Source organism: Salvia splendens, chromosome 7, assembly GCF_004379255.2.
Source record: "Salvia splendens isolate huo1 chromosome 7, SspV2, whole genome shotgun sequence".
NCBI lineage: Eukaryota > Viridiplantae > Streptophyta > Magnoliopsida > Lamiales > Lamiaceae > Salvia > Salvia splendens.
The window spans coordinates 12709337-12781425 of record NC_056038.1 but is presented as its reverse complement, the minus strand read 5'-3'; the positions used below and the strand labels follow the sequence as shown (position 1 = coordinate 12781425).

Below are 72089 nucleotides of genomic sequence, written 5' to 3'. Positions count from 1 at the left end.
CAACCACTACCAATGGAAGTAGGATCGAATGGGCAATACCCTGTTTGAGTGTTGATGTGTTCCTCACAAAAGGCAGAGCAACCGCCGTTGTTGTAAGTTCCGTTGGACTGTAGCACAGCGTCGTCGCAGCCAATAGCGATGAGCCTGTTTTTGTACATAGACAGCGAATACAAAGTCCCTGTCAAGTTCACACTCACACTACTATCTTTATATGAATCACCTTCAGACTCATAGCAAACCGAAACCAGATTAGGGTACTTGACCCGAATATAGGTCTCGTTTATTTCAATCAATTGCTTATCAATGATGGAAAGGTACGCCTTTGGAGGGTCTGTGGAAGTGTTGCACCTAATGGTAAAGGACGGGTCGAACGAGCAATTCGACCCGATCCCAAATGGATATGAAATGGCCAAATTCCCGCACATATTTGGGCATCCTGGCTTGGTAACTGGACCACCATATATTGCTGGTAAACGAAGTAGGAAGATGAAATATAAGATTGTACAAATTTGTGGAAGAGTCATAGTGATTAGTGGCTGTATTTGAGATTGATTATCACTTATATATATATATATATATATATATATATATATATATAGAGTTTTGATCTATGCAAACTCATTCTTAATACAAAAATGCAGAACCAAGCATACAAAAGTCATTTTTAGGTAATTGTAAGCTTATTTTTACGTCATTATAGTAAGGATGACATGAAATGATCTTAAGATGACCTCAAACCCAAAGTTTATAATATGACCTAAAACTGCTTTACAATGACCCTCCGTATTTTTGTTTAATTATTGACCATTGGATTATCAAATCTTATGGTCTGGATTTTGTATTGAGATCAAGTTTTGTATTGATCATTTTCCTATATATATATATATATATATATATATATAGGGTTGTGTTAAAGATAGAACCATTCTTAAGTGTAGAACCTAGAACTCTACATATTTCATTCATTGGATGAGGAAAAAATGACGGTCAAGATTAAAAATCATACATATTTGACTATGTTTTCACGACATTCCGGACTCAACATATGAAAAAACTCACATGTTGATGGAAGAATAAATGAAACGAAGAAGAGTCCATGCATGCTTTATTTTTTCACTTCTCTGCATTCACCCATTAATAATAGTTTTGGTTGTAATGGGAAGTTGCTGTGCAAATCAACACCATTGGATTAAACGATTTAACGACCTCCATTTGGCATTTGTTCTACGTTTAAAAATGGTTCTACGTTTAAGAATGGTTCTATCTTGATCACAATCCTATATATATATATATATATATATATAGTTGTATTCAAATCCTTTTTCCATAATTTCTCCTTTCTCTTTCTAAATCTCATGCGTTGATTTATGGTAATCCTATGGCCTAATTATTTGCTGAAATCATTAAATTTAATCCATATTAAATACGTAAAGGGCAATAGAGAGAATCAACAATATGGTTGTTAAGGAAATATCCATGATTTACTCCCTCAAAAATCTTTGCGGTTTTTTTTTCCAATCTCACACTCCAGAATTCTCTCTCTCCCTACTCCTTCTCTTCACGCTTTACTCCCTCAAAAATATTTACCGGCGTTGCTGTGGTCGATGCATGCTCAGGATTATAAACGTCTGCTGTCGGCGTTGTGGCAGTCATCGTTCTCTCGATAATGGAAGAAGGTAATTTTTCTCTTTCCGTTCTTGTTTACGTATCGGAGATGTTAAATTCAATCAACATCAGTTACAGTATTCGTTCGTTGTAGAGCAGACAATTCTTGTTTTGTGTCGTCGTGTCTCACTATGTTTATTTCAAAACATGATTTCCATGTTTTGATAAGGTGGGATTTAGGTTTTCTTCGTTCCCCTAGGGTTGCCCCAATTATGGGGGCTAGGATTGTAGTATATTGTGTGAAACACAAACTCTACGAAGGACCGCGAGTATGATGAAGGTCTTAGTTTTCGTCGTGGCTAGGTTAGTAGTTTAAATCGCTTCGAATAATGCACCAAATATGAATATGTAATGGATATTATTGCATATATAATGCATGATATGTAAACGGCAATGATTAGGTTTAATGAGCCGGTCGTCGTAGCTCACTATGTTTATATGGAAACATGATTTCCAGGTTTTGATATGGTGGGGTTTAGGTTTTCTTCATTCCCCTAGGGTTGCCCAATTCTGGGGCTAGGGTTGTAGTATATTGGGTGAAACATAATCTGTACGAAGGACCGCGAGTATGCCACGTGTGATGTACGTATTATATTATGTAATGGTTGTTTTAGGATCTATAATGCATGATGTACATAATGTACATATTATACTAAATAATGGTTGTTTTAGGTTCAGTAATGGTCGAGACATGAGTTGTAATGTATATGTTTGCTGAGCCATTTTTATTTTCGTTTTTGTACAGTGGTGGTTGTACCTGATTGTTCTCTTGAGTTGAAGCATGTCGTCGGTCAGAAATTCTAATCCCTAGAGATGGACGATGTTACAACCTCGTATTATTTTGTATGCAATAGGGAAGACAAGAAGAATTCGAACGAGGATGACCAATTGAATGCACGAGTTTCACTCATTCATCTAGGGTTCAGATATCATCTCGGCTAGGAAGTAGTTTTTACCGATACACATAATGTACATATATTATTCTGTAATGACTTTTTTTTCAGTAATGGACGATTTATGATTTGTAATGTAAATGTTTGCTGAGCACGTTTCATGTATTCCCCAAGGGTTTAGCAATCCTTGGGGCTAGGTTGTAGTTTGTATTAAGTTACAAAACCGCCGCCAAAGTCCACGTGTTTCATTCATTCATCTAGGGTTTATATATCATCTCGGGTAGGGAAGTAGTTTTTAGTGATACCCATAATGTACATATATTACTCTATAATGGGTTTTTTAGTTTCTGTAATGAACCATTTATGATATATAATGTAAATGTTGGATGAGATGTTTTTTGGTGATTTTATACAGTGGTGATTGTACCCATGTACACAAGCAGTCAATTAATGCATAATACTTGGTAAATAATGTATAATACTTGATAAATAGTGTACAAAAGCAATGAAATAATGCACAAAGAAATATGACTTTCACCCATTCACCTATGTACACAGCGGTCAAATAATGCATAATGTGTGATACATAATGTATACTACTAGTTTAATAATGTACAGATTCGTCTTCATCCATCTGCTTTCTCAGTATTTATCAGCGATTTTTTTCACTTCATTGTTCCTGAATCTCAGTTGCTTCGCTGCTGTCCAACATACAACATCAGAACATTATTTAAATAGGAAGCTATCAATATTGTGTCACATTTTCATTAAATAATGCATCATTCACCCATTGACACAAGGAGTCAATTAATGCATAATACTTGATAAATAATGTATAATACTTGATAAATAGTGTACAGAAGCAATGGAATAATGCACAAAGAAATATGACTTTCACACATTCACCTATGGACACAGCAGTCAAATAATGCATAATGTTCGACACGTAATGTATACTACTAGTTTAATAATGTACAGATTCAATCAAATAATGCACTAAGGAATATTATACAAGCAGATTCGGGAGTTCTGGTTTTCACACATTCACTCATGTACACAACAGTCACATAATGCCTTATACTTGATAAATAATGTACAATACTTGATACCTAGTGTACAGAAGCAATCAAATAATGCACAAAGGAATATGACTTTCACCATTCACCTATGTACACAAGCAGTCCCATAATGCCTAATAAATGGTAAATAATGTAAACTACTAGCTAAATAATGTATAGATTCAATCAAATAATGCACATTGGTATATTGCATTCAACATTTCACCCACATCACTCAGCAAGCATTCAAATAATGCCAAATACTTGACAAATAATGTAAACTACTACATAAATAATGAAAGAAACAGGATATGTAATGCATAGAAATAGTAACATAATGTTCAGATTCAATCAAATAATGAACATACAAATTTTGTATTCATCTTTCACCAATGCACTATCAGCAGTCACATGATGCATAAAACAGAATATGTAATGCATAGATATAGCTACGTAATATACAGATTCAACCAAGTAATGAACATACAAATACTGCATTCACTCTTTGACCAATGTACAACTGCAATCACATGATGCATAAAACAAATTATATAATGCATATATACAACTACGTAATGTACAGATCCAATCAATTAATGAACATACAAATACTACATTCACCCATTGAATATACAGTTGCAATCACCCAGTAATTCGACATGCTACTCAAATAGAATGCTCACCTTCAAATTGCGATTGTTGTGAAGTTGAAGCACGTCCTGTTTTCGTCATTATAAATCTGGGAAACGAACAGAGAAATCAGACCCCTACTAGATTTCATCCATAAAACGGGTAAACAAACATTTGTAACCCACAAAATAATTACAAAACCAATTAGCGAGCCAACCCTAACCACAAAGAAGTAAGATTTTGAAAATATCCTTTTTTGGGAGAAACAGACGTGGATGAATGTTGGACAGGGAAACAGACGACGAACGACGTTCGGTGGAGATTGTCCGTGGCGGCTAGGGTTTTGAAAGTGGCTGGAAGTGGAGGAGACGAATTGCGTTGATGTATTGAGGGGAGAGAGATTTGGCGTGAGAAATGAGCAGAGAAGATGGAAGGTCGTGGCTAAATCACGCTTGAATTTCGGACCTGCCGTTTTTGGGCGGTTTTAACAATGTACATTTACCAATTTGCCCACATAATGCACGAAATGGCCCTAATAATGCACAGGCGGAATCATAAGTAGGCTTCTAATCCAGATCGTCCAACCATCAAATCTAACGGTTCCAATTAAAAAGGAACTTAATCTTAGGGGGGAAATGGAGATTAACACTACCTATATGTATATATATATATATATATATATATATATATATATATATATATATAGGGGTGCATTATAACGATAACCCCAATTTCCGTAATAACCCTATAACTAAATTTGGACCACACATTTTTAAAATCACGTGGTCTAGATTCAAACTTAGATTTACTTCATAAAAAAAGCGCGGGGGTAAATATGTCATTTCGCTCATGATAAAATTTACGTATCCAAATTTCGCTCATTTAATTTCTGAATTTCGCTCATTTTATCATTTTATCAGTCAGTCAAAAGTATCATTTTATTAACTCAGAGTATCATTCTATCCGGCAAAACTATCATTCTATGCAATAACCTAACATATATCATTTTATCATTTTATCAGTCAGTCAAAAATATCATTTTATCAACTCAGAGTATCATTCTATTCGGCAAAACTATCATTCTATGAAATAAACCTATCATTTTATCACAAAGCAGTAAACGTATCATTTTATCAACTCAGAGTATCATTTTTATAAGGTTACTGTCATTTTATCCGCTTAGATTATCATTTTATCAGGTAAAAGTATCATTTTATTAAACAAAAATGTCATTTTATATACCAAAAATACATGTCATTCTATCGGCTGAAAGTATCATTCTACCCGGCAAAACTATCATTCTATCGGCTGAAAGTATCATTCTATCCCGCAAAACTATCATTTTATCAGTTTTCTGTCATTTTGTCACGTTAAAGTATCATTTTATCAGCTTATATACAATTTCTTCAGCTAAACTATCATTTTTATAAGCTAACTGTCATTTTATCCGCTTAGATTATCATTTTATCAGGTAAAAGTATCATTTTATTAAACAAAAATGTCATTTTATACACCAAAAATACCTATCATTCTATCGGCTGAAAGTATCATTCTACCCGGCAAAACTATCATTCTATCGGCTGAAAGTATCATTCTATCCGGCAAAACTATCATTTTATCAGTTTTATGTCATTTTGTCACGTTAAAGTATCATTTTATCAGCTTATATGCAATTTCTTCAGCTAAACTATCATTTTTATAAGCTAACTGTCATTTTATCCGCTTAGATTATCATTTTATCAGGTAAAAATATCATTTTATTAAACAAAAATGACATTTTATACACCAAAAATACCTATCATTCTATCTGCTGAAAGTATCATTCTACCCGGCAAAACTATCATTCTATCGGCTGAAAGTATCATTCTATCCGGCAAAACTATCATTTTATCAGTTTTATGTCATTTTGGCACGTTAAAGTATCATTTTATCAGCTTATATGCAATTTCTTCAGCTAAACTATCATTTTTATAAGCTTACTGTCATTTTATCCGCTTAGATTATCATTTTATCAGGTAAAAGTATCATTTTATTAAACTATCATTCTATGCAATAAACCTAACATATATATTATTTTATCAGTCAAAAGTATCATTTTATCAACTCAGAGTATCATTCTATCCGGCAAAACTATCATTCTATGCAATAAACCTAACATATATCATTTTATCAGTCAAAAGTATCATTTTATCAACTCAGAGTATCATTCTATCCGGCAAAACTATCATTCTATGCAATAAACCTAACATATATCATTTTATCATTTTATTAGTTAAAAGTATCATTTTAATAACTCAGAGTATCATTCTATCCGGCAAAACTATCATTCTATGCAATAAACCTAACATATATCATTTTATCAGTCAAAAGTATCATTTTATCAACTCAGAGTATCATTCTATCCGGCAAAACTATCATTCTATGTCATAAACCTAACATATATCATTTTATCATTTTATCAGCCAAAAGTATCATTTTATCAACTCAGAGTATCATTCTATCCGGCAAAACTATCATTCTATGCAATAAACCTAACATATATCATTTTATCAGTCAAAAGTATCATTTTATCAACTCAGAGTATCATTCTATCCGGCAAAACTATCATTCTATGTCATAAACCTAACATATATCATTTTATCATTTTACGTGATATTTGGCGAAATTCAGAAATTAAATGAGGGAAATGACATATTTACCCCCGCGCTTTTTTTTATGAAGTAAATTGTTAAGGAGAAACTCCTCAACTTCGATCAACTCCTTCGAGAAGTCGCGAGTTCCTTTGCTCGACGATCAACTTCGAGAGGAATTAGGGTTTAACGATAAAAGAGAAAGATAGCGTAAAAATATTTTATTCCTTCATGCTGAAATAAAATACACGCCTTTTATATCTAAGGACCCTAGGGTTGATTCGACCTACGATCCGGGAAAGAATCAACGAAGAAAACCCGGAAAGGAGCTTAAAGCCCGCTCAACTCGAAATATTCAATAATTAAATAAAAGACATCAAAATAAGGCAACAAATTAAAATAATAATTAAGCTAAAATAAAACTAGACTATTCTCCTGCCCGTGGAGAAATCAGCGAGGTGATCCGGCGGCCGTCTCTGGCGGCGCGGGCGATCCTTCCCGATCGTCCTCTCCGGCTCCTTGGCGACCTTCTCTGACGTGTCGAAGTCCAGCTCTTCCACCAGTGGCTCTGCCCCCGTCTCCTTAAGGCGAGCAGAGGGTTGCACCGTATCAACTCCTCCCCCCTTAACAACCTCCTTGTCCACAAGGAGCAGCCCCGGGAACCACCTCTGCACCATCGTCAAAGGCTCCCAGGTCGGGGTGGTTCCTCCGTCATCCTCCCATTCCACTAACACCTCGTCAACGGCCGCTCCGTCGCTCAACACAACCCGACGATCCAAGATTTGTCTAGGCTGGACCACCGGTTTGCCCCGTGCAAACGCCGACGGAAATTCCGCTGTGCCGCGAAGCCCACTTTCCACAAATGGTTTCAATAAGCTCACATGGAAGACATTATGCACCCTACTCCCTTCCGGCAGCTTTAAACGATACGCTACCTGGCCGATTCGTTCCAATATTTCGAACGGGCCGTAAAAACGCCTTGCCAATTTAGTAGATAACGGACGTGCCACGGAGTGCTGCCTGTATAACTGCAACTTTAACAACACTCGGTCCCCGACCGCAAACTCTACGTCTCTGCGATGCTTATTCGCGGTTGCTCGCATCCGTTGTTGAGAACGCTCCAAATTTTTTCTCAACATCACAATTAGCTCCCCACGTTGCCTAATCATCACTGCGACATCAGGGGGGGTGGCGGCCGACGGTGGGGCCGCAATCAAGGATGGTGGCTCCCTGCCATAGAGGGCATGGAATGGAGACGTCCCCAACCCTTCGTGATAGAAGCAATTCAAGGCCAGCTCCGCCCACGGGAGGAAATTCGCCCACTTGGATGGTTTGTCTGCGGTGAAAGCCCTCAAGTACTGTTCCAGGCCCCGGTTACGCACCTCTGTTTGGCCATCGGTCTGCGGGTGGTAGGCGGTTGAAAAATGGAGCTTCGTGCCGCTCAGACGCAACATCTCTTCCCAAACCGCATTCAAGAACACCGGGTCACGGTCGGATACCAACGTTTTCGGAAACCCGTGATGCTTTACCACCGTATCTATGAAGATCGAAGCCACCTTCAACGCATTATAAGTACTCGGCAACGGGGCAAAGTGTGCGTACTTGGTGAGACGGTCAACCGCCACTAAAATGGCCGTGTGGCCCCGAGATTGAGGTAGGCCGGTGATGAAATCCATCGACACATCTTCCCAAACCCGAGATGGGATTGGTAAGGGCTGCAACAACCCTGCCGGCTTCTGCGTAGAATATTTCGTCGTTTGACAATCATAACATGCATTCACAAATTGCTTCACCTCCTTCCGCATACCTTTCCAATAAAAAACTGCCGCCAGTCGCTTGAAGGTGCGATCCACCCCTGGATGACCCGCAGTCGGCGCGGCGTGATACTCCTGCAGCAGCTGACTCTTCACCGAAGAGTCCCGGCTAATGTAGATGCGCCGTTTGAAGTATATCAGCCCCTCCGAAATGGACACGTCCGGGTCCGCCGTTCCCAACTTAAGCGCTGTCTGGAGCTTTATCATATCCGCGGTATTCTGTACCTCCTCGCGCAGAATATCCAACAGCGCAGGCACCGGGCTAGAGAACGCTACCAGCAATCGCGCGGCCTCCGCGTGGTCGCCGTCCCTAGGTTGTTCATCGCCCCTGTCTCGCGACGCGTGCGGCTCCTCCACATCTCTCCTTGATAACGCATCAGCCACTCTGTTCGAGGTGCCCGTCTTGTATTCAATTCGGAATTTATAGCCCATCAACTTTCGGGCATAGAACTGTTGGTCCGGCGTCTGGATTATTTGTTGCAATAGCTCTTTCAAACTTTTTTGATCACTCCGAATCACAAATTCCCGGCCCAACAAATATTGACGCCATTTCTGAACCGCCTCTACAATAGCGTAGAGCTCTTTGTGATAAGTGGAAGATATGCGTCGCTTCAGGCCCAATTTTTTACTGAAGAAAGCCAAGGGGTGTCCATCTTGCAGCAACACTGCCCCTATACCGAAGTCCGACGCATCTGTTTCCAAGTAAAAAGTCCTCGAAAAATCTGGTAGGCAGAGGACCGGTGCCGATGACATTGCCGCCTTTAAAGCTTCAAAACTCTCCCCCGCTGCCGGAGACCACACGAAAGCATCCTTCTTCAACAGTTCCGTAAGCGGACCCGCGATGGACGCATAATGCTCAACAAAACGGCGGTAGTACCCCGTCAGACCCAAGAAGCCCCGCAGCTGCTTGACAGTCGTAGGGACCGGCCACGACTTCATAGCCTCAATTTTGGAAGAATCCGCCTTGAGATGGCCATCAGTAATGATATGGCCCAAGTACTCGACTGTGGTACACGCAAAGGTGCACTTCGAAAGCTTCACAAAAAATTGATTTGCTCCAAGAATAGATAATACCTCGTTCAGATGGCGCACATGAGCCGGCAACGTCGGGCTGTAAATCAGGATATCGTCGAAAAAAACGATTACAAATTGGCCCAAGAAAGGCCTGAAGAGGGTGTTCATGGCAGCCTGGAACGTAGACGGGGCGTTGGTTAGCCCAAATGGCATAACCAAGAACTCAAAATGCCCGTCGTGAGTCCGAAAAGCCGTCTTATAGACATCGCCTTCGCACATTCGGATCTGGTGGTAACCCGATCTCAGATCTAATTTTGTGAAAAATCGGGCCGAACCCAGTTCGTCAAATAACTCATCTGTGGTCGGGATCGGAAAGTTATCTGGCACTGTAGCTGCATTCAAAGCTCTGTAATCAATGCAAAATCGAAACGAGCCGTCCTTCTTTCGTATAAGCAACACCGGCGACGAGAAGGGACTCTGGCTCGGGCGAATGATACCCGATTCAAGCATCTCTTTGACCTGACGTTCGATCTCTATTTTCTGGAAGTCCGGATACCTGTACGGGCGGACGTTTACTGGCTTTGTTTGTGGAAGCAAGTGAATCTTGTGATCAAAAATGCGCTTCGGGGGCATCCCCGAGGGCAGCCCAAATACCCCGCTGTGCGATCCCAAAACTGCCAGAATTTCATCCGGGAGGTCCACCGGGAAAGAGGGTGCTTCTGCCGATGCGGCGTCGAGCCCCTGTTGGCGTGGCAGATGCACCATCTCGAACACTTCCCCGTCGCCCTGCAATGTGAGTAAGGTGGAAAACTGCCGCAGAGAGACAGTTTGGGCGACCGGCGGCACCAAGGTCAGGCGAATAAGCTCGCCATTCCTCATAAACTCCAACGTATCGGTGTCGAAATCGTTGGTTACGCGGAGGAGAGACTTCAGCCATGCTCTCCCCAGAATAATGTCCGGGCCATGCACCGGCAGAATGTGCAGATCCACTAGAAACACATGCTGCTGAACGACGATCCGTGTTTGCTTACTAACCCACGAACATAGTAGCGATTCGCCATTGCCAACATACACTCTGAAAGGGCGAATTTTCTGTAGCGAGAGGGCCAGTCGCTCAGCCACCCGAGGATGGAGAAAGTCGTGGGAACTCCCCGTGTCCACTAGGATACGAACTTCCATTGATCCCACTGACCCGACTAGCTCAATCGCGTCCTCCTTCTGACGGCCCTCCATAGCATAGATATGAGATATGTCTGCCGTCACCATCTGTGTATCCTGAGGAGTCTCATCCTCGTCATTATCACCCTCCGAATCTCCATCCGCGCCCATGTACACCAAGAACCGACCCCGGCAATTGTGGCCCACTACCCACTTCTCTGGGCACCACCAACACAGTCCCAAGCGCGTTCTCTCCGCCTTCTCTGCCTGCGTCAACCGAATAACAGGCAGTTTCGCGAACTCGGAAAATTTCTGCTGCGGGGGTCGCGATACCTGCTGCTGGGGCGGCGGCAGGGCTAACTGTGAAGGCTGGCCGACCTGTCTGTTCTCGTAACGACCCCCAGATCGACGCTGAAAGCCCGCTGGTGCCGACGGTCGCTCGAGGCAGCTGTCACACTCCACCGCCAGAGCCATAGCTGCTGCCACCGACGACGGATGCTGAAGACGCACTTGATTCTTCACTGGTTGCGTCAGTCCCTCTATATAAATTGGTAGAAGGATGAACTCAGGCACCCCTCTCACCCGGTTAAGCATGGTTTCGAAAGTAGTATTATAATCCGCTAGAGACCCCGTCTGACACAACTTCGCAATTAATCCAATAAAATTTTGAAAACACTGTGGGTCAAAGCGTCGTCGCACATCTTCCAAGAACTCTGTCCACGTCACATTCGGATTGTTATCTCGGTAGTTAAATATCCACTCCGAAGCCGGACCCTCAAACATCATGACCACGTAATGCAACCTGTGCTCCTCCGGTGTGCCCATGTGGTCAAAGTAATACTGAACCCTCGAAATCCAATTAACTGCCTCCGAACCAGTGAAACGAGGCGGCTTCATCTTCTCATAGCGCGGTTTATCGTAGCGCTGATGATCGTATCGCATAGGGTCCGAATATTGCACCACATCCTGCTCACCAAACGGGATATCCCAAGCCGATTGCTGCCCAACGGCTCTCCCCTCCTGCCGATTTGTTGGGTTATCCCAGGCCGACGGTTGTCTGTTTCTAGTGACTGCGCCACCGTATCCGGGTGGTACCCAGGGTGAAATCTCCCACGATGTTTGCCGGGGCGGACCCCGGGCTGTCGACGGACCGGGAAACCCTTGCTGCGGTTGTGTGGCCATGGAAATCGCCGCTGTGGAGATAGGGCGCTGGTCCGCTGAACCTCTCCTCCACCCCGACGCCACGTCGTAAGGCGGATCAGGGTCAGGCCGCGACCGTGGCTGCGTGCTTACAGGCTGGCGGCCCTCTGCATCCAGGCGAGCCTCAACCCTTGCTATTGACGCCAGAATGTGTTCCAAGGTCAGCGCTGGCGCATTCAGCGCCAATGACGCCGTCGGAAGCGGGTGTAAGCCGGTGATAAACGGGGCCGACGAAAAAGGCGCCGAAACAGGGTGCCCTCCCTCGGAATTCGTCATGGTTGTCTGAGTACGTGATGAAAGCACCACTTGTTAAGGAGAAACTCCTCAACTTCGATCAACTCCTTCGAGAAGTCGCGAGTTCCTTTGCTCGACGATCAACTTCGAGAGGAATTAGGGTTTAACGATAAAAGAGAAAGATAGCGTAAAAATATTTTATTCCTTCATGCTGAAATAAAATACACGCCTTTTATATCTAAGGACCCTAGGGTTGATTCGACCTACGATCCGGGAAAGAATCAACGAAGAAAACCCGGAAATGAGCTTAAAGCCCGCTCAACTCGAAATATTCAATAATTAAATAAAAGACATCAAAATAAGGCAACAAATTAAAATAATAATTAAGCTAAAATAAAACTAGACTATTCTCCTGCCCGTGGAGAAATCAGCGAGGTGATCCGGCGGCCGTCTCTGGCGGCGCGGGCGATCCTTCCCGATCGTCCTCTCCGGCTCCTTGGCGACCTTCTCTGACGTGTCGAAGTCCAGCTCTTCCACCAGTGGCTCTGCCCCCGTCTCCTTAAGGCGAGCAGAGGGTTGCACCGTATCATAAATCTAAGTTTGAATCTCAACCACAAGATTAAAAAATATGTGTGGTTTAGATTTAATTATAGGGTTATTACAATATTTAAGGGTTATCATATGATCACAACTATATATATATATATATATATAGGGTTTTGATCTATGCAAAACTAGATTTAAATACAGAAACGCAGAACAATATCATAATTAGGTCACTTTTAGGTCATAATTAGGTAATTTTTAGGTCATGCTAACAAAGCATGACCTAAAACGATCTTAGCATGACATTAAACCCAAATATTATAATATGACCTAAAATTGCTTAATTATGACCTTCCGTGTTTTTGGTTAATTATTGACCATTAGATCATCTAATCCTAGGGCCAAGATTTGGTCTGCATTTCTGGATTTAAACACATACTTATTTTGATCATCACCTTTTATATATATATATATATATATATATATATATAAGAAGTGAAAGTGAATTCGAATACTCAAAATAAGAGGGTCACTTATTTTCAATTAAAAGTCTTCATGACTTAAGTTCGTATATATCGAGGTGTTAGTAAGGCCATCCACAACGCTGTCTCTATACCGTCTCTTAAACCGTCTCTTAACTACTATTTGAGCACTATTTGAGGGCCCCACTGTCCTTTTTTCCTCCATCTCTTAACTAAGAGACGGAGGCTGCAACGCTCCGTCTCTTAACCGTCTCTATACCGTCTCTTAATTACTATTCATTCAATTTAATTTATAATTTTTTTTAAAACCCAATTCAATTTAAACAAACACACTTTATTAAAATTAAAACAATATTAAAACTTAACATTAAAAAAGCGAAGACATAATTAAAATTCTAAAAAAATAAAAATGACATAATTTAATATTCTCCGCCAAAGTTTTCCCAAATGTGCTCAATTAGATCCTCTTGGAGTTGGGTGTGGGCGCTAGAGTCGCGTGTCCTTGCCCGAATAGCCAACCGTTCTTGTATAGATGGATGCGCTCCACTTCGCGGCGGACTACTTGCAGTTGAGCTTCCGGGGGATTCGGGGTCGAACCAATTTCCGGCATCGGGTCCTTCGTCTCGGACAATCATGTTGTGCAAGATTATGCACGTATACATGATGTCGACCATGCTCTCCATGAACCACGAACGAGCCGGGGCTTTGATGATGTTGAAGCGCGCTTGGAGAACCCCGAACGCCCTCTCCACATCCTTGCGCGCAGCCTCCTGCTTCTGCGCAAAAAGAGCCTGCTTTGGGTTCGCTGGCCTGCCGCACGTCTTCACGAAGGTCGGTTTTTTTTTATTAAAAATCGATTTTTTAAAAAAAAAAATTTTTAAAATTTTTTTTTTATTAAAAATCGATTTTTTTTTAAAAAAATGAATTATTGCGTCATCAGTGACGACGCCCACTCGCGGGCCAGCGAGTGGGCGTCACGCACGCATGGGGACGTGCCACGTGTCTCGGGCGCGTGGCGAGACAGCTCGTCTCGTGTCTCTCCGAGACGAGCTACGCGACGAGCCGGTCGCGAGCTGGAGACGAGATGGCCGCTGCAATGCGTCTCGCGGGGGTCTCGTCTCTCCGAGACGAGACGCGAGCCCGGCGCGAGACGCGTTGTGGATGGTCTAACACGCATATGACCTTTCATAGTTGGAATTTGCACGAACATGTTGCATGAAAACATAATCTTATTGTTTTTATTTTTACTACTGTTTATGGTATTTTTTTTCTTTGATGTACATGCATGGTTTCATTTTTTCTATTAATAATACTTAAATCACTTTTTATATTTATCTCACTACAAAAAAAAAATTTATTTTAAGGATAAAAAATTGAGCCACAATTATTTTCACTAGAAAATTTTACACCCTCGATCCCCCATTATATGTTCCAGTTTTTCATTTTGGGATGTCTCTTATTAATTGTCTCACTTCATTTTTACTATTTCTGGAATTGGACCTCACATTCCATTAACTCAATCCCCTCATATTTTATTATAGAACTAATATCTAACTATAGGACTTACATTCCACTAACTTTTTTAACTCACTTTCCTCTACATTTCTTAAAACTCATGTCGGGTCAAATTGGGACACATAATGGGGATACAGGGAGTAAAAAATAACAATAATTTAGAACGCAAAAGAAAGCGTTCCTAAATTAAGGACAAATAAACTCAATGTTTTGTTTTTTAAGGATGCTTCCATTTGCGTTCTCTAATTTTAATTGGGAGACTTTGCTGCGTTTTTTAATCCCTCCATTCACTATTTATAATCCCATTTTTCTACTAGTCCAAGTGATTGACGAACAGACACATTATTTATTGGACGACTGACTTTTAGACCTCAAAGAGGAAGACCCATAAATGAATGACACATTTTTCTTTGAGAAACAAATGTGAAATTTATTTATTGCTAATCTATGAATAATATATTCAGTTATTCACATATAAGACTTCTTAAATGGGCGACTCCATACCTGAATAATATATTCACATATAAGACTTCTTCAATGGGCCACTCCATACTTATATATATAGATAAGTTAAATTTATCTATCATCGACTTAAACCCGCTCTGGTACTATGGTTGAAATGGATCACTACCCTTAAACGGACTTCTTAGGAGATAGTTATTTATACTTATATAAATATGCTAAAATCATCATTAAATTGATGTGGAACAAGTTTTAAATATTATAAATTCAGATGAGACTTTCTTTGAATTCATCATCAGATCTGTTCATCATGGATGTGAATGCAAGTACAACATCATTTAGATGATTTTTCATGAAGTGATAAGGGAAGATGCGCGACTCACACTCGTAGATGAGATGACCATGAACTCTCATTAGAAGCACCAATTAATAAGAAAGAACCCTTATTAAGTTGGAGAAGATGAAGAAAATCGCAAAGAAACGTTGCTCTGTCGACAATCAATAGTTTTGAGATTCTTGATGGAAAAGTAAATAATGATAAAAAGCAAATAATTACGATTTCATTGATTGAATTTAAAATATAACAATAGCTCCTATTTATAATACTAGTAACTTAACAAATAAGAAAATAGATATTATAAAAATACGATAAATTAAAATTAACTAATTAATAAATATATGAGAATATTACTATAGCTATACTCTTATCATAAAGCCACTATTGTTTTTTAGCAAGATAAAAGAATTTTGAAAATGATAATAATGCTGAAGCTTTTTTTTTTTCCTTTCAAAAAAATGTATACTTTTCATAATGGAATTTCCCTCCTCTCTTCATTCAATTTTGTATAACCGGTATATATTTACAAAAGAGTAAAGGTCAATTTTAGTACTAAACATATGACCGAAATTCAAATTTGACCCAAAATATTCACTTTTTGAAAAACGCATTCATAACAAATGAAAATGCTGCCGAAGTAGTCCTTTTTTTGACAGTTTTGTCAAAAAACTAACGGTTAACGCTAATTGCACAGTGGCATGATTGTTAGTTTCTTTACGAAACCGTAAAAAAAGGACCACTCTGACAAGAATTTCATTTGTCATGGACCTATTTTTCAAAAAAATTTATTTTAGACTAAATTCGTATTTTGATCATATATTTATAACCAAAATTGACGACTATTATTTACAAATTGACGCACTTTCACAGTGTAATCTTACTTTTCTGTATATTGGGTATACAAAATCTTGATAAAGAATTAGTAGTATTTGTAAGACTACTGTTTCTAGTCAATTACTAATATTTTATGAACCAAATTGTACGATTCCACACGCATGCGAGAATAGTAGAATATAGCTAACAGAGCCACTGTTTCTATCATCATTAATAAGAGCATCTCCAGTAACGGCGTCAAAATCGCGACGCCGATTTTTCGCCGACGCCGGTTCTAACGCCGAACCATTGGAACCGGCGTCGGCGAAATTGGCGTCAAAATCGGCGTGGCCATGCCGATTCGCGCAATGACGCCGGTTCCGACGCCGATCCTCACGGCGCCATTGTGGGTCCCGGATCGGCGTCAAACCGGCGTCAAATTTTATTTTTTATTTTTTTTTCTTTTGAAAACACTATATATACGCGCTTTGAACGTCATTTTCATTCGCACCACTTGTTTTAACGAGTACTCTCTCTCTACCTTACTTTCTGTACAAGATCAATTTAAGAAATGAGTAATGCCGGTGGTAGTGGTGGGGATGAGGATGAGTACGAGCGGATGATGAACGAAGAGCTAGATGCCTATACGAGCCGTGAGGTTGATCGATGGATGCAGAGTTATATGCAGCCGGCGGCACCTCGCCCACGACCAGTTGTCCACCGTCGACAAGTGGTTGATCGTGATCATGAAGCTGCACATCAGCGCATGTTCACAGATTACTTCGCAGAGGAGCCGCATTTTAACGCCAACCATTTCAGGCGTCGTTTTAGGATGAGGCGGGACTTGTTTATGCGTATTGTTAACGCTTTGGAGCAGCGATATCTGTATTTCCGCTTCAGGCACGATGCGGCTGGCAGACCCGGCCACACCTCTATTCAAAAGTGCACTGCGGCAGTCAGGCAGTTGGCCTACGGCACCGCGGCAGACATGTGGGACGAATACCTCCACATCGGTGAGACGACTGCCATCGAATGTATGAAGTATTTCTGTCAGGGCGTGATCGAAGTATTCGGTGATCAGTATCTCCGAAAGCCTACCCCCGAAGATTGTCGGAATCTGCTGCGGATGCACGGGGATCAGCATGGGTTCCCGGGAATGTTAGGCAGCATAGATTGTATGCATTGGGAGTGGAAGAACTGTCCCGCTGCCTGGAAGGGGTTTACACGACCGGCTACAAGGGAAAAAATCCCACGATGATCCTCAAGGCCGTAGCTGATTACCGGTTGTGGATTTGGCATGCGTATTTTGGGATAGCCGGTTCGAACAACGACCTAAACGTCCTCAACTCGTCGCCCCTTTTCAACGAGCAGTGCCAGGGTGTCGGTCCGGCCATCAGTTTTGTCGCCAACGGCAACCAGCATGATATGGGCTACTACTTGGCGGATGGGATATACCCTAGGTGGCCCGTCTTTGTGAAGACGATCCGGTGCGCATCAGATGCGAAGAAGGCCTACTTTGCGACACGGCAGGAGTCGGCGCGAAAGGACGTGGAGCGCGCATTTGGTGTGCTTCAGGCTCGATGGGCTGCAGTTAAGGGACCAACGCGTTTGTGGCATGTCGACTGCATTGCTGATATAATGTACGCATGTATTATCATGCACAACATGATTGTCGAAGATGAAGGTGTACAACAGACTGATTGGGCCAACGACGATAATGAGGTCGGTCCAAGCCACGGCGTCGCCACCGCCAACGTACGAGGTGGGGTATCTCACGATGAAGAAGCCCTCCTCCAAGCACATGCCGACATGCGTCAGACGGAGGCTCATATTCGACTCCAAAAGGATTTAGTTGAAGAGTTGTGGGCGCGGAGGATTGCAAGGCGTTAGTTTTTATGTAAATTTATGTAATTTTTTTAAATGTAAATTTTTTAAATGTATTTTTTTTAAATTATTGTACTTTTTGAAATTTTAATAGTATTATTAAATTTAAATGTATTTGTCTCGTAAATTAAATTCCGTATGTTGTTACGATTGTAAATTAAATTATATAATTGTTATTAGTGATGTGGATAGGTAGTGTGAAGGCTACGTGAGGGTTATTTGATGTCCAGTTGATGTGGCAAGCTGATGTGGCAGGAGAATTGTAGTGCTGATGATGTGGCAGTGTGAAGGCTATGTGAGGGCTATTTGACGTCCAGTCTTACTGGAGATGCTCTAATCTGATCACTTATGAGAGAAGTGGAATAGCATGTGTGCGACATTCCCTGACATTTTTCAGAATTATTTTTCATACAATGTGAGCAATAATCGTAATTAAGGTGTGATCACTGTTAGATAAGGTGGAAAATATTACTCATACGTACATGAGGTATCTCACCACGTATAAATGGAACTCACACACTGTAGAAAAATATGGCTGAATTAATACTTATAGTGCCCGTTCGGTTGCCGTTATTCACCCCGACAACGCCCGACATACCATGCAATCCGGCATTCGGTTTGCAAAACTCGTTCTTATTTCGGCCCGCAACTGAGTTCCTTATTTTCAAGGCCTGATACTAAATGCATGACTCTAGATCGGACCTCCCCCTCCGACTAATATTGTCTTGGCAGAATACAAACTTCTCCTCCATTTTTCTTTGCATTTACTTCCACCTCTCTCTCTCCAAATCAACACGTGTACTTGCATTTATCTCATGAATGAAGATGTCACTGCTTGTGGAATTGCCAAATGAAATTAGAGAAAATCGAGGATGGCGACTAATAAGAGAAAAAAAAATTTAATTAATATTTTATTGGAATATTTAATTAATTAATATTTATTTATTGTATCAGATAATGAATAGTTTTAAATTGTTTTGTACATTTTATAATAAATAAATTAATTAATTGTAACATTTGTATTAATTTCATCAACCAAACTTTTAACTTTTATGGTGTTTTAGACATAGTCTCTTCAACCAAACATCAATATAAAATTTAGTAGTACTAATTTAGTCCAAGTCAAGGCCCATCTTACCTTATCTTATATTGAATCTCATATTATTTTATTTTTCAAACCGAACACTACCATAAAGGATAATAAACTCCATGGTGCGACTTTAAATTTAAATCCATTTACTTATTATAAAATAATTAAATAAATAAAGGGTTATTTCCGAGCTGTCATTTTTTTATATAAAGACCTGTCGTCTGACTATTGTTTGAAATGGTCGGAATTGCGTAAAATATAATTTAACGAACTGTGGAATCTGAGTGGAACGAAATAATTGATATTCAAAGTCTTCCATGTGGACCTTAATTATTTATAATGTGCCAATCTAACTGAAAATCGGGTGGCAATTATGGTCAATTTGACTTTTCCAAACTTTGATATGCAATTGCCCGGTAGATTCAATGAGCATCTGCAAAGAAATGAGAAATTAATAGAGGAAGAATCAACTAATGGGTTATAACATAGTTTGTAGCGCGGAGCTGGTGACTTTGAGATCACATAGTTCAAATTTCACTATTCATTGAGAAATTTTTTTACCTTAATTCATAAATCCAGTCAATAAGAAGTAATCAGATTTTGCTAATGGCGAGTTCGAAACACGTGGTCAAACCTTAAAAATTAAGGAAGAATCATAGTTGGAATGCTAGGTGAGATATTTTACACCAAGAATAAGAGTGGGAATAAAAAAAGTTCCTTTTTTTAAAAAAACTAACAAATCTTTTTTAAATAGGAGAAACTCAATTACATACATTTATGTATTTATCTAAAGAAATAATTAATTGGTGATTGAAGTATTGTTTGTTAACGGAGAGTGTGTCTCATCTTATTAAAGAGAAAAATGTTTCTTAAAATAGAAAGTTTCTAATTTTAAGGATCCAGAAGAAATTTAAATGGAAATAAATTATTTTTGTAAAGGACGAGGGAGTGATAGATTTACTACCTCATGTATCGATGGTTTTGTCACGACCATATCTCCCTAGTCAAAGAAAGTGTAGCTATTTCGCGACTAAATCTTACTGAACTGTCTCAACTCATAATAAGATATGCTTAATTCAAGAGAAATATTGTCTGAATGTGTTGAAGGTACAATCATACTGAATCAGAGTAGTTATGAGACATTTGTCTTTACTAGGACAAGTTCTAAATCTGTGCAACGGAAGAGTACCAAGACAGTGTAATATGTATGAAGACATACTACAACAGCTATCTTCCTACTTATTTAAGCTTATGTCCCAACACCTCCTCTGCATCGAACGATCAACCTGCACATTAAGGAAAACAATATGCAGGGCTGAGTACTTGATATACTCAGTGGGCTCATGCCGAAAACGTTTTCACTTTTAGTTGTCAGCCAACTTGAGTGAACACAAGGTTTTTCTGAATATAAGTCCCGGTCACTAAAACTGTTGATTCTTTCTGAAAATAGACTGCAGTCATTTAAACTTCTCATGATATACCATATCTAATCCGTGTGAACCGGGAATGTTGCAACATTCCACAATCACTGGACCGGCCAACGCTAGCGCTAACTCACGGTCCCTGAGTGTACACTAGTCTGAGTAGGGTTTGCAGCCCTACTGGGACCCGAATTCGATTTAACTGGTTTGGCATTGCCAAACAGATAGGCAATCATAAATCAAAACTGGGCATGACAACTCATTCACAATAATCATGTTTTCACGTAAAACACGCTTTGAAAGAAAAGAAGCCCACCTCGATTGCTTAAACTTTTGCACACGGGTGCTTTCTTGTCCTGAGATTACACGTCGTGCGACGACGTCCCTTTTCAAAAATAATATTCTTAAATTAGGCTTTAAGTAACTATTTATCTTGCATGTATGCATGCCTAAGCGTGTGCTTATTATTTTACTTCTTGCCTTCTAAATTTTAGAAGTCTTAAATCTTAAATTAAATCGGTGATTTAATTTATTCTGAATCTGGCCGACCTGTTCGGGTATAATAAATTCCTGGATTATCTTACGTATTTTAAAATACTTTATGTGACTAATGAAATTTTCTTCTATTCAGTTACTGGGTACTATTTCAACACGGCTTAAATAATTCTTTTCTTCCGTGGCTTAGGAAACTAATTCCATTATACTTTTGAATTTATCCAAGATAATGGATTCAACCAAATTAATGGTCATACTAAATAATTTCTCAGGCCCAGAATATTTATTCCTCAACTAAATCGGCCCAGCCTTATTTTCAGTTGGCCCAATTTATTTTCTATTTGCTGATGAGGCCCAACTGCAATTACCATGGCCCAGATCAATTTCCAATGGGCAATGGCCCAAATGCCCTACCATTTCTGATAGCCCACTAAAAAATAATGAGCAAGGCCCAATTTTTGGAGAAAATACTCCCATTCGTCACCCTCTCCTTCTCCCTCATTAGCTTCTCATATTTTTCCCCAAATTTCAAAATGAGGAACCCTAGACCCTTCTCTCCTTCCTCCTTCTCGGCGAAGACACTGACATCACGACAATTAACCGGCCTGCGGTCTGTCGCCGGCGTCACCTTTGCGCAGCCGTCGGAATCAGAGGAGGATGCGTCTCCTCCGTGTCTCTCCCTCGCGACTGTTCCGTCATCTTTCCAAGGTGAGCGACGAGGCTCCGGAAAACTCACTCACGTTCAGTGCCTTACGGAGACCTCTCCCTTCCGCCGTCGTTGCTGTCACGCGGTGGATTATCCAGGCAGCAGTTCTCGGCTCATCCGACCGCCGTTGGTTCGTGGGCAGTCAGGCTGGGACGGCGTGGTCAGCTGTCGCTGCTGCGTGTCGGAAATCGCCTGCGGTCTCGGCTCTCAACCGCACCTGATGCACCGCCGTCGGGTCGCCGCTGGTTCACCGTCGGCGCCGCCATTCTCTGACGGAATATCCCTAAAGCTAAGTCTTCTACCTTAGCTTATATCTGATTAAGTTTCTCGGCAATAGTTACTTAAATTTTGAGAGTTAAGTCCGTGATAACTGTGATTGGAGCATTCTCCTTTGGACTTGCTGATAGATTGGATTTCTAATTGGAGGAATTGATTTGAGTAGAAAATCCCAGAACTTAGTTATGCCTTCTATGCGCATGACACTATTTTTTTGTGTTCTGGCCTGGTGTGCTCGTGAGATGTTTGAGCCTAAGGCTCCTTGCTGTGTTCTGATCTCCTAACTGAAAGTTGTGCCTATTCCTTGTATTTTCTTGCTGCACACTTTAACTGCATTTGTGTACCCCTCTCGCAGGTACTAGTTGGAGTGCAGGTGGCTACTGGTTTGACTGGTATGAGCTGTGGAGTGCAGGGATAATGCAGCCTCACACCTTCTTGTTTAGGTAAGTTTTGGTCTTCAAAACTTAAGGTAGGTTTGTTTCCCATCCTTGCTTGTTTTGCCAACTAAGTGCTTTAATGTCTCACGTATCTTCTTGTTTATTTCGCTGTTTCTGGCAGTGAGGCCGAACGGCAAAACCAGGAACTGGTAATGGCTGGAGTAGGTACGAAAAGCCGTTTTAGGTACATCGTCGGCTGCCACCCGAATCTGGTGGTATCCAGCTTTTAAGTCGATTTTGCTGAACCACCTGGCCCCATGTAATTCTTCAAGTAATTCCTTTATTATCGGAATATGATATTTGTCAGGTACCTTCCGTTTGTTGAGTTCCCTATAGTCCACGCAAAACCACCACGAACCATCTTTCTTGCGAACGAGGAGGACCGGGCTAGAGAAAGGGCTAGTGCTTGACTGAATCACTCCGGAACTCAACATCTCGGCGACGAGCTTCACCATTTCATCTTTCTGCAAGTGATTATACCGATACAGGCGAACAAAAACGAGGTTAGTACCTGGAAGGAGGGGTATCCGGTTGTCAGTGCGGCGGCTGGGGGGCAATCCCACGGTCTCCCGAGGATAGGGCCGTGTTGATCCCGAAAGGCTCCGCAACAGCCTCTTTCTCAATTGCGTGGAGGACCCAGCAGCAGTCCCCTTCCTCGAGGCAACGGAGGTCCTGGGTGGAGCAAGCCCGGCGCATGAGAGACGGGGCGCCCTTGAGCGAGACGGGGCGGCTGTTTACTGCGAAATCCATGGACGACCGCTGCCAATTTGCCATGACGTATCCGAGGGAGGCGAGCCATGAGACACCCATAATTACGTCGATGTTCCGGAGGGGAAAGACGTAGCAGGACACCACAAATTCTTCATTCTCCAATGTTAGAGATACGCCCTTGTAAATCCCCGTCGCGCGACGTGTGGTGCCATCGCCTAGTACCACTGAGTAGGGTGATGTGGGAGTAACTGGCAGCTGGAGCCGCTGGGCGCTGTTCTGATATAAAACAGTAGTTTGCACCGCTATCGACCATCACCTTAACCTGTTGAGAGGCAATTTTCCCAAATAATTTCATTGTATTGGTCGTGTCCAGGCCGTTCATGGATAGAACAAATAGCTGTGGTTCAACCTCGGTCTCCAAAACTTCTGATTCCTCGAGCTCAGAGTCGGCAGGTGATTTTTCCTCCTCATCGCAGATCAGGTCGTTGAGAGTCTTGGGGGGGCATCTATGGGCTGAGCCGAACTTCAGGTCGCACTTGACACAAATACCTGTTGCTATGTGCCGCCTATATTCCTCCGGAGACACGTTCCGGAAGCGTTTGGATACCGGCTTTGACGAGCCAGATGAGTGAGAGGGGGTTTGGGAGTACCCTTTTGAGAAAGAGCGAGTTGATTGGGCTGTATATGTGTGCGCCTGGGTGGGCGATTGGGAAGGCGCTGATCGCGGGGGGTGGGTGGACGCCATCATGTCGATATCTAGCACTATCTCGACCGCATCCTCATAGGTAGTGATTTTAAAGGACTTCATTTGTAGACCGACCTCAGGGCGAAGTGCTGCCATAAAGAATCCTAGGTATTGCTGACACGAGATGTCCGGAACCTGCGCGAGGCGCGCCTCAAAAGCAGCCACGAAATCTGTCAGGGAACTAGTGTGGCGGACTGCAGTGAATGCTTTATATGCATTCAACGCCCCATTGCGGCCAAAGCGTTTCATCAACTCCCTTGCAAACCGAGCCCGCGTCAGATCCGGAACTCGCTGTCGCAACAACTGGTACCAAGGGAGGGCAGCGCCTGCCAGAGCCACCATTGCGATGCCTACCCGGTCCTCGGAAGGGGTTTCCGAGATAAAACAAATATTGCTCCGCCCGTGCAAGCCATGCGAGTGCGTCCGAGCCATCAAAGGTAGGCATGGGCGACGCCGAAACACCACCCGTGGATGTCGTCTTTAACTCCCGATTCGTTGAGGTGGATCCGTCCTCAGGGCTGGAAGTGTTCTTGAGTTTAAGCGAAGCGAAACCCGCGTGCATCTCCTGAAGCATGACGGTCGGTTCTGATCGTACCTCCGTCACTTGGTCATCAGTGCGGCGGAATTGGGCATTCAGTTCCTTCACCGTCGCATCCAACAAGAGCCTACCCTGTTCCAAATCCTCCGTAGCCTACTCCAATTCATCCAGTCGCGTGTCCGATCGAGAGTTCACCATTGTTCACCGCACCAATTGATAGGAGTGAAAGGCCGATTGAAGTAATGAGCACGAGTTATGCTCTCCATGTTGCCGCAAATCACACCAACAAATTGTAAATGCAGGGAAAGAGAGAGAACGAGCACTTCTTATTGAAAGGAAATGATAATCCTCCGCAGAGGCCTACGACCAAGTCGTCCAAAACAATTGATCTCTCTAAGATATTATGAACTCCCTAGCTTACACTTATCTATACTGTAAAATAGAAAATAACTAGAATGCATAAAAATAGGAATTCCATGATTTGCTCGATCTACTCCTTTGCAGCTCCTACTTCCTGATTTTTCTCCCTTGAACCAACTGCCTCCCTACTTCCTCGGCGGTTGTATACCTTCCAGCCGTTGACCGTATCAGTTGCAGAGGTACCCTCTAATCATAGCATCAAAATCAACACAATCACTGTTACCTCGACACGCAAACATAGTCGGATCTTGTCTCGCTTCTTTGCAATTCACTGCTCCAATCCTCCAATCCAATGCCATGCTCGACTGATCATAATCTCCTTTTGATAAAAGTGCATCTAGTTCGATCCCCGTTGAGTTAATCAAAAACGGAAATGAGGTAACATAAGTAGTACGATCATCCACATTTATTTTTTTAATGTATTCCACAAAGGCATAACTGCAAGAAATATTAGTACTCGTCCATCTTCCACTAAGTTGGGTCACATTTGCTTCTAGGTAAGCCGTACCTGCAAATAATCCAACGCATATTTCACTAGGGAATGTCGACTTCTTCAACATATTGGACACCATGAAAATAGTCAAATACTATATAAGACACATATATAGCCGAACCGAATCTGGACATCTTAATTTTCAAAGTAATCTTAAATACATTTCCATAGTTATAAACCAAAAATATATTAACAACAAAAAAAATCGATGGCACTCTACAACAACCCTCACCTCCAAAGGATGTTGTTTCATATTCGCATTGTGCGTTGGTCCGACCGTTATACATCAAACGGTTGGAGCAAATGGCTGCGCAATTGCTTCGGATAGAACTTGGCTTGTCTTTTCCAATAACCCCGACAACCATAACTACGCAACCAATGGTGGTGATCTAATTCTCGTCTGATAGTGTATATTGAGTTTTCAACAAGTCGATCGTCAATCTTTGCTCCTCTGGCTTAGTAATTCCAACTTGATTGTCTGACAAACTGTAGCACGTTGTAGCTTTGTTGACATATTCAATCAAAATTTTGGATGAGTTCAGCTCAAGGATTTCAGTGTTGGAAAGAAGGAGGTAGGGTTTCTCAGGATTGGTGGTCGTGTTGCAAACAACTTCGAAAGATGGCTCCAAGTAGCAATCTGGGCCTACACTGTAATAGCCGAGAGCTAGTTCTCGGGAATTTGAAATAAATACTAGAATTCTACGTAAAGAATGAAGGAGTATTTCTATTTCTTGATTAGGAGTATAAATACAAATTTCCAGAATTTTAAAGCTACAGATTTCAAAAGAAACAACGAAAACGTGCTCGTTTATTCGTAGACGAATAAAGTACGATATACTACTTACAAGGCTATTGCCTTAGCTTACAAGGATGATAATAAATAAACAAAGAAGACTAGTCTTTTATAACTCGGGAGTGTAGGTGAGGGCCGAGCCGAAGGGACCAGCGACTAAGGCCGCGAGCCGGTCTAAAGGTCGTACCAACACGGCAACCGGAGGGTGTAGCCCTGCAATGTGAAAACGCGTTAGCAAAACAAGACAAGTAGATGAGCCAAATCATTTGAGAATGTAAGGCATTACCAGGTTGATGTGAGAACTGAAAAGTCACTAATATAAGCAAGACTGAAGACTGTCGCAACCAGAGATGGCCTGCCCTTCCAGCAGGTTGTCCAGCCAGTACACTGCGAAACGGCAGGTGCACCCCACCCAGCTCAACAGTCCTGCCTAGCAACTGCTCCCCTGCAAGATCATTTTGGCAGCTTATCAGGTAGTATTATACTCCTACAATTCAGTTAAAGGTGCTGCAAAACAAAGGAGATGAGAGGGATCTCTGCAGCGGGGTACAATGGAGGGAGCAGCACCATTTAATATACGAGTACACCTCGGTGCTGCCCTCACAGAATCAGCCACATAGAGCCAATTTTTGGTCAGATTGTGCAGCAAGAGGGTACCAGCATAATGTACCAAATTCAGTTACTAATCAGAGATATAACAGAGAGCTGTAGGCTCATTCGGATCAAGGGTACACAGCCTGCAAATTTCAGGAAGGCCAGCCAATATAGGCGCAGCCTTAAGGCCCTTTTTCCAGCTTACACCACAAGCTTTTACAGCTTTCAGTTACATTTTCCTCTATATAAGGGATGATCCCTCGGTCTTATTCCCCACATCATCACAACTCAATAGCATTACAACAAGCTAAGGAAAGGGGGAAGGATCCGAATCAGAAGCCAAGCGATTTCAGTAGGTAAGCAGCACCCTCTCGTAGCAATAGAACATATTACACATGTTCATCGATAAGAACTGAAGCACAGCATAATAGGCCTCTAGCCAACACATATCATGCTCAATCTCAAGTAATCGGCAAAAGCCTAAGATTCTCAACTTAGAACTCAATCTAGCTACTGCTTTCTCTTTCAACACAAAACAAATTAAGTAGTAACTAGGTTGAAGGCTTAGCTTAGCTTTCGAAGCCGTTTGGCGCGAGTCGAAGGATGGAAGAATAGGACATCCCGCCGGGGATGCCGGGCGTCAAGCCGACGATGCGACGAAAGGGCCCTGCCGGCGCGTTCCTCCAGTGACACTTCTTCCCGACGAAGCGGTTAAGCCTCGATCGAATTGGAGTGGAAGTAAACACCTGAACGCGTTGTAGGTCCGACGGAACTTGGCACCGAGAAGAGGGAACGCGAACCGGCGGAGCTCCGACGGCCTGACCGAAACGGCTTGTTTGCCGAAGATGACAGGAGATTGGGGTTCAGTGGAGGAGAGTCCCAATCCATGGAGAAGGAAGGATACTCGGTGCGTAGATTCCACGGTGGACGGCGGAGATTGACGCTGCAGAGGAGAATGACGCCGCGATGGAGAGAGATTGAAGGAGAAAGGGTTTGTTGGTGAAATTGGGGAAGAATGTGAAGGTGGTAGAGGAGAGACCGATGGAGTTAGAGAGTAAAGTGATTTGGGCCTAGTTTTTTTAATTGGGCCTTATCCTTTTTCCCTTTTGCTTGTGCCTGGAGGGGTTTAAGGAAGAAAAGAGAATTCAAGGAATGGGCCTGAGGTAATAAAATAGTTTGGGCTGGAATTTGCCTAAGAATTAAATAAATTCCCTAGCTAGGCAAGATTAAACAAATTTCCTAGCTGGGTCTGAAATTTAGTTGGAGCCATTTCCTTAGATTAATTCAAAGTGTAATGGAATTAATTTCTTAAGCTACGGAAGAAAAGAATTATTAAGCCGCGTTGAAATAGTATTCGATAAATAATTAAAGCGGGCTTTATTAGTCACAGAAAGTATTTTAATATACTTAAAATAATTCGGAGTTTTTATACCCGAACAGTTTTGCCAGATTCCGAATAAATTAAATCGTCGATTTAATTACAGAACTAAGATTTCTAAATTTTAGAAAGAAGGAAGTAAAATATTAAGCACACGCTTAGGCATGCATACATGCAAGATAAATAGTTACTTAAAGCTTAATTTAAGTATATTTTTTTTTGTAAAGGAACGTCGTCGCACTACGCGTAATCTCGGGACAAGAAAGCACCTGTTTGCAAGAGTTTAAGCAATCGAGGTGGGCTTTCTTTTCTTTATTTTAAAGTGTGTTTTATGTGAAAACATGATTAATTGAATGAGTTGTCATGCAATGTTTTGTTTTATGATTGCATATCTGTTGGCTATGCCAACCAGTTAAATCGAATTCGGGTCCCAGTAGGTCAGTAAATCCTACTCGGACTAGTGTACACATAAGGACCGTGAGCTAGCGCTAGGTTGGCCGGTCCAGGGGTCGTGAGCTAGCGCCAGGTTGGCCGGCCTAGTGATCGTGGAATGTGGCCACATTCCCGATTCACGCATTGAGATATGGTATATCATCAGAAGTTTAAAAGACTGCAGTCTATTTTCAGAAAGAAATAACAGTTTTAGTGACCGGGACTTATTTTCAGAAAAACCCCGCGTTCACTCAGCTAGGCTGACAACTAAAAGAGAAAATGTTTTTGGCATGAGCCCACTGAGTGCATCAAGTACTCAGCACTGCATATTGTTTTCCTTAATGTGCAGGTTGATCGACGTCGAAGCCGAGGAGGTGTTGGGACAGAAGGCTAAATAAGTAAGAAGATAGCTGGTATAGTATGTCTTCATACATATTACATCTGTCTTGGTACTCTTCCGTTGCGCAAATTTAGAACTTGTTCTAGTAAAGACAATTGTTTCATAACTACTCTGATTCATTATAATTTGTACCCTCAACACATTTCAGACAAAGTTTCCTTTAAATTAAGCATCTTATGATGAGTTGAGACAGTTTCAGTAAGACTTAGTCGCGATATAGCTACACTTTCTTTGACTAGGGAGATGTGGTCGTGACTCGTGACATACACCAAATGGAAATAGAATCGATAGTTTCCCACGTTGATCTAAGCATCCAACTTTGGCAATTGAACTAAAAATTGCTGGATGAAAACAAAGGAGATGTTCCAAAGCAAGTTATGAGGTGTGTTATAATGCTAACTTTTTTTAATTGCTAACTTGTTAACTCATCTGCGCAGTATCTCCAAATCTTTAACACAAATTTAGTTGACACATGTCTTTGTGTTGACTTTTAAAAATAGATGTCAACCCAAAGACATAAGTGACATGCTAATGTCATCGTGTCAACATTGATGAGTTATTAATTTAAGAAAAGTTAGTAATCGATCAACCCTCAGCTAGTTAGTGTGTAAATAAATAAAAGTTGTAACGCCCCACTTTTTGAACCCTAATTTTCGAACCCTAAATTTTTTTTTTGCATTTAATGTCGTGAGGTCCGTAGATTAAATGACGAGTGAAATGATTATTTAATATTCTTGTGAACCTAAACCCTAATCCCTTTTCAAATCTCCTCTCCAATCTGCAGTGAATAATTCTTACCAAATTCAAAATCAGTTCTAGGAAACAATTAACTCCCAAATTTATTTTGAAATCAAATATACACAATAATAATATTCAAGCGTTATTCTTCTACTTCTCCAAATCTGCAAAAATCAAATTCCCAAAAATTAGTGTAGCCAACCTTTTCCCAAACGACAGTTTTATTCTCATCAATTTTCCAATTTACTACCCTAATCGCACGCCTATTTCAATCTCTCCAACCTTAAACTGTACTAATCCTACCGCCTCCTCCATAATACTCCATTCACAACTAAAGTTTCATCCCACACTTTTTACTCCCTTGAAGTTCTGCAAGAACAAGGCAACTCTCACTCAATTGAGTGCAAGGTAAATCACTTCCTCTGCTTCACCATTCCTCTCGATTACCGTTGATTTGGACTATGCAACTTTGCTAAACTTGTCCACTGCTGTCTTCTACTTAATTAATTTAATAAATTTGTCCCCTCTCACATTTATACGTATATACTCCCACACGCTAGGGGTGAGCAAAAAAACCGGAAACCGAATATCCGAACCGAACCAAACCGAAAATTTGAAATTCGGTTCGGTTTTTTCGATTTTTCGGTTCGGTTCGGTTTTAAAATTTTGAAAATTTTGGTTTTTCGGTTCGGTTCGGTTTTGATGAAAAAAAAAAACGAAAAATCGAAAATCCGAATTATATTTAACACATATATATATTATATAAATAGTACTAGACTCTAACCCTAATTCACTCCTTCCGCCGCCTCTCCAAATCCAGATTCTGAATCTCTTCTCCTCTCCGTCGCAATCTCTTCTCCTCCCCTCTCCCCTCCTCTCCGTCGCCATCTCTTCTCCTCTCTGTTTCCCATCTCTTCTCCTCCCCGTCGCCTCCGCCCTCCAGCCGTGCTCCAGATTCTTGCCCGTCTGCTCCTCTCCACGTTGGCGCCCCTCCACCCGACGACTCGTCGCCTTCCAGCGTCCAGCAGCCGCCTCCTCCCTCAGCCAGCCACGCCGCTCAAGAAGGTAAAATCTCCTACTCATTTGATTCCTATTTAATTTGTGTATTGCATCCCAAATTGAGTGTAATTTTTATTTAGTAAAATTGAGAGTTTAATTTTCTAATACAATAAAATTTGAGTGTTTAATACTCTGATACAGTGTATATATTTTCATAGTAGGTTGAATTGAGTGACTAGTCTAAGCAACTGCACGGCGCCGCCTCCGCCTGGTTCCACCCTAGCCTCCGCCTCTTCTCGAGGGTAGCGTCAGCCCTCTCAAGTCTGTGCCTTGGTATGACGTCATGCTTCACACTCCAAGTAGATAAATCCAATTCCATAAACACGTTGTTTTATTGAATTGAAATTTAGATTGATTGGGAAATTTTATATTTGATCAGCTGTTTAAGCTCTTATAGCTATTTAATTAGTGTTATCAGTGCTTTAATTTAGTATTCCTCTGCTAATTTGCTCTGCGAAGTTATCTAACACCTTTAGTTGGAGCTTAAAAAAGTTATTTGCATCAGTTAATGCGCGAGAAGAAAAGCCATTTGAATCTGTTAATTCTGAAATCTCAATTCTTGAAGATATGCATCAGAGGCTGCCAATAGAACAACCAGTAGTGAGTAGTGTGAATGTGTAGCTTCTTCGTTTGGACTTGAGTGTTAAAATTTCTGATTTTGTGTTTAATTTTCTACAAAATTTAATTGTTGTAATTTATGCATTGTTAGATGTTGAAATTGAGTGTTGAAATTTCATATGGTGAACAATTGGAGATACCATTGTCCATTGATGTTATAATTTTCTCCAATTTACGATTTAATATATATTTTTCTAAATCTTTCTTATTGTAGACGTTGAATAATGAAAGAGAAACCATTGGAGATAGCATTGCTTTAACTAAAGTTACTCCCCATGAGGATGATAAAGGCCATGAAAAAAAGAGAAGTTCTTCCCTTAATACTTGGAAGTTTGATCAAGAAAAGGCTAAGAAGGCTTTAGCTTTTATGCTAATTGTTGATGAGTTGCCTAGATATGTAAAGTTTATTGGTTGATGTATGTTAATCATGTTATTATAGTTTTGTGATTTTTTTAAATTTTGGTTTTTCGGTTTTCCGGTTTTTTCATACAGTTTCGGTTTTTGGTTGAAATTTAAAAAATTTCGGTTTTTCGGTTTAATTCGGTTTTTTAAGTTTGGTTTTTCGGTTTTCGGTTTTCGGTTTTTCGGTTTTCGGTTTTCGGTTTTTCGGTTTCGGTTCGGTTTTAGTTTTAGTCTAAATTTGGTTTTTCGGGTTCGGTTCGGTTTGGGCGAAAAATCGAACCGAAACCCGAATGCACACCCCTACCACACACGTAAACGGTAAACCCTTCCACCATACACGTTCACTCAGAAGAGGAGAATTTTATTTCTCCTCATTTCGTTCACTTAATGCTTCTTCTTATTTAATTGGTTTGATCCTGTTTTAATATAATTTGTTGGGGCGTAAGCGGCCGGAATTAATCGAAATACCAATGCCTCTAATTGAAAAAAATATTTGTAACCTTAATCGAGAAAATAATCGAAGTCATAGGATGCATGCATCTTATTTTATTTGAATTCCTTGTGTTGATCTATGTGTTATTTTTAAATTTTATTTGAATTCCTTGTGTTGATCTATGTGTTATTTTTAAATTCTAAAGGTGATTCCTTGCCCTTGAAATGTGATATCAAGGGAAAAAAAATTTTCGGATTAAGCACTCGAAGTGAGCTTTATTTCCTAAACTCTTTTATATTTTGAAATCATGATTATGGCGTTATAAGAGCATCCACAGTGGGACGAATGTACCGGCGGACATCCCGACGGACTTCCCAAAAACACCTCCTGCCACGTCATAAGGACATCCTACTGCACTGCCATGTCATAAGGACATCCCACTGCACAATGACGACATCCCCAAGGACATCCCGACGGACATTCCACAATAATAAAAATTCACAAATTCACCAAATTAAACAATTTACGGAACTAAACAATTTATGAAATTAAATAAAAAAGTACATTTCATTAAATAAAAAAAAGTACATTTCAACAAAAAAAGTCTAAACAAATTACATTCTAAATATCAACGACGACCCCTCCGCATCCATACCTCTTCAATTATATCGTTATGGAGTCGAATATGGGCTTATCGTTGGCGCATGTCGGCAAATGCACGGACTCTATCGGCCTCTTCATGGGGTATCCCCATACATACATTGGCGGTGGCCACGCCGTGGCTTGGACCGGCAGCATCAACATCATCATTGACCCAATCAGTCAGTGCTGGACCTTCATCTTCGACAATCATGTTGTGCATGATAATACATGCGTACATGATATCAGCGATGCTGTCAATATACCATAGCCGTGATGGACCCTTCACTGCCGCCCATAAAGCCTGGAGCACACCAAATGCCCGCTCCACATCCTTGTGCGCTGCCTCCTGACGACCCGCAAAATAGACCTTCTTTTCTTCTGTGGGGGCATCTGATCGTCTTCACAAAGACGGGCCACATAGGGTATATCCCATCCGCCATACAATCTATATTGCCCAACATTCCCGGAAACCAGTGCTGACTCCCGTGCATATCCATCAGAGCTTGGCAATCTTCGGTGGTAGGCTTCCGAAGATACCTATCCCTGAATATCTCTCTAACGCCCTCACAAAAATACTTTAGACAATCGCGGGCAGTCGTCTCGCCGATGTGGAGGTACTCATCGAACATGTCGGCCGCACCTCCGTATGCCAGCTGCCTGATTGCGGCAGTGCACTTCTGTATGGGCGTGTGGCCGGGTTTACCAACTGAATCCTCCCTCATCCTGAAATACTCGTATCGACGCTCTAAAGCACCCACGATACGCAGAAATAATGGACGATGCATCCTAAAACGTCACCGGAACATGTTATCCCCAAACCGCGGCTCCGGAGCGAAGTAGTCCTCATACAACCGACAGTGTGCAGCGATGTGGTCCCTGGACGTAACGGTCCGCAACTGTTCTCTAATTCGTCGACGTACGTCATCAGAAATTCCACGACTACCACCCGCCCCACTACCGCTAACCATTTTGGATATATAAAAGAAACGTAGAGAGAGAGAGAGAGAAACTCGTTAAAACAAGTGGAGCGAATGAAATGAAGTTCAACTAGCCGTATATATAGAGTTTTTTTAAAAAAAATGAAAAATCAGGACGTCCGCTAGGACGTCCGTCGGGAACCCGCAATGGCGGACGTGACGACGGACGTTGTCCGAATGCCGCGGAACTCCGGTGTCCGCAGCGGACGTCCGCATCCGTCCCTCCCACGCCTAATGGCGGACTTCCTGCGCGGACGTCTGGCACGCCGGTCGGACGTCCGCCGGGACGACCGCTGTTATGGATGCTCTAAGGGTGGTTTAAAATGTTATGTCATCCCTGTGATTGTTTTGATGATGTTGTGTGTCTGACGCCTAGTTTATGAGTTCGTTCCGTTAGGCTATAGGGCTATGTTGTCTGATGCCTAGTTTGTGAGTTCGCTCCATCAAGCTATAGGACTATATAAACGAATTCAGGTCTGAGTAGGGCTGCAAACCCTATCAGGCTAGTGTACACAGTTGGGATCAGGAGCCGTCCTTGCTAGTCGGCCGGTCTCGTGGGCGAATAGTATGGCCACACTTTCGTCGCACTATGGAAATGTTGTGATTGATGGATTGTTGAGAAAGTGGGGAGATTGATTTGACTGGCCAGTCTATGAAATTATTTTGTGATACTCGAGATTGATTTGACTGGCCAGTCTATGAAATTATTTTGTGATACTCGATGATATTCTTTTCTAAATGCAAAACTGGAGTTCACTATGGTATGGATGACATAGCTATTAAAATATTTTCGGCATAAGTTCACTGAGTAGTTTATAGTACTCAGCCCTGCATGTGTTTTCTTTATGTGCAGGTTGAGCGGCGACGAGCTTGGATAGTGTTGAGTCGAACCTTAATTTTTGTGGGATTTATTTTGAACTCCGAGGGACATCGTGTCTTAATACATGGCGTCACTCTTACTCTTGAATGCTTCCACTGAATTATGACTATTTTTCTCAATTATGTCTCTGAAACCCTTTTCACTCTTGGATCATTACTTATGATAGCTGTTGACTTGCATTCAAATGTTAAGCGTTTACTCGAATTTTCTCTCGTGAATTGAATATTAATTATTTTTGTCAAACTCTTTATTGAAACCCTAGATTGTTTCCCTTTTCTTAAAATCCCTACCCTAAAAAGGGCGGTCGTGACATAAGTAGGGAGAAACGAAACAAACTTTGGCATCCACCCGGTAAGTAAGGATTTCCATCGTAACCTTGAACACAACTACATGTGTATCCTGTATCACCGTAATAGCTATCAACCCAAACACTCTTGTCATCTCGACATGCATAAGTTGTGGAATTCTTAGCTCGACTGCAGTTCTCAGTCCCTACGATCCACTCCAAGCGCACAATTGGCGGACTTGTTGATGATGCCCAATTATGATTTACCAATGCCGTTGAGTTGTCCAGGTAGTACAAAGAATATGAAAATGCGCTTTCATTCGAATCTTCTTCCTCCTGGATAAAGGCATAGATAGCTGCATGGGAAGAGCTTTTTTGCGTAGTGATTTTCCGCTCAACTCAATTAGTTCTGCTTTCTTTTCCGCTCAACTTAATTATCTATAAGAATTTCAGAGATGGATCGACCTATATATTGGATGGAAATACTTGTTCAATTCTAGAAATGTAAAAATATTTTTGAATGAATAGTTTTGATTACTATAAGAAGGGATTTCTAATAAAAATGGATGAAAGTAAAATACACTTTCAGTAATTCATCAAACGAAGAAAGGATTGTTGCTCCTATCATTCATTGGATAATTTGGTGAGCTATTCAGATCTAAATTCAATTTCATGTGAAACAGAACCATGAAATTTAGTGATAAAAATACCTTAATTAGCGCTTTTAATTTTTGCAAACCAACATCATCTAAAAGTTAGTGATTGGAGATATATGTGTCAAAAAGTAAATGAAATGTGATCTGGTATGTACAAGACCTATACATATACTCCTTCAGTCCCACCGAAAATGATCCACTTTTCTTTTTCGTCCGTCCCAACCAAGATGACCCCTTTCTTATTCAGGAAATATTTAAAATACTCAATTTTATTTTCCCTTTCTTACTTTATTCATCTTTCCTACTTTTAAACACTCAACAACCCTTTCTCTCTCTCTTACTTTTTGCATATCTCATACTTTTAAACATCAACAACTTTTTATCTCTCTTACTTTATTCATCTTTTCTACTTTAAACACCAAACAACTTTTCCTCTCTCTCTTTAAACACTTTAAAATTAGCATACATAAAATCCTGTGCCGTTCTAAGAAGGGGTCATCTTCCTTGGTACAGAGAGAGCATATGTATCCTTTATTTTTATAATCTGAGATATACAAAATTGCTTCCAACATTTACTCATAAACATTACTCCCTCCGTCTATGAAAAATAGTCTCATATTGTCATTTTGAGGTGTCCACAAAAAATAGTTTCATTTGAAAAATAGAAACTGTTTCTCACACTTTATCCATTTTTTCTCATTCACTCTCTTACTTTTTCTCCCTTCTTTCTTACCTTTTCAATTAGTTTACACTTTTTTTCTTTTATTCTATTCTATGGTTATATTAGCTGTTTTTATGTGATACGATTCTAAGTTTAATTATGCTGTAAAACAACTTAAAAATTGAATATTATTGTAAGATGTAATTTTAAATATTATTATTATTTTATTTTAAATATGTTATACTCCTTCCATTCTATAATAGATATCATACCTTTTTTTAGTTTGTCACATAAAAATGTCACATTTTGTTTTGAAAAAAGTTCACTTTCATATTAATATAAATATACTATTTTCTCTTTCCACTAACACACAAAATAACATCTCCTAAAACCCCATGACATTACGCAAGTGTACCATATATTATGGGGCGGAGGGAATATTTAACATAAAATTCACACCCCCAATCCAATAAGTCTGGATCCGCCACTGCCCTATAAACACTAAATTTAAAAACTAGATACCATAGAATTTCACTCAGTTGTGAACATTAAGGAATGTATATCTGAAGAAGATCGTGGGGGACTTTTGTAGCTAGTTTCCCAAGAGTATTCAATGTCTGAAATCATCATAGCTCTACCTTCAAAAACTTTCACTTCTTCAAATTCATCTTTAACAATATTTTGAGACATCCTAAAACTTCCCAATTCGTTAGCCACTTCTTTCATAGTTGGTCTCATTTTCCCCTTCAAATTCAAATTTCTTTGCGCAAGACTAGCTACTAGAATCATCTCTTCCTTTATACCCTGCTCCAAAATTTGAGGATCTATAATTGTGTCTAGGCAGTTCTCCTCCATGCAAGTAAGAAATTGTATTGCTAGGCTTCTATATTATCAGGTTCCGCAATTTATTTTTTCTTGAAGTAATTATTCTAGGAAAAAGAATAATTGGGCGATTATTTACCGTGCTCGCGAATTAATTAGGAAAAACCCAACAACTAATTAATTACGGTTTCAGCCCAAGTCTTTTAATTTTAAATTTTTTGCCTAAATCCTTATCAAAAGAAAACAGTCTGAATCAAACAAGGACAAAAGCGGGCCCAATCTATCTTTTTCGCCGGTCTCAAAACCCAAGTTGAGCAGCCCTTTACTTGTCTCAGTCACCGCGCCTGCTTCCTCTACATCAGCTGCAATTATTATAAAATAAATTATGATAGAAATTATTGGTCTGTGAAAAGGAGAAAAAAAGTGAATAAGTATGGATAAAAAGTGGGTAAATTATAAATAAAAAAAGAAAAAATGGATAGAATAATTAATAATTTTAGGAAATCAATTTATTTTTGGATTAAATTATTTTTTTGTGGATCCTTCGAAATGAAAAGATTGGCCTATTTTTCGTGGACCAGTATAAATGAATAATGCATACAAATAAATGAACACTCATACGAATAAGGATTATTTCAACTCAAAACAAAAAGTAACTCATATAAATAGAAATATTAGACTACATTTTATTGATGATTTTATATTTATAATAAATGAGTACTCATGCAAATAAGGATTATTCAATTCGAAACAAAAAGCAACTCATACAATGACAAAAAAGATTTTTATCCTAAAGAAATAAATTATATAACATACAAACTTTAATGTATATAAAATATTTTGAAAAAAACAAAAGCAAATTAATTATCTATTCAAAAAATAATGAGAAAAATGACTCATATTGTACTTTTTTACTATTGAATATTAAATTGGAAAAATTTTAAAAAATTATACTACTTACACTCAAGTACTATGAATTAAATTATACAAGTGGAATGAATAATTTAAGAACTAGTGCGACATTAGAATCTGTACAAATTAAAATAATGAAAAACAATATTATTAATATTGATATGTTAAAAGATAGTAGTATAATTCAAAAAATTTTAAAAGTAAAACGAAATATACACAAATTTTGATAAGTTTAAACTATGTTCAAAATTTAAAATATTTTTGTATATGGACGTTTTCAATTGTTTTATCTATTATCTAATTACGAAATAATCAAAGTATAACTAATTTGCATAACTAGAAAACACAAATTTAATTCACTCTAAAATACGGAACACGTGCAAGGCTGAATTTATGTTGTGCTTGTTAAACTTTTCATGTTTATCCACCCCATAAGATGGTTCAAATTTGTGTGTCAACTCGAATACTTACATTACACAAATAAAAATTAAACCAAGAACAAAAATATAACAAAATGTCAAGTACGAATCATCATTTGATTTCATTCATCCCGTCGTAAACTGCAATTCAGCAAAGTAACGAAAATCAGTCACTAAATACCTACGGAACAAAACTACAAATATAAAATGTTCACAACTCATAAAAAGAATTTGTAAACCGATGCTTCAATCTTCGGAGCTTCAATTGGAGAGATCGCAGTGAACCAGTCTTGACCATCCCCTCACCTAAATGAGTACAGAGAGTGCCACGAGTTCGAGTCCACCATAAACAGTTCTGTATTATGGCGCACTTTCGAATAACACTAAAGGAAGTGTGTCTGATAATGATGTTGCAGCATTCTTATAACTCATAGGCCATGTGTATCCAATGTCCGAAATCACCGCGGGCATATCGTTGAAAGATCTCACATCTTCTGATTTAACGTTAACACCACTCGACATACCACATATCTTTAAACTTTCCAGTTCAGTAGCAACTTCTTGCATAGTTGGTCTCATTCTGCCTTTCAAGTTCAAGCATCTATGTGCAACCTCAACAACTAGAATCACCTCTTCCTCTCTTCCGTTCTCCCGAACTTGAGGATCTAAAATTGTGTCCACGCATTTTCCTTCCATGCATGCAAGGAACCGTGCTGCTAAGCCTTTTTCCTCTTCTGTTTTATCAAGAGATATTGGTCTTTGCCCAGTAAGAAGCTCGGCAAGAACAACCCCGAAACTATAAACATCGCTCTTTTCTGTGAACTTACTTGATTGAAAGTACTCTGGATCTAAATATCCAAATGTCCCTTTAACCAGAGTAGTTAAGTGAGTCTGATTTGTAGAAACTGACTTCGAAGTTCCAAAATCAGATACTCTGACAACATATTTTTCATCCAGAAGGATATTACTAGACTTGATGTCCCTGTGATATATAGGCGCGGAAGCTGCATAATGTAAGTACGCTAGCGCTCCTGCTATATCTGCTGCCATTTTTAAGCGCATGTTCCATGTACATGGAAATTCATTGCTCGAACCATGAAGTAGATCGAAAAGTGTCCCATTTGGCATGAATTCGTAAACAAGTAGAGGGACCTCAGTCTCCAAACAACACCCTAGTAGTTTGACTACATTCCTATGATTGATCTGGGATAATATCACCACCTCATTGATAAACTGTTCCAATTGATGCTCCTCAACCAATTTTGATTTTTTTATCGCAACAACCATTCCGTCGTATAATATTCCTTTGTAGACAGTGCCTTGCCCTCCTCGTCCTATAATTCTATTTTCATTAAAGTGATCTGTAGCTACCTCCAACTCCTTTGCTGTAAAAACTTTTGTTTTTCCAAATTCTCCTTCATTTGTTTGTTTTCGCAAGAGAAGACCACCATTTCGTTTGAAGAATTTTTCTTTTCTCATTTTTTCTCTTCTTTTTTGCAACACTTTGTGCAACCAAAAGAAGAGTGAGATTAGAAGCGAAAACCCCAAGCCAGAGCTTATACCTACATGAAAACATACCCGTGAGAAAGTTACAAAACTTCACAATTAAGTGATACTCATGATCTGCATATATGATTGTTTACAATATACTTACTAAGGAATTAATATGATACTACATTTATGACATTAAGAGAATTATATATTAAATGGATTGATATGAGAGTTAAAACATTACTATTTTGTTACCTATCAAGATAATCATCTTGGTTTTGGATGGCGGCTTCTGAATGCAGCCTGTGCCGTCTTTCGTCCCATCACCGGTATACCCTTTTGGACATGAGCAGTGAAACGCACCAGGCTCATTTATGCAAGTGGAACTTGAGACACATGTATTAGTCATATTATCAATGCATTCATCAATATCTGCTCGAAACATGTGCAATATCAGTCAATTGATCACTACTTCTAATTTAATAATGACTAATATATTTACCAAATGTAATAAAAGATAAATGAGACCATTATTCACGGACGAACAGAAAAGAAAATATGAGACAAGGCAAAAGATTAGGTTTTGAACCTTCGCATCCTGGACTGAGGTAAGGATTGCCTTTGTATCCTTTGGAGCAATTGCAGAGATACCCTCCAAGCGTAGAATCAAAACCGACACAATCAGTGTTATTTCGACATGCATACTTAGCCAGATCCTGCCGTGCTTCTTTGCAATTCACCGCTCCAATCCTCCAATCCAATGCCATGCTCGGCTTTTTTGTTAACAGCCTATCAGGTGTTATCTTCGTTGAGTTACTCGTAAACGAATATGAAATAAAAGCACTGGTACGAGAATGACGATCTGCATCTGTTTCTTTAATGTATCGAACAAAGGCATAGCTGCATGCATCATTGCCATATGCCCGTCGCCCAAAAAGATTGGTCAAATTTGCTTCAAGGTAATTCGTACCTGCAAATGATCCAACACACATAACTATCTGTCTGCATATGTCGAGTTCATATAACTACAACATTTTCCTTTTTAGTAGTAAAGTTATTTTATATAGAATGTTTATTGTTTTATTAGCAGGTTAATTAAAACATGAATTGAGCATTACCTCTTGGAATTGGTACTCTACAACAACCAAAAGCTGTAGTTCCATAATTGCATTGTGCTCCGGATCCATCCAAACCTCTGTCAATCCAACTACCGGGGCACATCATTGCACAGCTGCTGCGAATAATACTTTGTTTATCTGCTCCAATAACCGCGACAACCATATCCTCGCAGCCAATGGCGCTGATCCAGTTTTCATCTGATAATCTATATTGCGTTTTCAACAAGTCAATTGTCAATCTTCGCTCCTGTGGCTTGGTATTGTTGTAGCAAGTTGAAGCTAGGTACATATAGTTGACCACAATTTTTGATGAGTTCAGCTCGACGATTTCAGTATTTAAGGTACGGCGGAAGGGTTTAGCAGGGTTGGTGGCCGTGTTGCAAACAACTTCGAAAGCTGGCTCCACGTAGCAATTTGTGCCCACACCAAATGGAAATGGAATCGATACTTCCCCACATTGATCTAAGCATCCAACTTTGGCAATTGAACTAGAAATTGCTGGATGAAACAATTAAAGGAGATGAGGCAAGCATGTATTATATTAAACTCTGTTATTGTTAGTGAAATTATAAATGGAAGTAGAGAGAAAAGAAACAAACTTTGGCATCCACCCGGTAAGTAAGGATTTCCGTCGTAGCCTTGAACGCAGCTACATGTGTATCCTCTATCACTGTAATCATCATAATCAATACAAAAACTCTTGTCGTCTCCACACGCATAAGTTACGGAAGTCTTAGCTCGGCTGCAGTTTCCGGTACCAGCAACCCAGTCCAACCTCACTACTGGTAGCCTTGATGCTGATGCCCAATTATCATTTAGCAATGCTGTTAAATTATTCAAGTAGTACAAAGGATATGAAAATACGGTTTCAGTTTCATCTTGATTTTCCTCCTCTTGAATAAAGGCATAGCTACATGGGAAAAGCTTTTCACGCAGTGATTGTCTGCTCACGTCTATTAATTCTGCTGCTACAAAACTGTTGAAACCTGTGAGTTGAAATCAAATTTTAGAAATGAATATACTCAATACATACCTCATTCATTGGCACCGATTGACTTGGAAAGGCTTTTAAGAAATATATTAAAAAAGTGAGTGGAAAAAATTAGTGAAATGTGAGTCCTACTTTTATATATTTATTTTATAACAATACGTAAGTGGAATGCGCACTCCATTATCAAAAGTAGTAAAAAGTAAGGATGTCAATTAATTGAGGACGATTGAAAAAAGAAATTAATACCAATTAATGGGGGACTGCGGGAATAAAATTTAGTATCATGCATGATTTAAAGAAAGTAGTCCTAAATAATACTCTCTTCATCTATTATGTGTCTCATTATGATTCGACATGAATTTTAAGAAAATAAATAGTAAAGTTGATATAAATGTAAGTTAAATGTGAGTCATATACTAGTTTTATAAAAAAATTTGAACAAAATAGTTAATGGAGTATGGTGTCCATTAACAAATACTCCCTCTGGCTCACTCAAAATGTCCACATTCTTGAGTGGTACATGATTTCAAGAGGAGCAGTTACATAAACTAATTAGAGATGAACATCTTGAGTGAGACGAAAGTAGTACTACAAATTGATCGAGAGGCATCCTCGAATAGATAATTGGAACACATGTAGGGACTAAGAGAGTAATTCAATTACTTTTCTAACTCCATTTTGTATTAATTTTATTATCCCTTCGTCCCACAGTAGGAGTCACATTGATATAGGCACTGATTTAAAAAAATGAAAAGAATAGTGGGTTGAGAAAAGTTAGTCGAATATATGATCCACTTTTTATATTGATTTTATAATAGAATGTGAGTGAAGTGGGTTAGTGAGATATGTGACATATTTACCATTTATGGTAAAAGTAAAATATGACTCTTATTGTGGAACGGACCATAATGGCAAAATGTGACTCTTATTATGGGACGAAGGGAGTATTTTATAGCAATCCGCTTTCAAAATAGGATGAAACATTATACAACAAAAACCTTTAGTCCCAGAGCCGCATTATTGAATAAAACTGGGAGAGATGTACATGTTGTTCTTTCTATCTTTTAACACTCCCTTCGTCCCACTTTAAGTGGAGCATTTCTATCTGACACAGAATCTTATGTAGTGTTGTTTTGTGAGAAGCGAAGAGAATAAAGTAAGAGCACGGAAAAAGTAGAAATAGTGGAATTTCTATTTTTTAAAATGTTTTATTTAGAGAGGGACATCCCAAAAAGGAAAATGCCTAACTTGGAGAGGGGCAGAGGGAGTATCTTTATGGGGAAAGCAAAAGAACTTATGTAGTGTTGATAATTACCTGGAAATCTTTCATGGCAACAACCATTAAATTGGCAATTCCCGATACCGCCCGTGTCATTCTTGTTCGCGCAAAACACCGAGCAGCCACCAGTGTAGGAACTTCCATCAGATAGCAGCACCATATCATCACATCCGATTGCAGTGACCACGTTTACATACGAAAACATATAGGGAGTTCCTGTCAAGTCTACACTCATACGATGTTGATTGCCTGTGGACGAATCATAACAAGCAGAAATCATGTAAGGGTTTTTGAGGCGAATGTAAGTTTGATTAAATTCAATGACTTCTTTTTTCATAATAGAGAGGAAAGCTTTTGGAGGGTAAGTGGAAGCATCGCAGCTGATGTTAAAATATGGGTTGAGGCTGCATTTTAGGCCGACTCCAAAGGGATATGGAATCAGTAAATCTCCACACCGATCCTGGCAACCGGGTTTGACCTGTAGAGCGGCTGAGAATAAAGCTGAGAGAATTAAGAAAATAGAGATAAGTTGCAGAGGATTCATCATGAATACTTTTGGATGAATGAATGCTCTCAATTGTACAAGTAGAAAATTGCATGGCATAAAACATCTCTAATCTATACTTGACTTCTGGAGTAAGAGGACTTTGACTAGTATACTCCCTTAGTTACGCACCGAATTTTAAGGAGGAGTACTTCTTCCACCCGCAATTAGTTGGTACACTTTGACCCGGTATGAGTTTTAACAAATATAATAAAACTGAGTTGAAAAAGTGAATGGAACGTGTTCCTACTTTTATACACTCCCTCTGTACCAGAAAAATATGCACTTGGATTCGGTACGAATTTTAATACAAAATTGGTAAAGTAAGACAAATATAGAGAGAAAAAGTACTTAAAATATTATTAGTGGAGAATTAGTTCTATAATAAAATTGTGAGTGAAAATGAGTTAGTGGAATGCGGTGTCATTACCAAAAATAGCCGTTAAAGGTAAGTGTGACAAGAATTGTCGGACGGACCAAAAAGGAAACTAGTGACAAGTTATGGCAGACAGATGGTGTATGGCTAAGTACTCTCTCGGTCCCACTTTATAAGTCTCATTTGAGTTCGACACAGATTTTAAGAAATGTAAATGAAAGTTAGTGAAAAAAGATAGTGGAATGTGTGTCCTACTTTTATATATTAGTTTTATAACAAAATGTGAGTAGAAAAATATTTGTGGAATGTGAGGCATATTACCATTTATAAAATATTCCAACTCCTAAAGTGGGACAACCAGAAATGATAAACCGGGACTCCTAAAGTGGGACGGAGAGAGTAATTAAATAAAGAGGGAATAAAATAGAAAAGAGAAAAAGACCAAGAAAATTAATAGGAGCGAAATAAAGTAATGTAGATAAAAAAAGTTGTTTTTGGCAAAAAATTACTCCATCTGACCCTAATAGTTTGTCACCATGTGACTCGACATGGATTTTAAAAAATGTAATAGAATGTTGGTTGAAAAAGTTAGTGGCATGTGGATCCTACTTCTATATATTAATTTAAGTATAATAAGCGAGTTAGTGAAATGCTGGGTCCACTACCAAAAATAGTAAAAGTGAAAGGTGACAAATTTTTAGGGACGGATGAAAATAGAAATAAGTAACAAATTTTCGAGGACGAATGAAGTAATAAGAAATGCATCACTTTAGTTGGGACAACTTAAAATTAAATATGAATCACCTTAGGTGAGACACAATACTAAATAATTAATATTCACTGTGCCTTATGCTAGTTAATGCATTTCTTTCAAAGGATACAAGATTTAAAAATGATATTTGAAGGTTAAGTGGAGAAAAGATAATATTTGAGATAAAGAGAATTAAGTATAATGATGATGAAATAATAAAGTAAGATATAATAATGTTTTTGTCATAAAAGAAAATGATACAGGAAGGTTAAGTGGAGAAAATATAAGGTTTGAGTTAAAGAGAATTAAGTATAATGATAATGAAATAATAAAATAAGATATAATAAGGTTTTTTTGTCATAAAAGAAAATGATACAAGTTGCTTAGAACAGTCCATGACAAAATACAGAATACAGGGCAAATAGCTTGTAATACCCCAAAATTAAAAAATAATAAATAAGATTTAGAATTATGGTGTTTCTATGTATATATGAGAGCATCTCCAATAATAGGCGAGCGACCGGCTCGGCGATTTTTGGCACTCGCCGGTCTGCTCGCCGAACTATTGCAGCCGGCGAGCGCCAAATCGGCGAGAATTTCGGCGAGCGCACGCCGATTCTGGGGTGCTCGCCGATCCGCTCGCCGCTATTGCAGCCTCCCGATCGGCGAGCGACCGGCGAGCGGATTTTTGATTTTTTTTTATTTTATTTTCGAAACTCTATATATACGCGATTTGCAAGTCATTTTCATTTGCACCACTTGTTTTAACGAGTACTCTCTCTATCTTAATTTCTGTACAAGATCAACAACGCGAAATGAGTAACGCGGGTGGTAGTAGTAGTGGTAGTGGTGGGGATGCTGAGGAGTACGAACGGCGTTTGAACGAACATTTGGATGCATGTACGTCCCGAGAGATAGACCGGATGCTACAACGGGCCTTGCAGCCGGCGGTACCTCGACCTCGACCCATTGTCCACCGCCTAGCAGTGATTGAGCGGGATCACGTAGCTGCACATCAGCGGCTATACGAAGACTACTTTGCACCGGAGCCGCGGTTTAACGCCAATCTTTTCAGGCGGCGTTTTAGGATGAGCAGAGCCCTGTTTATGCGTATTGTTGACGCTTTGGAGCGTCGATATAAGTGTTTCCGCTTCAGGCACGATGCGTCTGGTAGACCCGGCCACACACCTATTCAAAAGTGCACTGCGGCAATCAGACAGCTGGCCTACGGAGGCGCGGCAGACATGTGGGACGAGTACCTCCACATCGGCGAGTCGACTGCCCTTGAATGTATGAAGTATTTCTGTCAGGGGGTGATTGAAATATTCGGTGAGCAGTACCTTCGAAGACCTACCCCCAGGAGCTGATGCAGATGCACGGGGGCGAAGCATGGGTTCCCGGGTATGTTAGGCAGCATAGATTGTATGCATTGGGAGTGGAAGAACTGCCCCGCTGCCTGGAAAGGGTTCTACACGACCGGCTACAAGTGAAAGAATCCCATGATGATCCTCGAGGCCGTAGCTGATTACCGGTTGTGGATTTGGCATGCATATTTTGGGGTAGCCGGGTCGAACAACGACCTCAACGTCCTCAACTCGTCGCCCCTTTTCAACGAGCAATGCCAGGGCGTCGGTCCGGTCATCAGTTTTGTCGCCAACTGGAGCCAGCATGATATGAACTACTACTTAGCGGATGGGATATACCCTAGGTGGCTCGTCTTTGTGAAGATGATCAGATGCACATCGGATGAGGGGAAGGCATACTTTGCGGAACGGCAAGAGTCGGCGCTCAAGGATGTGGAGTGCGCATTTGGTGTGCTCCAGTCTCGATGGGCGGCAATTAGGGGTCCAACGCGTTTGTGGTATGTCGACTGCATTGCTGATATAATGTACGCCTGTATTATCATGTACAACATGATTGTCGAAGATGAAGGTGGACAACTGACTAGTTGGGCCAACGACGATAACGAAGCCGGTCCAAGCCACGGCGAGGCCACCACGAACGTACGAAGTGGGGTACCGCACGATGAAGCCGGCTGCCTCCAAGCACATGCCGACATGCGCCAACTGAAAGCTCATATTCGACTCCAAAAGGATTTAACTGAAGAGTTGTGGGCGCGGAGGACTGCAACACGTTAGGGTTTTTTTTAATTATGTAAATTTTTTTTAATGTACCTTTTTTAATGTAAATGAAATTATTGCATTTTCCCGTATCTGTGTCGTAAGTTGAATTTCGTATTTTGTGTGATTGTTAAATATTTGTTTTTAGTGCTGATGATGTGGCTAGGCTATGGTTGGGCTATTGCTTGTCCAGTTGCTTGTCCTGATAATATGACAGGAGGGATTTTAGTGCTGATGATGTGGCAGAGAAGTTTGTGGCTGTGCTATTACTTGTCCAGATGCTATTTTAGATGCTCTGATAGTTAAGTAAAGAATAGAAAAGACAATAGTCAAAGTATATGAAAAGTAGTACTAGTACTCTTTTGTGGATGAAATAACTTGTATTGTGATGAAAGAACCACATAGGGATACGGTTACAAGGAGAAAGAAATGAAGTTAAATGGAAATGAAAGAAAAGTGATGAAAGGTAGGGAAGGACACACGTGGGGGGATAAAGGAAAAAGAATTTTTTTTAATAAATATACAAAAACGTGTTCATCTCTCTCACGTCTCTTCTCTCTCTGTGATCTATACCACAGCACTGCCATCTCTCTCCGTTCAGCTGCACACCATCGCCCACAACGGAGGGAGTATATTGTTTAGGATTGGTATTTTGATCAAATTGTTGCCAATATCTTACAGGCGAAGTCTCTTATTCTCTCTTTCCCATTAAAGATGACTTACTTTCCTTTTTGAATTATCTCAACCAAAATGACTAATTATTAAAAATGAAAACACATTTCTCTCTACTTTATTCCTTTTCTCCTACTCTTTTTATTTATTTAAAAAAAATAAAATAAAATTAACTTCATATATTATACGAACAAAATAAATTTATTCTCCTTTTCTCCTACTTTACTCTCTTCACTTTACAAACAAAATAAAATTATATAAATTCTCGTGCCGCCCAAGGAAGGGTCATTTTCCTTGGGACGGAGGGATTACTTGGTATGCAACAATATCTATTTCACATATCTAAATGCAAGAATATAGTAAAATATATTCTTTAGTGTTATTTTAATTATTTAGTTTAATTATTTGAATTTCATTTAATTTGATTTGATATCTAAGCGTCTATTCAATTTATTTTGATACCAAATTGCACTCATACGACATAGTCTTTGACAAGATCCAATAAATAAATTATACCCAATATCCGATCTGTATATACCCAACCAAACCCGAATAATCCGACCTATGGCCTGCAAATTTAGGTACCCGTGGGTACCCAACCAAACCCAAAAAGTCGGGTACCCTAACACGAAAAATATCATACCCAATATCCGATCCGTAAGTTAATTTGAATACTCTAATACCAAGATTTGAGTACCCGAACCCGATTAATCGGTTACCAATAAACTCAAAATTATTATATTAAGAAATTATTCTATGTAAAATTTGATTATATTGCGATGAGTATATGAGTTATTAAAATATGTCAATATAATACATGTAGAATGTCAATATAAGCAATGTGTTAATATTCTGAAAGCATTGTGTTGATACTTTTGAAACACTATATTGACATTTTCATCCAAAACCTAATTTAGTAGTTTTTTTTTCTTTTTTGATTTAATTAATAAAAACAAAAATTATACGTGGTAAATTGTAGACCACAAGTTTCTAAAATCCCATGGTTTTAAATTAGTTGTAGTTAACAATTGATCACTCCCCGTATCACTCCTATAGTACAGTTTGCAACGCGTCAATAAAGAAATTGAAGTTTATGTACAAACTCATAGAAATATGTAAATGGATTTCTCCACTTGATCTTGATCTTGATCGTAGAAACAGTTTTAAAACCCAAGTTCCCCACCCACTCCCTTCCAAGACCATAAATACTACTCCCTCCGTCCCACTTTAGGAGTCCCAGTTTACCATTTTTGGGTGTCACACTTTAGGAGTCCCGGTTGAAATATTCCATAAATGGTATTAGGCCTCACATTCCACTAACCTTTTTCCACTCACATTTTATTATAAAACTAATATAAAAAAGCAGGACCCACATTCCACTATCTTTTTTCACCAACTTTCCTTTATATTTCTTTAAACCCGTGCCGAACTCAACCGGGACTCCTAAAGTGGGACGAATGGAGTAAAATTTTGGTCTTCTTTGTGGTGGAATCAAGAAGATAGAAGACTCTCCCGGACCACATAATTTTTCGGTACCACGTAACGAATTTGTTACCTTTTGACCATTGATTTCTAGTTGTCAGAGATTTTATTACGCTGGGAAAAATGTAAGAAACAACCAGCCTTATTGTACCAAAAAGTTACTGAAAATACCAAATGTTTGATATACCGAGATTTTCGGTACAGTATAATATGTTACCTAAATTGTGTGTGTAGAAGTTGCGGATCGAAATGTGTGAAGTCCTCTTTTATGTATGGAGTGAAAAATTGGTAAAATAAGGAAACTGTCAAAAACACCGGGTAGGCGATTTGTAAGTGGCAAAAACACCCGACCAGGCGTTTTGTCTGGATCCCGCAATTCACTTCAAGATGCCCGGGCAGGCGTTTCTTCGAATGGGAAACACCCATAGGGCGAATTCTTTATCTCTCAATGTGTATTTCCACCAGAACACCAGGACGGAAAAATTCTCTGTATTGGCCCGTTCATCTCGGTTTAAGCTCGTCGCATCAAGAGTTTGACACTCTCGTTAGCTCTAAAAATAGCAAATAAATGGACGAAACCTAAACTTTATACCTCAACTTACTCAAGAACTTGTGTTAATCACCATTTAAACATCCTTAACTATGAGTTTGTCAAGTCTATAAACACCAACTCTCGTAAGTGAGAGAATGCAACCTTCATAATCAGAATTTCTTTGATAAGAAAGAAAAAGTGATATTTTTACCAAAAAAATAAGAAAGAAGTGATATTATGGCAAATACACTCCGTCTCATAATAGATATCATACTTTTCTTTTAAGTTTGCCCCACAAAATATGTCAGATTTCCTTTTTTAGAAATAGTTTTCTCTCACATTAATATGAATATACTATTTTCTCTCTTCATCTAACACACAAAACAAAATCTCCTAAAATCTCGTGTCATTCTTCAACTATGCCATATATTATAAAATGGAGGGAGTACAACTCAGCACAAATGATTGGCTACTGTAGAAAAAATTATGCATTAAGATTATTAGTTGTCGTGTAGTAATAAATTGAATTTATGGTGTAAAAGTATTAGCAATATTACTTAGCCATATTAAGGTCGCCCACAATGAAAAGTCACATGTTACTTAGCCACATGAACAAGGTTTTCGAAAATTTTGCACAAAATCATCATTGACGACTCCTCCAACATGTCTCACACTCGTTCAAACTTCAACTATCTCACCCTATTATCATCCTACTAAAGGGAGATTATTCAACACAAAAAAACATTCCTAAAAGAAACAAAAACACAAGTGGAACAAGGAAAACATTCCCCAAAATCCAAAATCAAAGACAATAATAAGTTAAGGTTACATGCCAAATGTCATTATCAAGTATATGCAAAAGAATACGGGTACAATCCGGGGGATCATCAATCAAATGCATAAATCAAGCACGAGAGAGAGAGGTAAAAGAGAATCCACTAGACACCCCCAAACTTATTCCAAGCAAAGCAAGGATAAGTTTGGGGGAGAGTGGATATCCCTTGGACCATCACTGCGGCGGAGGGGGTGGATGTTTCCACTCATCGAGCCGGGCGTTTAGGTTGGCCCATTGCGCGTTGTTGAAATCAGTGTATTGATTCCAACTTATCTCGTGCTGCTCCTAACGGGCTTCATTCCGAGCCCAATACTCCTCTTGTCTAGCCTCCATCCGTGTAATCCTCTCATTGAGAGAAGCATAGTTCTCATCCTCGCGCTCTTGGCGGCTTTGTGTTCTTTGTGTGCTCGTCCCTGCACCATCGCCACCATATGGTGGGATTTCTTCTTCGGCCTCCTCCTCGTGCTCTTCCTCATCTCCCGCTCCGTCTTCTAGTTACTCCACCATCAAATGCTATGGAAACTCTGCATGCTCAATGTGAACATATGGGTCCGGGCTCATATCATAGAACCTATCGATCGAGTAGGCAGCCACAATGGCTTGGTGGACGGGGAAGTTCATATTCAAATTCCTCTTATCAGTGGACCCCCTGATGTATGTATTGACAGGGTCCGAAAGAGGAAAGTGATCATTTGCTCTTTGGAGGAAGTAAGCATGGCGACCCAACGATACTCCAATGTCATGAGATCTCCGGAGGGCTCGATATCTAGCAGGGTGGGCCCCTGATCCTGTTGGAATCCCCTTGTGTTGATCCCCAAATGGCGCGCAATTGCACCCACTACAGCTCCACAACAAATGGTGCCCACCGTCCTCTTGGAGGCTCGCTCCACATTCTTGATCATGAAGTGGGTCATGTTCATTGGCCTCCCATGGACGAGACACCATAGTAGGAATAGTTCATCTTTTTGTACACTTCTCATTTCAGCTCGGGCAAAAGGGTGACTATTGCACCCCTTTTGGATCATGCGCAAGACTGGGTTGCGGATCATGGAGCTCTTAGCCCGGTTGGCCTTGAACCCATCGGTCTCAAGGGTGATCTCATTCCGAAATGAGCTATTCCTGAACTGCCAAGGCATCTCGAATTCATCCCATGTAATCCCATATATGTCCTTCAACTCTCCCAAGGCTAGCTCGTATTCCTCATTCCTTAGTCGGTACTTGATTGATGCGATCACCCTTCTGTTCATCTCCACCTCTAACATGGTCAAGAATTCCAACGTTGGGCGATGGAAGGAGACGATCTCTCTAGTGAAAATCCGAGTAAACTGCCCCACCTCGCATAGTTCATCGAAACATTGAAGAAAACCAAGCCTTTGAAGCAAGTCCCGGCATGGTTGCTTGGCAACCTTGTAATCCAGCTTGGCCAAGGCCTTCCAACGGTTAATCTCTTCCTCGCTTCGAAGGTTGAGACCGCATGTCCGTGCATTAAGAACCATTTTTGTACCTACAAATAGGGAGCATAAGATAGCAATGTAACCAAAACCTAGAAAATCAAACCACGTTAAAGTACTCCCCTAAACTTAGCTCACATCTAATCAATCATTAACAAAATAGTACCTGAAGTACAATTCACTATTCTCACATAAACAATCCTAAACACAAGTAAGTATAGGCATCACCCCCCATTGTGTGCTTATATGCTAACAATCAAAGAATATATCAATAATTAAGCACAAAATCACAATTGAAGCTCAAGAGATGCACGACATTTGTTCTAACATGTAAAGATCAAACATTTCACTCCATGATAACACAAATTCATCATTAATCCTCATGCTTGTAGCCAAATTCTCTCCCAAAAACCAATCAATCACAAGTATCAACAATTCAAACCAACATTATCCACAACAACACCATCCTTCTATTGATTTATCTTTCTACAAACTCAACTCTTCATCAACGTGAAACAAATAAGCAACAATGTCCACAAAGGCAACATATCAACCCATTCAACTTCACATTATGCAAACAATTCATAAATTCTCACCCATTCTAGCAATTCTACAACAAATCCACACTAATCATCAAAAACCCACAACTATGTATCACATTCATCATATTCTTCCATAAATCACTCAATACTCAACAATAATCCATGGGTAAAGAAGAAAATAGGGAGAAATTCATACCTTTACTTTAGGATTTAATTGAAATAGAATTCGAAAATTGGGTCATTGCCTAGTTCTCACCAAATTTCCACCGATTAATCGGTTTAAAATGTGTAAAAGAGGGAGTAGAAGAGAGATTAGAGTGTAAAAGTGAGACTCTAATCTCTAGTGCCCAAATCGGATTTGGGCACTAGGGTTTCGTCACCGGGCGAAAATAAGGAGGAATGCCGCTGCATATCGCGCGACTGCCATATATACGTGTAAAAACGCCCGGCCAGGCGAACTCTCTGGACCCCCGCTTCATGTTGAAAACACCCGCCCGGGCATTTTTGGCTTCTCAAAATGCCCTGTCGGGCGAACTCTCTGAACTCCAACTTGTTTTTTTCGTTCCTTCCTTTTTTCACCCAACCGAACCTATTATCCTGTTCCAACAACTATAAAACAAAATATACCCAACTCAAAAGTAATTGGGTGCATCAAACACACATAAAACGACACACCCAAATTAAACACTAAGAAACTCCTAAAAATGAGAGAAAAAAACATTGACTCAAATAAAATTGTACCTACTAGGGGTTGCCTCCCCCATAGAGCAATTGTTTAACGTCATTTGCCTGGCGGTTCAAGCTTTCACTTAATGATTCAACCTCACTCGGATCACCTTATCGGCGCCCGTCCTAGCTTTTGCGGCCAAATAGAGCTTGTTTAGCCGCTTTTTCCACCAAATAGGCTGTCACTTTCCCCATGGTCAACTCCATTAGATTCACCATTTGTCAATTTAGCCACGTTCTTCTTTTTCTCCCCCACACTTTGTTCATCCTCAAGCTTAAATAACCAATTGAGGACCAAGATCTCCTCCAAGGGATTCTCAACTTCAACATCCTTAGGCACTTATATCACCTTGCACTCTTCAATATCCAACGGCACCTCTTCCACTTTCTTGGATTCTTCCATTTCATGTTGTTTCATCTTGTCCAACATAGAGAGGATGGCCGTCTTGTTTCCATGCCTAAGGGTGAGTTCTCTTAGTGACATCAATCAGAGCTTTCCCGGTTGCAAGGAAGGGTCTTCCAAGGATGAGAGGGACATTTGGATCTTCCTTCATATCCAAGACAACAAAGTCCACGGGGAAGATAGAATCATTCACCCTCACTAAGACATTCTCGAGGACTCCATTTGGGAACTTGATGGATTTATCCGCCATTTGAAGGGTGATGGTGGTCGGCTTCAAGACACCAAACTTCAATTTTAGGAAGAAGCTTAGGGGCATGAGATTTATGCTTGCCCCCAAATCACATAAGGCATTGGTTTGCCTATCATTCCCCATCACACAAGAGATGTCGAAGCTCCCCGGATCCTTCATCTTTGCTGGCATCTTTTGTTGGATGATTGCATTACAATTCTCGGTCAAGCTCACGGTTTCATAATCAACCAACTTCTTCTTCTTGGACATAATCTCCTTCAAAAACTTGAGATAGTTAGGCATTTGTTAAAGAGCCTCAATAAGAGGGATATTGAGGTACACCCTCTTGAAGATCTCAAGGAATTTTGCAAACTTCTCATCTAACTTCTTCTTTTGCACCACTTGAGGGAAATGGATTTTGACTCCTTTGGCTTAGGTAGAACAATTACCTCGAGTTGAACCTCGGATGGCATATTAGTTGACTCCACCTCTATCTCCTCTTCTTCTATATCTTCTTCCGACACTTCCTTAGCTTCCACCTCGGGCATAGGAGGACTCTCATAGATTGTCCCACTCCTCAAGTAGATTCCCTTGCAATCTTTCAGGTTTGGAATTGTAGTGCTGGAAAATTGCCCCGGTTGAGGTATTTCCCAACGGCTTGAGCAATTTGACTCACTTGGTGCTCTAAGATCCCCAATCTTGTGGTGACCTCCACTACCGCCGTCTCAACTTTATCAATCCTCATGATAGAGTGTGTCATGATCTCATCGGTCTTCTCCATGAGAGCTTTTAGAAGCTCATTTGTGACATCACTTGAAGATCTTGAGGGGCTAGGTAAATTGGTGGCCCCACTCGATGCTCCAAATCCGGGAGGTGGAGTTGGTTGGATATCATTACTTGGATTTCCATATTAGAGGTTTGGATGCGCATTGAAGGGTGGACGACAACCTTGTTGATAATTCCCACCCCCATTGTTAGGGTGATAATTATTGAAACCTCCTTGATGTATATAATTGACATCTTCAACGGGCGATTGAGGCTCTCCAATGGGTGCCACCCCCAAACTAATGCTATCCACCTTTTGATTGTGAATCATCATTTGTTGGTTGAGGAGATTGAATGCATTCGAATCAATAACCGAAGCTACCGGCATTGAACCATTCAACCCGAGCTCCAACATTGCTAGTGTATGCAAGCCTTTGAAGCATCTTCTTGCACTCATCCACCCCTTGTCCAAGAATGATTCCCCGGAGCCAAAGTCTAGTTGAATTTTGATGAATTCCGAGCATCCATTATAGAAGAGGCTGAATTGATGGCCCGGAGATAGCCCATGGTTGGGACACTTCTTCAACAAAGCGTTGAATCTCTCCCATGCTTCAAACATAGACTCTTAGCTATTCATTTTAAAATGGGAGATCTCCACTTGTAGGTTGAGAGTGGAGCTAAGAGGGAAGAACCTCTCCAAGAACTTTTGGGCTAGGTCGTCCCAACTTGTAACCGAGGCCAACTCAAGGTTATCAAACCAATCTCCAGCATATCCCGATAGTGAGAAAGGGAATAGCCTAAGCTTGATTGTATCATCGGGAACCCCATTAAGCTTAGTCGTGTTGGCAATCTCCAAAAATTTGGCAAGGTGCCTATTGGGATTCTCCGTGGGCCTTCCCGAGAAAACACGTTGCTCAACAAATTGAATCAATGCCGTCTTCAACTCAAAATTATTGGCATTCACTCTTGCATCAATGGGTTGCATTGGGATATTAACGTTCCCAAATGCATCTCTAACCGTTGCCTCTTGCCTCCTTTCCTTCTATCTTTCCCTTCTCATCTCCACCATTTCTTGTTGTACTTGGAGAATGATTTGGTCTTGATTCAAAGGAGGTGGAGGTGGAGGTGGGCCTACTCCCGTTGTTTCTATGTGGAATTTCCATTGGCTCAACTAGATGTTGAGCTCTTGCTCTCATCCTTCGTCCTCCTCTTATTCTATTGGCGGCTTCTATCTCTAAATTATTCGGGTCAAGGGGCAGACTCCTTGAGCACGTGAGCATAAACACCTACACAACACAAGAGAGGAAACAAAGTCAAATTAGAGCTAAACTAGAAAAGTAAACTAAATAAAGCAAGTAAAATGTCTAAACTAGTATTCTCTATCTTATCACAATATCAAACACAAAAGCAAATTTAATCCCCGACAACGGCGCCAAAAACTTGACTCATGCTAATTTTGCAATCAAAAGTTTCTCCCACAAATGTATGGGGTAAGTAGCACATGGCAAGCAAAAATTATAGATCCACGAAGACTTAAAGCCGGTTTGAGTACTATGATGCAAGTTTGAACACTATCTAGACTAATAAAAGGGGTTTTTAGTTTTCTTAACTAAGATCAAAGAACAAATAAGCAATAAAGACAAATAACTAGGCAAGACAAACAAATGATGGTTCTTCACACAAATTTGGAAAGGTAGGGATATGGATCCGTTATGGATCACAGGTTTCCCCTAAGGATGATGCTCATCTATTGGGTCTCAAGCATGGTTAAGAAGGTCAGGGCGGTTGGATAGACCCCCTCTCGGGTGCATCTAACATGTTGATCGAACCCTAATGTTGGAGTCTCCTCCCAACACCTCAAGTCCGACTCCCTAATTCTACGGATCCAAGCCCTCTTTAGCTATGCATCTCTCGATCATATAAAACGCACAAAGTTGTTGGTTATTTAACAATCTTATCAAGCATTTCTCAATAACAATAATTAGAACAAGATATATCAAATTGATAGCTATGCAATTGGATAATAAAAGAGATAGATAAACATAAATCAAGGTTCAACCCATGAATTCCATACAAACTTCACCAAATTCCATACAAACTTCACCAAACTCATGGTCAAAGACAAAACAAAAAGAAATACAAAGCAAATGGAAATAGACATGGATGGAAAATGAAAACTAGAACTTCATATGCTAGAATTGATGTTGTGGAGAGTCTTCTTCTTCAATCTCTTGAAGATGGAAGCCTCCTTGCCTTCAATCCTCTTGAATCTCTCGATTTCTTTATTGATTTTGCAGTGTGGGAGGTTAGGGTTCGAAAATGAGTGAGAACCCTTTTATATCCAGAGTGAGAAAGGGGCAAAAGTGGGCATGATAAGGCCGATTTCACGCATTGGTTTTTGGTTAAAGTGTATGCTACTTGATCGGTTTATTGCGCAAAATGAGCGTTAATTGTGCAGAAATGCCGCTTGACCAAGGCAATAAGGCCAAGCTGATCAAGCAAGTACAATCGGTGAAAAAGGCCAATAAATCGGGGGAGTTGATCAAGGGGAGTAATCAAGCAGTTAGGCGGGGACCACTGGCTTCCAGAAGAAGAACACGTGAGAAAATGAGATGGATGTGGCGCACCATTCTGTTATCAAGGATGACGTTCTAGAAGGGGACACGTGCTGATATATGAGACGCAAGGACGAAGCTGAGTCATGAATCTGTTACTGAAAAGCGTCGCCATTCTAGAAGGAAAGCACGTAGCAATCAATGAGTCGCTCACTCTCAGCATGAGCGAATATTCCCTGCCAAGATCGTTATCCAGCTGGAGGTCGTGACGAGCCTATAAATAGAGGATGTGCCACCATAAGAAAGAGATTCGATCCTTTACTTTCCGTCTTTAGTTTAGCTTAGTTCTCTAGTTTAGTTTAGCTCTCTAGCTTAGTTCAGTTCTCTAGATAGCTTAGTTAGAAGGGTGACCGAAGGAGCGGTGCAAAATACTTGATATCTGTCGGCGTATTCTTAAGTTTCCCACCGAGGATCTTCTCGGTTTTACTTGCTTTCTTATTTTCCGAAGTGTTAGCTTAGTTTAAATTTCACGTTGTACTTAGTTTAATTTTAATCGAAGTTATTTCGTTTTCGCCTGCAATTCACTTGACCCAGTAGTTAAATTTACCTTGATCAAAATAGCAAGTTTATTTATGCCTAGAGTAAAATCAGTAGTTAAAAACTCCTAAGTTAAACCGTGGCAGGAGCCAACTTCCTGTTCACTACTCACACACTCGAAACACTAACTTCTCTGTGGGATCGACCCCGAACTTGCCGCTTTACTGTTAAAGTAGTGTAAAATTGGGAGTTATAAAGTACTTTGGTAGGAGACGAGCAAGAGCGAGATTGCATTGATTAAGTGGCAACGACATTTGCTAACTGATCCAACCGGTTCGGTTATCTTCCTTATAACTTGATTCATTCTCTATTCGCGCCTGTTCGCAAAACTTTCCTTGACAAAATGGCGCCGTTGTCGGGGAAGCATGGTGTTATTTTATGTTTGTGCGTAGTCCGTAGGTGTATATAATTTTGTTTCTTTCTTTTCTCATTTGTTTTTCCTGCTGTTGAGGAGAAGGTTCCACCGTGGCCACCACTGGAATCATCCTCTTTTATACAGAGACGCTAACAATCAGTGGAGAGTCTAGGAAGCCGGCGTTGTCACCACTCATTACAGAGCCGCACTAGAAGCAGCAGGGCAGGGCAAGGCAGGTGATGAAAGGACGTGCGCAGTCACTGAAAAGGTGTCAGGAAGCGCCAACCGTCACAGTGAAAGGACACCCTGGAGAGAGAGACGAAGCGTATCGGAGAAACTAAGCCAACTGGCACTCTGAAAAAGCGCGCCTGTACGTGAAGAGTCGCATGAATCTGAACAGCCGCAGGGATCTCAACAGTCGAGGATCCCAACAGTCGCGATATCATTATAAAAGGAAGATTTCAAATCCGTATACCACTTTTACCCAAGCCACCTACAGTACATCCCTTTTGCTCTCATAAAAAATTCGCTCAAGTTCAAAAGCCTCTTCCCAAAACATCGTCTTCTCTACCGAGACTTACCCACATTAACAGCAAAAATGTTGATCGAACAAATCCCAACTTCATCCTCATCTTCCAGTGCCCGTGCCGATAGTGATAACCAGGAAACCTCATCCCAAGCCCATATAGAAAACCCTAGCCCACCTACACCAACCACCGCTCCACCCCAAACAAGCGCTGCCGCTCCACTACCCGAGGTGGACCAAGAAGCTCAACGGCGCTTGACAAGAATCCTCCGGAGCATGCCCTCCGATATGGATATCGCAACGGTTTACGCCGCTGTGAAAGCCCGACTTCGAATAACTCTGTCAAAGGACAAGGCCGCAACCTCCACCTCCAAAAATCCTCCCTGAAAGCCTTCATCTACCTCCCAAACACAAGCCCCCCTTCATACCACTGAACCTACACCCGTCTTTCCCCTGATACAGTACAATGAGTACGATTCTGAGGAAGAAGGGGCGCAACCGGCCGCCACTCCCGCCACCGGAGCAGAATCCGTGCCGCCATCACATGCAGAAGGCACGGCTGCTCTCAACGCTCCTACACCACCGACTGGCGGAGGCTCCAACTCCCCTACTCTCCTAGGTCCAACACAACCAATCGAGGTTGTCAACATTGACGACGATTCCACGACGGACATTCTGTATCCTCCCAGCGAAATACTACACCAAGGGGATGCGGAATGGAACTCCATTCCTCATGCAGAGGATGAATCTGTCCCGGAGAGGGAGGAGGAGCTGCTGCGTCGCCGGACGCGCAGGGTGGAAGTCAGCCGGCTGGTGAAGGAGGTGGAGGACAGGATGGCCAGCATGCAGAGGGCGGAGGAGGGGCAGGAGGAAAGACTCCGTGAAGCGCAACAGCTGTTGACTGAGCCAGATGAGCCGGAGAACTTAGGAGCCGTTGGGGCTATAAACCAAGGAGCCATTGGGGCGATAAACCAGGAGGCCAGAAAGGCCGTGGAAGAGAGAGGGTCGGTTGAGGATAGCCGCCAGAAAGCTGAGAGGAAAAGGAAAGGGAAGGAGACTGTTTCTCCCCCTCCGAAGAGGATGCGACACGCACCCCGGGGCATTGTTATTACTGATGCAGACCAACCTGCCCCTCCACAAGAAGGAGATGATGGCAGCGACACAGAGGAGAGAGAGCTCCGGTGGGCCCATACATCCCGTAGGCAACAAGGAAGGCCTGCAACACCCCCCCTCCGCCAACTATTCCAAACAAACTGTGGTGTTGACCACGGACCTCCTCCGACAGATGCTGATATTTGACAACCCCAAGTGGAATGAGGAGATCCACCAGAGGGAGACGCTACAAAGCGGCTGAAGGCCGGCAAAAAACTCCACCAGCCAGCCCTGGAGCTATCCGGGTTGAGGAGATATTTACCCAATACATTACTGGAATTGGTTTTGACTGGCTGCTGGAGATTGAGGAGACCTTCGTGCCAAAGATTCTGGCCAAGGAATTTTTTACGTCCTTCCGGTTTACCGAGAGTACAAACTTGGCGGCCAGGAGCGTCTCCTTCCAGGTGTTCGGGCGTCAGCAGGAGATGAGCCTGGACGAGTTTTCTATAAAAATGAGACTCTATACAGAGGCCCAGGTCGCTAGTGGAGAATGGTTCGGGCGCGACATTGGCCTTCCTCAGAGGAGGCCGGATTTTTATCAGCAGGCCGTCCGGCAAGCCTTGCGCAACGAACGTGCCCCCGAGTTTAAAGCTTCTTAGTCCAGAGGGGACCATATTGCTTATCCGGCCCTCCGTCTTGCCCAAGTCTACCTCGTCTTCCATCTCCTTGGCCAAGCCAATACATTGGCGATCATTACTCTGGCCGAGCTCTACTTTATGTGAAGCATGAAGGAGCAAAGGAGGGTGCACCTTGGCTACTGGATTGCTTATTCGATAAGTCAAATTGCCAATCGCCCTGCCCGCCACCTCAACGTCTGACACCTTCTCGGAGCTTACCTAAAGCGAAATTGGATCCTGGAATTCCAGGAGGGCGTGGAGCTTCCAAGTCGCTGCCCAAAACCAAAACTGTTTAACATTGACTTCTTTGTAAGAATTCATGTACTTGAACGGCTGTGCGAAGGGAAACTTCGCTTCAACTCGAAGGCTCGGAAGTAGAGGCAGGCAGTACAGCAGGAGGCCAAGCGAGACGAACAGCAGGAGGCCAGGCGAGATGAGTAGGAGGAGGCCAGACGTGAGAAAAGGAGGAGGACGACGGATCGACCTGCGAGCCCCGATAGGCAGCCAAGGCAGAGGTTGGAGCTAATGACCGTAGCAGAGCCAGAGGAGGCTGCACGCGCTAACAATGAATAGAGGCTCCGCATGGAGCAAATGCTGACGCATCTAGTGGAGAATTCACACGCCCAACTGGTCGCTCAAACCAGGGTTCTGGAGGCTATTCGCCAACTGGCCCTCGCTATGCAACCACCACCTCCCTCTACAAGCTCTCCTCCACCTCGGCGCCCGACATCCTCCAGGCCACCTTCGACATCCCCAAGTCAAACTCACAGGAAACTCTCGACTCATTTCGTTTCAAACAATTTAATTTTTCATGTTGGTCTGTATATACTGATGCTTCTTTTGTTCTCTTACACTTAGACCTGTTTTGGGTCTAAGTGTGAAAAATATGCTTGCCCGTTTTTGCTATGTTTGTTTTGATTGCCTTATGTGTTTTGTTTTTGTTTTTCTGTATTTATTAGCATGTTTTGATTGTTGGCACTATCTCACACTTAGCCCAGTGTCTGGTCTAAGTGTGAGAAGTTTCCCTTGTTTTGTTGATTGTGCCATTGTCTGTTCCTAACCCTTTTTCCACTGCATCCAGTCCCTCGAGGACGAGTCCATATGCAGTGGGGAGGGGGGACGGGCTAGTTACAGTAGAATCATACATGCCAACAAAATTCAAAAATAAAAATTTTCAGTTAGTAATAAATAGGCAATATCTATGAAATTTGATAAGTGGAAGACTTGATTACTTTTTGGAAGAGTTAGAAAAAGGACTCGTTATGCTTACATGCAAAAACTTGATTGCAAAAACTTGATCAGTTTGAACGACGCAAGTATGATGGAAACGCTCAATTTTTAAACCAACCGTGAAGCCTCTCTATATGTGAGTTATAAGCCAAAAGTAGAACACTTTCTACTATTCTTACAAAGAAAATTTTTTTACGAGAGGCTACATTTTGATATTGAGATGAAAATTGCACAAGTAGTAAGGACTAAAGGCATTAGGACTTAACCAATTTGAGCCTTTTCTTCTTTCGGTCCACGAACCCACCTCATTAATCAAGGCACCCCTTACTTAGCCACGTTGAGCCCATACACTTAAACCATCCGTTGAAACCTTAAAACCAAAAATTTTCAAGTTTATATCACGTGAGGAAAAGGGGTCAGAGAGATGAAAATTTTCAAATGGAATAAAAGGGGATAACAATAGAATAGTCGAAGTAAAAGGGTAGCCGGGTTGATCAAGTTAGGCAATCAGGTTGATCGAAAAAAAAATGTTGAAAAAAGTTTGAGGAAAAGAAAGGGTAGGAAAAAGTTGTAACATGACCCAGAAAATTGAAAGATAGGGAATAAGCCGCAAGTTAAAGGCTAAAGGTCGAAATTTGACCAAGTTAAGTATCAAGTAGAAAAAAATAAATATCCCAACCTGATCCAGCGAGTATAGTCAAGAATCTTTGGTCTCTTGACTCAGGTGATTTTCTTTTTACAGTTTAAAATTTTAAGTTTTTAAACTTAGAACCCCTAGGACCCTACCCTGATACACTATTACCCTTAAGCCCCATTACACCCGAAACAAAGACCTTAAGGAACTATCTTGTGTAGTCCGATTAGAGGTATTAAATTTGTGGCAATACCAAGTGAATAGTCCTAACATCTCTGGTGAGAAATGAGTGACTGGGTGATTCTAACAGTGGTGTAAATTGAGCAATCTTGATAAACTGACACCTTGATCAAGCAAACGCGAAAGAGAAGAAACATACGCTACTGGCCAATGGATTGACCTCAACCTCGGGTAAGATTGTTGGAAATTTATTCGGTCTAATGCATACTTGTGAATATGTGTTTTTGTTTTGAGTCTTGTTCTTCTTTTCGTCTTCTTTTTACTTTCTTGAAATGAGCAAACCATGCCTGAAATTTTCCTTATCTTTTCTTTTCTTTTTCTTTATACTTGAGGACAAGTATGTTTTAAGTGTGAGCAGTTTGATAAGGCCTATTTCATGCATTGGTTTTTGGTTAAAGTGTATGCTACTTGATCGGTTTATCGCGCAAAACGAGTGTTAATTGTGCAGAAATGCCGCTTGACCAAGGCAACAAGGCCAAGCTGATCAAGCAAGTACAATCGGTGAAAAAAGCCAATAAATCGGGTGAGTTGATCAAGGGGAGTAATCAAGCAGTTAGGCGGGGACCACTGGCTTCCAGAAGAAGAACACGTGAGAAAATGAGCTGGATGTGGCGCACCATTCTGTTATCAAGGACGACGTTCTAGAAGGGGACACGTGATGATATATGAGACGCAAGGACGGAGCTGATCATGAATCTATTACTGAAAAGCGTCGTCATTCTAGACGGAAATCACGTAGCAATCAATGAGTCGTTCACTCTCAGCATGAGCGAATATTCCCTACCAAAATCGTTATCCAGCTGAAGGTCGTGCCGAGCCTATAAATACAGGATGTGCCACCACAAGAAAGAGATCCGATCCTTTATTTTCCGTCTTTAGTTTAGCTTAGTTTAGCTTAGTTCTCTAGTTTAGTTCAACTCTCTAGCTTAGTTCAGTTCTCTAGATAACTTAGTTAGTAGGGTGACCGAAGGAGAGCTGCATACTACTTGATATCTGTCGGCGTAATCTTAAGTTTCCCGCCGAGGATCTTCTCGGCTTTACTTGCTTTCTTATTTTCCGAAGTGTTAGCTTAGTTTAAATTTCACGCTGTACTTAGTTTAATTTTAATCAAAGTTGTTTCGTTTTAATACGCGCATTTACTATTTCATTTTCTCTTGCAATTCACTTGACCCAATTGTTAAATTTACCTTGATCAAGTTATCAAGTTTATTTCTGCCTAGAGTAAAATAAGTAGTTAAAAACTCTCAAGTTAAAGCGTGGCAACAGCCAACCCCTGTTCACTACTCACACACTCGAAACACCAACTTCTCTGTGGGATCGACCCCGAACTTGCCGCTTTACTGTTAAAGTAGTGCAAAAATTGGAGTTATAAATTACTTTGGTAGGAGACGAGCAAGAGCGAGATTGCATTGATTAAGAGGTAACGACATTTGCTAACTGATCCAACCGGTTCGGTTATCTTCCATATAACTTGATCAATTCTCTATTCGCGCCTGTTCGCAAAACTTTCCTTGCCAAAATGGCACCGTTGCCGGGGAAGCATGGTGTTATTTTATGTTTGTGCGTAGTGCGTAGGTGTATATAATTTTGTTTCTTTCTTTTCTCATTTGTTTTTCCTGCTGTTGATGAGAAGGTACCACCGCGGCAACCACTGGAATCATCCTCTTTTATACAGAGACGCTAACACTCAGTGGAGAGTCCAGGAATCCGGCGTTGTCACCACTCGTTATAGAGCCGCACTAGAAGCAGCAGCAACAGCCGCTGATCAACTGACCAGCGAAGAAGAAGGAGAGCATAACGCTCAACCACCACCACTTGAACAAGCAAAAACAGAGATGGCCCTCGTCGACAACGACTCTGGAATCGGCTCTCTGCACGCTCATGACGAGAAGGAGCCCACACATACCATTGCCGCTACTCCTGGGATGCGGACCATTGCAATCAAATCAGGAGTACTAACCGTTTTGTCCCATTTTTACGGTCTTTCAAAGGAATGTCCGTACGTTTTCCTGGAGGAGTTCTGCCGATACTGTGATATTCAGCCTGTGCCGGCTGGATCCACATCTGAAGATTACAGACTGAAGGCTATTTCCTTCGTTTTAAAGGGCGATGCGGGTGTCTGGCTGTCAAGGCTGCCAGAAGGATCCATCAGAACATGGGCCGAATTCCGCATGATACTCCTAGTTCACTTCTTTCCAGCATCGAAGATGAGTGCCCTGAAAAGGGAGATCATAGAGGCCAGACATGAGTTTGATGAGCGCCTCGGTCAATACTGGGATAGATTCCAAGGGCTGCTTCAAGCATGCCCCAACCACAAGCTGGTGGAGCGAGAGATCTACTCGATCTTCTATGGCGGACTCACGGTAGACAGCAAAAACGACCTCAACCTCGCAGCTCAAGGGGATTTTTCAAAAACCCCATTTAGCCAGGCCAAAAGTATATTGGGGAGGCTGATCGAGGCCAAGCGGTCGTATGAGACATCCCGAGGACAGTATAGAAGAGGGGAAGTTCACGCAGCAGAGGCGCGCAATGATGAAAAGTTGGAGGCTCGATTTGAGCAAATGGAGAAGAAGCTGCTTGAGGCAGTGGAGAAAGCCAGACCACCACCACCACCTGCACCAAAAGAGACACAGTATGTGCCGCAACTGCCACCGCCAGAAGAGTATCACTATTATTACTGCGAATTTCCCCCAGAGGTGGAGCCGCAGGCCCAAGTGAATGCCATTGGCCACTGGAACACAAATGGCAACTGGATCCAGGGGAAACAAAGAGACGCCCCATGGAGAGACCACCCCAACTTCAGGTGGACTGATCAGAATCAAAGCCAACCACTCCCACCCTCTACACAGCAGATGCAATCCTCTGAAGGGCTGCCCAACTGGCCTGCTTGGATCCAGGATAGACCAAACACTGGAGTGAATAGAATGCAGGGAGGAAATGCAGATTGGTCAAGTGGACCTCAAGGGAACTGGTCAAGCGGAGGACAGCCTAACTGGTCAAACAGACAACAGGAAGGAGATTGGGGTTACCAACATCATGGCCCTCAGTTTATCAACCAGGGAAGACAGCAAATAATCAAGTGGTGAATTATGTCCCGCCGTACCAAAGAGGAAACCAGTAAGGAAACTCACAGTACTTCCAAGGGAACCAACATAATCATTTTCCCCAGAACCAGCCAGAGCAGTATGGACCTTCCGGCTACCAGCAGCATGGCCATGGAGGAGGTCGTTATATTCAACGATATAACAAACAGCAAAATGAAGGTCCAGGAGATGTGATGATCCCACATCAGCCCCATGATGCAATGAGAGAAAGAGGCTCAGAAAGAATAGCGGGCTGCATTGGAGATGCTGACGAAGCAACTTTCTCAAGTTGCGATGTCGCTGGGCGAGCTGAGGGGAAATGAAAGAAAAATTCCGGCTACTGTACAACACCCTGGTCGCGAACACATTAGCGAAGTGTCTCTGAGGTCGGGGAAAGTTTACCAAAGCCCCAGTTATCCTGCGATATCTCCAGCAACTGATTCTGGACCAAACCGTGAAGAAGAGGGAGGATCCAGCAAAGTGGATCAAGCGAAAGAAAAAGGCAAAGAAAAGGTGGGAGGTGAAACCTCGAAAGAAAGTCAGAAAGAGGAAACTAAAAAGGTCAAACCATATCCGTATCGCGGAATGGTAACAAGGAAGAAAGACGCCACAATCGATGTGGCAAGTATGTTCAAGGATGTGGAGATGAAACTGCCGCTCTTGACGGCATTAAAAATGCCCCCAATTAGCAAGTTCATCAAAAGACTACTTGGCTGGGAAGGTCAGCGAGGAAGGGAGACTAATTACAGAGGAGAACGTCTCAGCCGCAATTCAGAGAAGCGACCTCCCATCCAAGAAGACGGACCCTGGAATGTTTACGCTCCCGATTTCAATCGGAGACATCCAGGTGGAGAACGCAATGTGCGATCTCGGGGCATCTATCAACATTCTGCCATACTCCATCTATCGGAGGCTGGGAGCGGCCAAGCTTGTCGACACGGACATAATGATACAGTTGGCCGACAGATCGTGTATTCACCCAGAAGGAATTCTGGAGGACGTGATTGTTAAGGTGAATAACTTTCTATACCCAGCCGATTTTTTCGTAATCAAAATGACGGAGCCCGCAGCAAAGGAGTCGAGTGGAGTCCTACTGGGATGACCGTTCCTGTCCACAGCCAGCACTATTATAGACGTCCGAAATGGGACGATAAGCCTGGATTTCAAGGGAGAACAGTACACGTTCAATATTGATGAAGCCATGAAGAGGCCAGACGACGGAGCGCTGCAACCATGCGGTGTCAACCTTCGAAGCGAGAGGAGATTGACCGTTGGAAGGCCTGGCCAAGCTGGAATACAAGATTGCCAAGCAACCATGCCAGGGCTTGCTTCAAAGGCTTGGTCTTCTTCAATGTTTCGATGAACTATGCGAGGTGGGGCAGTTTACTGGGATTTTCACTAGAGAGATCGTATCCTTCCGTCGCCTGACGTTGGAATTCTTGACTACGTTAGAGATGGTGATGAACAGAAGGGTGATCGCATCGATCAAGTTCCGACTAAGGAATGAGAAATACGAGCTACCCATTGGAGAGTTGAAGGACATATATAGAATTACATCGGATGAATTCGAGAGCCTTGGCAGTTCAGGAATAGCTCATTTCGAAACAAGGTCACCCTTGAGACCGATGGGTTGAAGGCCAACCTGGCTAAGAGCTCCATGATCCGCAACCCAGTCCTCCGCATGATCCAAAAGGCGTGCAATAGTCACCCTTTTGCCCGAGCTAAATTGGGAAGTGTACAAAAAGGTGAACTATTCCTACTATGGTACCTCATCCATGGAAGGCCAATGAACATGGCCCACTTCATGATCAAGAATGTGGAGCGAGCCTACAGGAGGACGGTGGGCACCATTTGTTGTGGAGCTGTAGTGGGTGCAATTGCGCACTAATTGGGGGTCAACATAAGGGGCTTCCAACGGGATCAGAGGCCTATCCTGCTAGATATCGAGTCCTTCCGGAGATCTCATGACATTGGAGTGTCGTGGGTCGCCATGCTTACTTCCTCCGTAGAGCGAATGATCACTCTTCTCTTTCGGACCCTATCAATACATACATCAGGGGGTCCACTAATAAGAGGAATTGGAAGATGAACTCCCCCGTCCACCAAGCCATTGTGGCATCCCACTCGATGGATAGGTTCTATGATATGAGCCCGGACCCATATGTTCACATTGAGCATGTGGAGTTTCCCGAGCATTTGATGGTGGAACAACCGGAAGACAGAGCGGGAGATGAGTAAGAGCACGATGAGGAGGCCGAAGAAGAAATCCCACCGTATGGTGGCGATGGTGCAGGGACGAGCACACAAAGAACACGAAGCCGCCAAGAGCGCAAGGATGAGGACTATGCTTCCCTCAATGAGAGGATAGCGCGGATGGAGGTTAGACAAGAGAAGTATTGGGCTCGGAATGAAGCCCGTTGGGAGCATCACGGGATAAGTTGGAATCAATTCACTGATTTCAACAACGCGCAATGGGCCAACCTAAACGCCCGGCTCGATGAGTGGCAACATCCGCCCCCTCCGCCGCAGTGAAGGTCCATGGGATATCCACTATCTTTCAAATTTATCATTGCTTTGCTTGGAATAAGTTTGAGGGGTGTCTAGTGGATTCCCTTTTACCTCTCTCTCTCCCTCTCGTGCTTGATTTATGCATTTGATTGATGATCCCCCGGATTGTACCCGTATTCTTTTGCTTATACTTGATGATGACATTTGGGCATGTAACCTTAACTTATTATTGTGTTTGATTTTGGATTTGGGGAATATTTTCCTTGTTCCACTAGTGTTTTTGTTTCTTTTTAGGAATGTTTTTTTTTTGTGTTGAATAATCTCTCTTGAGTAGGATGATAATAGGGTGAGATAGTTGAAGTTTGAACGAGTGTGAGACATGTTGGAGGAGTCTCCAATGATGATTTTGTGCAAAATTTTCGAAAACCTTATTCATATGGCTAAATAACATGTGACCTTTCATTGTGGTCGACCTTAATATGGTTAAGTAATATTGCTAATACTTTTACACTATAAATTCAAATTATAGTACTACACGACAACTAATAATCTTAATGCATAATTTTTTCTACAGTAGCCAATCATTTGGGTTGAGTTGTACTCCCCCGTCCTATAGTAGATGACATAGTTGAAGAATGACACAAGATTTTAGGAGATGTTGTTTTGTGTGTTAGATGAAGAGAGAAAATAGTATATTCATATTAATGTGAGAGAAAACTATTTCTAAAAAAGGAAATATGACATCTTTTGTGGGACAAACTAAAAAGAAAAGTATGACATCTATTATGAGACGAAGTGTATTTGCCATAATATCACTTATTTCTTATTTTTTGGTAAAAATGTCACTTTTTCTTTCTTATCAAAGAAATTCTGATTATGAAGGTTGCATTTTCTCACTTACGAGAGTTGGTATTTATAGACTTTTCAAACTCATAGTTTAGGATGTTTAAATGGTGATTAACACAAGTTCTTGAGTAATTCAAGGTATAAAGTTTAGGTTTAGTCCATTTATTTGCTATTTTTAGAGCTAACGAGAGTGTCGAACTCTTGATGCTTACGGATCGGATATTGGGTATGATATTTTTCGTGTTAGGGTACCCGACTTTTTGGGTTTGGTTGGGTACCCATGGGTACCTAAATTTGCAAGCCACGGGTCGGATTTTTTGGGTTTGGTTGGGTACATACGGATCGTGTTGGAAAAAACGTGTAAATTGATGGAAACTTTTGATGTGGCCAATCCTTTGGCTTTCCATCTCTTGTAACCACCTTTTGCATAATGGTTTGCTTAATGGTGGATTATGATCAAGACCTTCCATGTCCTCTTTTGTGCCTATATAAGGCATGTGGATTTGAGAGATGTGTACACACAAACAAAACATTCTATCTTCTCTCTAGCTCTCAAGCATTCTAGTTAGCTTTTTAGGAGCATTGTCTAGCTCGATTCTCGGAACTCCATCAAGTTCGCCGGTGCCTAGCGGGTTTGAGGTGCTTCTACACGCTAGGAGGAAGTCGTTTTATCTTTGGGGGCAATACGGCATTCCGTGAGCACTAGCCGAGGCGTAATTTGTCTTGCGGAAAGAGGGCTTTCCTCGACTCGACTTATAAATTTGGTTTGCTTTATTTCCGTTGTAATTTTCATTCATCTTTTTGTTGCAAGTTTCCTTTCGATTGTATTAGTTAGAGTACCGCCTGTACACGGCTTAGGAATTTCTTCCCACTATTTCTAACAATTCGCAAGACAAATTATTGTACTCTTCTAAGACAGGATTATACCAATTGAAGTTGGAGGAAACATGAGCACCAAAGCTGGAATGAAGAAACGAACAGTCGCAATGTTCATGGGCTACGAAATAGTTAATTCCCTGAGATCAATTCTCTTGAGAATTGTGTTTATCGTTTGTTAGTTGACAAGCAAGACCAATTTAGACTTGGTCGTAATAATTGGGATGCTTGTGGTGTTGAATATACCAATGCACATATGGTTCGATATAATTGTGTACTTATTGTTGGAGACAATATTGTGCAAATTATTTGAACGTGTTGTTTATAAACATCAAAGATCACAAGGTGGTCGCAATGGTCTCCGATGTGAACCATGGTAACAATCCAAATGAATGGTTTGTTGATACAGGTGCCACATGTCATGTGTGCTCTGAAAGAAGCGTTTTTTCTACCTACAAATCTGTTGGAGGTAGAAAAATACGTATGAGAAACCAAGCCTCTTCTAAGGTGGTTGGTGTGGGTAATGTGTTCCTAAAATTAGGATCTGGAAAAGTTCTTACCCATAGGGATGTACTGCATGTCCCAGACATCCGAAATAATTTGGTGTCAGGCTCACTTCTAGTAAATCATGGATTTTCACTAGAATTTGAGTGTGAAAAGGTTATATTGACCAAGTATGGAAAGTTCATAGGTGAAGGCCACCTAGTGAATGGACTTTTTGAGCTGAATGTTTTAGTCATTCACCGTGGAAAAGGAATAAACAATAAGGAAGATGACACATCCTTTTATTTGCTTGAGAGCTCTGATTTATGGCATAATAGATTGGGACATGTAAATCTAAATGCTATAAAAAGATTAGTAAATCTTAATTTACTAAAAGTAGATAAGTTTAACTCACAAGAAAGATGTGAAGTGTGTGTTGAAGCCAAAATGGCTAAACTGCCGTTCCATTCGGTAGAGCGAAGCACAAAACCTCTTGAATTGATCCATACAGACGTATGTGATTTGAAATTTGTGCAAACAAGAGGTGGTAAAAAGTATTTTATCACGTTTATAGATGAACAAGGTATTGTTACCTTTACTTATTAAGAAGTAAAGATGAGACGATTGAAACGTTCAAAGACTTCAAAAATGAAGCTGAAAATCAACTTAATTGTCGAATTAAGTGTGTTCGAAGTGATAGAAATGGTGAGTATGTAGCTCCGTTTGCAGAATTATGCCATGCAAGTGGTATAATTCACCAAACCACAGCTCCATATTCTCCTCAATCAAATGGTGTTGCTGAACGCAAAAATCGAACACTAAAGATGATGAATGCTTTGTTGATTAATTCAGGATTACCCCATAAATGTGGGGGGAGGCTGTGTTAACAGCGAATCTTATCGTGAACAAAATTCCACTAAAAAATAGGGATGTGACTCCTTATGAGTTGTGGAAAGGGAAGAAACCTTCGTATTCATACCTCAAAGTGTGGGGGTGTTTAGCGAAGGTAGAAGTGCCACCTCCGAAACAAGTTGCAATAGGCCCTAAAACAGTCGATTGCATCTTTATTGGCCATGCACTTAATAGTAGTGCCTATCGTTTCCTAGTCCATAGGTCAGTTGTGCCTGGCTTGGCTGAAGGAACAACGATTGAGTCAAGGAATGCTATATTCTTTGAGAATGTTTACCCTTGTAAGAGACAAGAGGATCGTTCTAGTGAAAGAATGATGGATGAATCCACTAGTTCTAATCCTCCAAAAAGGACGAGGTCAAGTCCCTAGGATGTTGAACCAAGACGTGGTAAAAGAGTTAA

General features: G+C 41.0%; 2 protein-coding genes, 1 long non-coding RNA gene, 1 other non-coding gene and 1 pseudogene across 11 annotated transcripts; 2 read left to right on the top strand and 3 right to left on the bottom strand.

Moving 5' to 3' along the window:
* LOC121811438 overlaps positions 1–509 on the bottom strand; it is a 4797-nt pseudogene extending 4288 nt beyond the window's left edge.
* Positions 510–21836: 21327 nt separating this feature from the next.
* On the top strand, positions 21837–32136 carry LOC121811610. 8 transcript variants are annotated; one of them, XR_006052730.1, is made up of 6 exons: positions 21837–22766; positions 22882–22925; positions 28660–28728; positions 29214–31067; positions 31220–31334; positions 31894–32136. It is a non-coding gene; the product is annotated as an uncharacterized LOC121811610 (long non-coding RNA). The 8 variants fall into 8 exon arrangements; XR_006052728.1 differs by having other exon boundaries at positions 22882–22944; XR_006052726.1 differs by having other exon boundaries at positions 22882–23019.
* A 6681-nt stretch (positions 32137–38817) lies between these two features.
* Positions 38818–44232, bottom strand: LOC121811203 (wall-associated receptor kinase-like 1). The gene is made up of 6 exons (XM_042212010.1): positions 43685–44232; positions 41978–42364; positions 41379–41876; positions 40850–41230; positions 40516–40692; positions 38818–40331 (listed from the first exon to the last, which is right to left on the bottom strand). Exons 1-6 carry the CDS (start codon positions 44193–44195, stop codon positions 39130–39132), a joined length of 3156 nt encoding a protein of 1051 aa, XP_042067944.1. The 5' UTR covers positions 44196–44232; the 3' UTR covers positions 38818–39129.
* A 9905-nt stretch (positions 44233–54137) lies between these two features.
* Positions 54138–55092, bottom strand: LOC121810426. Its single transcript, XM_042211194.1, has 3 exons — positions 54988–55092; positions 54761–54901; positions 54138–54596 (listed from the first exon to the last, which is right to left on the bottom strand). The coding sequence occupies exons 1-3, from the start codon at positions 55090–55092 to the stop codon at positions 54138–54140; spliced, it is 705 nt and encodes a 234-aa protein (XP_042067128.1).
* A 544-nt stretch (positions 55093–55636) lies between these two features.
* Positions 55637–55743, top strand: LOC121742802. The gene has a single exon (XR_006038138.1). It is a non-coding gene; the product is annotated as a small nucleolar RNA R71 (small nucleolar RNA).
* The last annotated feature ends 16346 nt before the right edge of the window (positions 55744–72089 follow it).

Bases quoted from the DNA above. Each gene is read 5' to 3' on its own strand.
- LOC121811203 (XM_042212010.1), bottom strand. From the start codon at position 44,195: ATGATGAATCCTCTGCAACTTATCTCTATTTTCTTAATTCTCTCAGCT. The intron at 41,877-41,977 runs GTTTGTTTCTTT...TGTTTCATCCAG, and splicing joins CTTACCGGGTGGATGCCAAA to CAATTTCTAGTTCAATTGCC. The intron at 41,231-41,378 runs GTAATGCTCAAT...GATCATTTGCAG, and splicing joins TAGAGTACCAATTCCAAGAG to GTACGAATTACCTTGAAGCA.
- LOC121810426 (XM_042211194.1), bottom strand. From the start codon at position 55,092: ATGGAGAAGACCGATGAGATCATGACACACTCTATCATGAGGATTGAT. The intron at 54,902-54,987 runs GTGAGTCAAATT...AAAGATTGCAAG, and splicing joins TGGGGATCTTAGAGCACCAA to GGAATCTACTTGAGGAGTGG. The intron at 54,597-54,760 runs GTAATTGTTCTA...AACTATCTCAAG, and splicing joins CATCCGAGGTTCAACTCGAG to TTTTTGAAGGAGATTATGTC.